The 72,089-nt window shown below is 34.4% G+C and overlaps 5 protein-coding genes across 6 annotated transcripts; 2 read left to right on the forward strand and 3 right to left on the reverse strand.

Annotated features, from left to right (window-relative positions):
* Nucleotides 1-3,924: 3,924 nt before the first annotated feature.
* LOC139867510 (GATA transcription factor 25-like) lies at nt 3,925-8,141 on the forward strand. Its single transcript, XM_071855874.1, has 7 exons — nt 3,925-4,233; nt 4,910-4,993; nt 5,103-5,233; nt 6,300-6,410; nt 6,633-6,738; nt 7,292-7,366; nt 7,813-8,141. Exons 1-7 carry the CDS (start codon nt 3,934-3,936, stop codon nt 7,888-7,890), a joined length of 885 nt encoding a protein of 294 aa, XP_071711975.1. The 5' UTR covers nt 3,925-3,933; the 3' UTR covers nt 7,891-8,141.
* A 602-nt stretch (nt 8,142-8,743) lies between these two features.
* On the reverse strand, nt 8,744-26,130 carry LOC139869276 (protein SABRE-like). The gene is made up of 23 exons (XM_071857590.1): nt 26,066-26,130; nt 25,393-25,504; nt 25,039-25,314; nt 24,713-24,954; nt 23,841-24,057; nt 23,268-23,438; nt 23,109-23,186; nt 22,326-22,580; nt 19,938-22,016; nt 17,365-19,120; nt 16,895-17,001; nt 16,398-16,754; nt 15,720-15,838; nt 14,964-15,213; nt 14,446-14,670; nt 13,762-13,901; nt 13,228-13,300; nt 11,969-12,070; nt 11,756-11,863; nt 10,474-10,764; nt 9,861-10,028; nt 9,069-9,411; nt 8,744-8,928 (listed from the first exon to the last, which is right to left on the reverse strand). Exons 1-23 carry the CDS (start codon nt 26,128-26,130, stop codon nt 8,744-8,746), a joined length of 7,719 nt encoding a protein of 2,572 aa, XP_071713691.1.
* Nucleotides 26,131-27,057: 927 nt separating this feature from the next.
* LOC139866458 (serine/threonine-protein kinase rio2) lies at nt 27,058-31,569 on the reverse strand. 2 transcript variants are annotated; one of them, XM_071854694.1, is made up of 13 exons: nt 31,463-31,569; nt 31,036-31,139; nt 30,905-30,951; nt 30,516-30,586; nt 30,309-30,422; nt 30,047-30,222; nt 29,509-29,597; nt 28,950-29,067; nt 28,745-28,818; nt 28,450-28,660; nt 27,893-28,021; nt 27,675-27,767; nt 27,058-27,471 (listed from the first exon to the last, which is right to left on the reverse strand). In XM_071854694.1, the coding sequence occupies exons 2-13, from the start codon at nt 31,117-31,119 to the stop codon at nt 27,277-27,279; spliced, it is 1,401 nt and encodes a 466-aa protein (XP_071710795.1). In that variant the 5' UTR covers nt 31,120-31,139; nt 31,463-31,569; the 3' UTR covers nt 27,058-27,276. The 2 variants fall into 2 exon arrangements, with proteins under 2 accessions (XP_071710795.1, XP_071710794.1); XM_071854693.1 differs by having other exon boundaries at nt 31,036-31,142; nt 31,463-31,568.
* A 24,674-nt stretch (nt 31,570-56,243) lies between these two features.
* LOC139866145 (protein CLT2, chloroplastic) lies at nt 56,244-60,524 on the reverse strand. Its single transcript, XM_071854280.1, has 10 exons — nt 60,040-60,524; nt 59,728-59,873; nt 59,333-59,370; nt 58,456-58,571; nt 58,000-58,099; nt 57,875-57,910; nt 57,723-57,773; nt 57,191-57,311; nt 56,752-56,877; nt 56,244-56,601 (listed from the first exon to the last, which is right to left on the reverse strand). The coding sequence occupies exons 1-10, from the start codon at nt 60,441-60,443 to the stop codon at nt 56,438-56,440; spliced, it is 1,302 nt and encodes a 433-aa protein (XP_071710381.1). The 5' UTR covers nt 60,444-60,524; the 3' UTR covers nt 56,244-56,437.
* Nucleotides 60,525-61,155: 631 nt separating this feature from the next.
* On the forward strand, nt 61,156-62,258 carry LOC139869277 (protein ALP1-like). Its single transcript, XM_071857591.1, has 3 exons — nt 61,156-61,322; nt 61,659-61,735; nt 61,879-62,258. Exons 1-3 carry the CDS (start codon nt 61,156-61,158, stop codon nt 62,256-62,258), a joined length of 624 nt encoding a protein of 207 aa, XP_071713692.1.
* The last annotated feature ends 9,831 nt before the right edge of the window (nt 62,259-72,089 follow it).

Genomic DNA, 72,089 nt, shown 5'->3' on the forward strand with positions numbered 1-72,089 from the left:
CTAACAGGTTTGGCATTGTTCATATTGAACCGTGAAAGTAGTCGTTCAATATACTTCTCCTGAGATAGCCATAACCTTCTATTCTTCCTGTCTCGGGTTATCTGCATTCCCAAAATCTGTTGAGCTTGTCCTAAGTCTTTCATGTCAAAAGACTTAGAGAGTTCCTTCTTTAGCTGGTTGATCTTCGTTGCATCTTTCCCTACGGTCAAAATATCGTCTACATATAGTAGAAGAGCAACGAAATCTCCTTCAGAAAACTTCTGAATGTAGACATACTCATCTGCTGCAGTTTTCTTGTACCCTTGACTCACCATGCATGGGTCAAACTTCTTGTACCACTTCCTAGGTGCCTGCTTTAAACCGTACAAACTTTTCTTCAGCTTGCATACGAGATTATCTCCTGAAACCTCAAAACCTTCTGGCTGCTCCATGTAAATTTCTTCATGTAAATCTCCATGAAGAAAAGCTGTCTTTACATCCATCTGTTCAAGCTCCAAGTTCATACTTGCGATCAATCCAAGTATGACTCTAATTGAAGTCATCTTGACTACTGGTGAAAATATCTCGTCAAAATCAATCTCTTTCTTCTGTTGAAATTCTTTGACAACAAGTCGTGCTTTGTATTTCACCACTTTTCCACTGCAATCCTTTTTCAGCTTGAACACCCATTTGTTTTTCAGTGCCTTCTTCCCTTGTGGAAGTTTTACGATCTCATAAGTCTGATTTTTCTGCAGAGAATCCATCTCATCCTGCATTACGAGCAATCATTTTTCTTTGTCCTTATGAGATATTGCTTCATGAAAACTCTCTGGTTCTCCATCTTCAGTAAGTAGAAGGTACTCGGATTCCGGATATCTACTCGATGGAATCCGACCTCGTTCAGATCTTCGAACTTCTGGAATATACTGAGGAGATCCACCATCATCTTCGCCTTGTGATGGTCCTGGAACGTTTGGCAGATGGGGTTGTGGCTCCCCCTGCTCAGCACCATCATTTTTCTCATTATCTTCTACTTCTGGTATTTCATCTTGCACTGTATCTTCATTTCTCATAAATGATTCTGTTGTTACCTCTGGCACCTGAGTGACAACATTTGATTTCTGAGATATTGTGGGCTTTTCAATATCTTCTATTGTCTGGCTTTCATGGAACACCACGTCCCTACTTCTGATCACCTTTTTCTCCTTTGGATCCCATAATCTGTATCTAAATTCTTCATCTCCATAGCCTATGAATATGCATAGAGTAGTCTTTACATCCAGCTTCTGCCTGAGCTCCTTGGATACATGTGCGTACGCCAAACATCCAAATACTCTTAAGTGAGAGTATGATGGATCTTTTCCAGACCAAAGTTTCTCCGGAACTTCAAAATTCAGTGGTACTGATGGAGATCGGTTGATCAAGTAACATGCGGCTCTGACTGCTTCTCCCCATAATGGCTTTGGCAGCTTAGCCATACTGAGCATGCTCCGAACACGTTCCATGATTGTTCGGTTCATTCTTTCTGCTATACCATTGTGTTGAGGGGTACGTGGAACTGTCTTCTCATGTCGGATGCCATATGATCTGCAATACGCATCGAACTACCTGGAAGAGTATTCACCGCTGTTGTCGGATCGAAGACACTTTAACTTCTTTCCTGTCTCACGTTCTACCATGACATGGAACTGTTTGAAGTAATCGAAAACTTGGTCCTTCGTCCGCAAGAAATATACCCACACCTTTCGAGAAGCATCATCGATAAATGTTAGAAAGTATCGGTTGCCGCCAATTGATTCAACCTCCAAGGGACCGCAAACATCAGAGTGCACCAGACTGAGTAACTCTGATCTTCTCGTTGAAGAGGAATTAAATGAGACTCTATGTTGCTTACCAAATAGACAATGACTGCAAGGATTTAGTGCAGCGTCCTTGTCTACATTGATAAGCTCTTTCTTTATTAGTGTAGCGTATCCCCAATCCCGTGCTCGGTCTATGTTTTGTATAAACTAAATTGGGTCGAAATGGTCACTTTGTGGTAATTTGGGTCGATGTGGGCCCGGTGTTGTAAAACTCGGTTTTATTATGGAAAACTCTTAATTTTAATCATTATAACATATTGTGAAAGTGTTTTGGTTTAAAAGTGTCGGGAAGCGGGTTTTTCGCCCGTGTGTAATCGTTAAGCAGATCAGAATCTGGCAGACCATTTGGACGCCGTCCAGTCCTTCAGAGCTGGACGCCGTCCAGAAAGCTGGACGCCGTCCAGAAAGCTGGACGCCGTCCAGAAAGCTGGACGCCGTCCAGATGTGCTGTTCCAGAATTTTTTTTTATGGCACGTTTTTGGTCGGTTAACGGGTTGGGTTGTTACATATTACCTCGTTCTTTTCCGCTGTATAGTTGTAACGACTCAAAAAGTTTCTAGATCTCAATTGTACATCACTTGTAATTAACTGATTTGACGCTTAACACATATAAACTCTTTCTTTTTTAAATTTGTGTGACAGTGATGATGGTTCCCAACGATAGCTGGGTGTTGGAGGTTGTTTGATTTTATTGTATTCACTTACTTAATAGACGAATGATGATTAGCAATAAAAAAACAATTATGGAGTTGTTTGTTCGTATAAGTCGAAAGTTAGCAAAGATCGCAAATAAGAGTGAGTTTGCAAGTTTCACGGTGTGTTGTGTACATGTGACTTATTAGTTATAACTAGAGCAATAGAATATCATTCTCAAGTCGCAAGGTTGCAAAGCAGTATCTTGCGACTTTGCGAATAAAGTATTATCGGTTATGATCGATAAATTTGAGATTGTGGCCTGAAATATATCGATCATGACCGATAATTCTTGGTACGCAAGGTCGCAAGAAGTTCTTGCGACTTGTGAGGGAAATTAGGTAACTTTTTTAGGGGTGAATCATCATGGTTTGTTTGAGAAATGAGCATTTTCGTCAATAACTCTATATTTTTCCGAGGGTGTGTTCGTTTACCTGTTAATGAAACGGCTTAGCGCTGAATGTTCAACATTCAACGTGTTTATTTCTGACATCTCAAAGACAAATAATGCTGAATGGTTCAGATATTCACTGTTGAACCATTTAAAGCTGAAATACTCTCCTAACCATTAAACACATGAACTTTATATAATATTCTCTTGAATTTTTCTAAAACATTTATTAAACAACTATATTATTATTTTTATTCCTATAAAGGTTAATAAGGTATTACATCATTAACATTGCTCGTTCAAAATGATTATCATACGACTTATTATCATTCGAAACCAAACTCATTCAGAACTTTTGAATCATTTATATTATGAGCCATTCAGAATTTAACCATTCAGTTTTATCAATCACCCACTAATTTTAAAGTTGGGACCTCATTTAAAATTTTAGTTGGGAGATTAGTGATCGAAATTAAGCAGAATATGGATATAAAATAAGGTTTAGGATACAGTATATACTTACAAACAAACATGATTATAAAAAATAATTTTTAGGTATATTAGCTCTAAGCTCAAGCAAATCCGGTGACCAATCCAGATTTCTATATGAAATTTGTTTCATGAAAGTGTTTTTTTTTTTTTTTTTTTTTTTTTTTTTTCCATTTTTTTTCGTTTTTTCAAAGAAGAAAAACATACTAGTAGTAGTACTAGTACTAGTATAATAGTACAAACATATAGTCAAGAACCAACAATATTCTCTACAATTTTGAATTCTTATGTTAAGAATGTTTGATGTTTGATGTTTGATGTTTGATAGCCAACACACTAAATGTCCCAAATACCCATGCTAACCTCTACCATATTTTAATCACCTCTTTTCAATACATACATTTTATAAGGGCAATTTTGTCATTCTATCACTTAGCCCCCTTCCAAAAATCTTTACATATATAAATACATACACAGAAAATGCACTTGTACTACGTTCTCTTCATCAAAAACCTAACAATGTACGGAGATGAGTTTGTTGAGATACCGCCGGCGATGACCGGCGCCACAGAGCCGGAAGAACTTCCTATCAGTCACGCCGGTGACGGTACCAATGGAGTTGATTCAATGGATGACCGGAACGTTTCGTACGAACTCGATGAAGTCGACGGCGGGAGTGATGGCATTTGTGATTTTGAAGCAATCGACGGCGTTGTTTACTCCGACGTCTCTGGAATTCAACGCACCGACGCCGGTGATCAGCTCACGCTCTCGTATTGCGGTCAAGTTTATGTGTTTGATAATGTCACTACTGATAAGGTTGATTTATTGACTGCTATTGTTTACTGAAATTAGGTTATCTGATGTTAAGATTGAAAAATTGAAATCTCTGTGTGATTTAAGTTGTAAATTTGTCTGATAACTAAACTTATTGTGTTAATTTGACTGTTTAGTTTAGGGTTTTCTAAAAAGTGGCTTTTTCTTTTCCTAGCTCCTTTTTAGCAAGTAACAGTTGAAGTTTACCTGATTAACAATGCTAATGTGCCTTGTAATTGTCAAAATCCATGTTTTAATTCAGTTTTTTTATGTACCGAATCTAGCCAAAACACGCCGAAATATGTAAATGCCCGATTTATAATAGAAGACAAAAATACGGTTGGTTACTTTTTTCTAATTTGTAAAGTAAAAAAGCCTATTAATGCCAGATATTTTAAGGTATATTACGTCATTTAGCATGTTTTGATCGCATTTAGTGAACATGAATCTCGCTATATCATTTTAGCTGGTAACGTCATTCTATTGGCCTTGATGAGAGAAATTGAATAGTTGGTTAGTATCATTCTTTTATTATCTCTTTGTGTTGTTAAACAAAACACTAGAATGACAACATTCTTGATATGAGATTATTGAAGGATAAGGTAGCTAGGAATATGTTCATTTCTGTCACATTTTTGTTCTTAGGTTTAAATTGTTGATGCTTGATTGATGATGATAGGTGCAAAAGGTGTTTTTACATCTTGGAGGATGTGAATTTCCAGTTGGTCAGCAAGGTGCAGAATTAGCATACCAATCTCAGAGAGTAATTTTTTTTTCTTCCTATTTTTTTCTACCATATAGAGTTTCTTTTGAATTGCATTAAAAAATTAACTAGCATTGGGGATCTGTACATTAACTATTTTATGGTTCAGGATTTTGATTATGTTGGTCGCTGTAGCGATCCTCGTAGAGCTGCTTCCCTCAACAGATTCAGGCAAAAGAGGAAAGAACGTTGCTTCGAAAAGAAGATCAGATACAATGTTCGTCAAGAAGTTGCTCGCAGGTAACAATTTTGATGCTTTTAAATTTTTGGTTCAATATTACTAAATACTCTGTTAATACAAAAAGTTGTCTCATAGACATAACGTTATTTGGAACTTCGGCATCTTAATATATTAGGAGAAAACTGATTTGATACACAAAAGCTACACAACTGACCAAATTTCTTTATTATGAATTCGTGACATACAATATAGAAGTATCGAAAGGAGTTACATTCATGGAAGACATTCTATTGCTTATTTTTCTTGTTTTCTTGAAGATTTGGTCTTCTTGCAAGGAAGATGAGTCATTTGCCTATTCGGAACCCAGTGATGTAGATATTTTTCATATCTAATAAAGAAATTTATAGACACCTCTTGATTAGGAAGCAAATATAGATCTATACATGCTGACATCTGTCTTGATTCTTCGTATAACGAGGATAACTTTGGTTTCTCGGTATATTAATTAGTACAATATTAATTACCAATCTACATAACTTTTATTGTTAATGTTGTGATGTGGTACCAAAGTATGACTTGGATCCGGGTTAACGAAGTCAAGTTCAGTTTAGCGTGGAAGCAACAAAGAAGATTCCTAGTAGCTATTATTATTTTTAATTATTATTTTTATTAGTTAAGTAATTATTTTTAGATACCGAGTAATATTTAGATAATATTTAGATGGGTTTACGTATCTTTAATATTAATAGATAAGATTAATTCTGACTTGCTAAGGAGAGAATAGGAGTCCTAGTAATCTTATGATTTTCTATCAATATATATAGCCCAATATGTAATACGGAAGAACACATCACTTTGAATTAATAAAATTGCTTGAGTTTAATACTCCTTTCATATTTACGTAACGATTACGTGCGTATTTATCATTAAGAACACGTTTGTGTCTTAGTTATATTGTTGGAAGAGCGTTTGTCTTTCAACGGATCCTTTGATCCTTATCATGTTGATTATTTGGTGGATATTTTTATGGAACTTATGGTAAAATAAACATTTTCTGCTTTTTTAAACACTAAACCAAGATACACATCCTAGGGAGTTTGTTACTTATTGATATTGCTACTTCAGGATGAACCGTAAGAAGGGCCAATTTGTAACATACGCTAACCCCAACAAATCTGCTTTCTTGAACACTGGAGAAGCTGAAGGTGCAGGACAAGACGGTATCCCAGTCACTGTGTAAGTCATTATATTGAGTGTCTGTGTGTATATGTAGTTATAATGTTTATTTTCTCTTAGTTATATGCTTATGGATCTGAAATAGGATGGTATGTTGTATAACTTCTTACTAGAGGTGGCAATATGGGCGGTTGGGCAACAATCAAAATGTGCATAGGTTAATAAACTATTGTACTAGTATGGGTCAAAAACAGGAATGGCTGACCCTGAATTTGTTTGCAGATGCACTCATTGTGGTACTTGCTCAACAAACACCCCAATGATGCGACGAGGGCCTACTGGTCCCAGGACTCTTTGCAATGCCTGTGGACTTTTCTGGGCAAATAGGGTCTGTATTCTATTTATTTTATTTGATGTTTTACATGATTTATAATGATAATGTATCTTTAAAATCAACGTGAAAAAAATGTCTAATCTCTTCTCGCAAAAGCTATTGATTTTTAACTATCCTTGTATAATTTGTACAAGTGTACAACACACATCCCTTTCACTTTGATTATGGTAACGTTGAATTATTTGAACTCTAAATATGAAGTCTTGAGCAACAATAATGCTCAAGGTTGTTAAAATCGTTAATCGGAATTTTACAACAACAGTGATAATGCTGCATTTGATTCCCTATGGAATTAGAACTCGTAATATATGATCATCTAAAACGATAATTTGATTATAAATTTCTAACTGATATATTGTTGGGAGCTAAGATAACTTTGCCCTCCTAAAGAACTACTTTTATGTGATGTATGTCTTTTTATCTACATGCAAGTTAATTTTGATCTTTGTAAGTTTATATCCATAAATTTTGCACTTGTTTAGCATATTCTTACTGTATTAATCTGTACCCAAAACAACTTATTTTACTTTTGTCTTCATTCGTACAGGGTACAATGAGGGACCTTTCAAAGAAATCCAATGATCATCCCTCTTCTTTAGCTGAACAGGTGTACAACTGTAAGGTATGCAAATGATTTCCATATATGATTACTACTCAAACATATTGAATCGGGTTGAGTTAGTTAACAAACTATACATGTGGTGATTGTTTGATGCCCATTAAGGGAAATGGGTAATTATAATGTGGCATTTACATATGAATGGGTTTATTTTGGTTGTCTTTTATTTTCAACAGGCCAAATGGGTCAAAAGCTCTCCAAAGTGTATTATAAGGCATAAAGCCTCCTTACTCGTTCTTGCTCTATAAACTGCTATAACATAATTTGTGCAATCATAATTGACACAATCTTTTAATAAAGAAATAAAAAATCATTTAATATTCTGACAAAATATTCTTGATCAACCAGACCTGACTTGTAGAAAAACTACTCGTTTTGACCCCATTACCCAACCCATTTTGCCACCTGTAGTAATAATATGTTGCGGTTTCTGTTTGGTTTACTTGTAGGATGATTACAACGGATCTGAGTTTGTGACCCCCATGCAGAGATGCAGTAATGCTGCTGAGCTAGGGCTTGGTAACTGAGTGGTAAGCTTAACGACCGTACAATGTCAAACAAAACACCAGGCTTCACTTGCGTATACATATTAATCAAGTCCACAACTAATAGAGGTTTCTAGCTTACTTCATGTACATATGGATTTGACGGTTTAATCGTTTACTTACTGACTGCTAATATCACCTCAATTTATCTTTTTTACTATCTTGGTTGTAGATTTTGGCTTATATCAGGGCCTTCTTTTTTCTTTAATTAAACTATCAAATGGTTAAGTTCAGAGACACATGAGAATCAGCACGGCTCACTTCCTTACGTGAGTTGTACATGAGATTAGGAGTAACTGATATTGGGCTCGCATAAAAAGAGCAACGGGAGACGATATCATTGCTTAACATCCAATTACTGTAATAACATTAAATTGATTTGCTGTGTATGAAAGCACAGTTTAATGGGAAAAGTAATCCTAATGGGAATATATAAAATATATAAAGCAGTACCAAGTTATATAAAAAAAAAAAACTGTGATTTCAAGATATAAGACACTACTAATCTTCAAATGCAACAACATTAATACTACTTTTCGTCTTTTTAACTATAAATTTTAACAAAATTTTGACTATATACTTTGAAATAAAAATTATAGCTCAAAAGTTGAATGTCCTGGTTACCGGAATATTAAAGATATATAACCTGAAGTCCCTTCATCCTATACAACTCTCAAAAAAGAGATAAATAGAAGGATAAAAAAAAAAAACCTTGTAAAAAGAAGCTACAATCTGCTTCTATATCTACATGGCTGCTTTCATTGAACAAAAATGTCTCTCTCCAACTCAGTGTAACAAAACAAAGGCCTTAAAAGAAACTATAAAGATTAGTAAATCATTGATTTTTTGGACTATTTTGGGTCTCAGCAGGAGTTGTTTCTTGGGCGGCATTTTCTTGGGCAGCTTTCTCCTGGGCAGCCTGGTACTCGAGGTATTCCTCAAAAGGGTCACCACTCGACGAATCACTTTCAGATCCTCCATCAACTCTTGGTGAAGATGAAAGTTCATCTACTGAAAAACCTGTTAAACAAAGTTTCAGCAAGTTATTTTAAAAGTATATAAGTCAAGCGCTAATTATCCGAAATTTGAAGACTGACTAGGAATTCACAAAATTTTGATAAATAGTTCCAAAATGCAAATCCAAACTCCCATAGACTGACCTTTTTTAGAGTTAAACTTTTTGGTGTGGTGTCGAATAAGCTTCTTAGCTTTAGTTATGCTGAGCTGTCGAGCAAAAGGTGAATAATCATCATTATCACTCAACTCCCCAGGCATCGGTTCTTCTCCTTCGTTTCTCATTGTGCGAAGAACAAAGGCTTTGGCCTTACGACGCTGTAAGGAGAATAGCCCTTTAACTGAGGTTACAAATCTATCTCCTGCTCCATCAGCGGGCCCCCTTTTGGATGCATCGCCATCGTTGTCACCGTCATGCTCAAGGGTAGGGACATTTGCTAGAGTCGGTTCTTTGTTTTGACCATGTGACTTTGCATTGAACTTCTTACCCTGTACAAATTAATTTCAATTATGTTACAGGTTGCAACAGATTGGGTCAAAACAGATTTGGACTTTTTGAGCAAGAAATGTGAAAGAAAAATGATGACATCACTGATTACTTTTCGAAAGTTGAATATTAACAATTTTTAGACGTTCTACTACGGTTTTTTATAACGTTGTTGCATGTTGGTACACGAAACGCGAAACTGAAACACGAAACTGAAACGTGAAACTGAAAACTGAGACGCGGAACTTTGAGAAAAAAGATAGATTAAACGGGTCTCGACCCAACCCGACCCAACCGGACCCAACCGGCCCCAACCCATTTAGACCCGATCCGTTTGGACCCGTTTAAAAATATGACCAGTTTGACCCATGACCTGTTTCGACCCGTTATTCAACCCAACCCGTTTGCTAGGTATCGTTTTAACAGCAATTTTTTGTCACATGTATTTCACCTGCATTCCAGTGACAGACTTGAGGACACTCCAAATAACATGTTTCTTGACCTTTGCAAAAAGCTTCTTCCAAGTTCCGGTAAATTTATCACGATGGAAAGAATCCATTAACAACCTCAGATCACTTACAGCAAATCTAGGCCCTTCATAGGTTACTGACAGTTCGACCTGTTCCAATAAGATATGCCATAAATAAATATATATTATAACAAGATGATAGGGGTGTTAACTGTTAAGTTAGGTAGGTTTTTAGTTAATAGTTAATGATTGCGGGTTATTTGGCTAAGGCCAACCACAAATCCACCCGAGACCCAAACTGAAAAATTGGGTCATACAATCCAAATCAGTGACATGTCAATTTTGAAGTTAATAAATTCAGATAAATCAATTATCCAAATACCAGTAAAAACCATATATTTGTATTATATTAGATTATCAAGATTTCTTGATTTAACCCAACACTGAACAGAAACCGCATAACCCAATCGAAAAACGCAAATAATAAATGGATTGGGTGGTTTATTTGGTTAGCCCGACTTCTGAACATCCTAGATACAATGAGGCTAGAAATAAATATAAAAGAACTTACAATATTGGTCCCTTAAATACCCACCTGACTTATTTTGATATTGTGAAACTCTTTCAGCACCAGAGGCTTGTCTTTTTTTTCATCAGTTGGTTTACCTGACTTCTTTTCTTCTTGACCCGTTTTTGAACCTTTTGCGGTTTTTGACGTCTTTGTAGATTTAGAGTCCTTTTTAGGTTTACTCAACTCTTCCTGTTCTAGTGACTGCATTTGTTCTAGAAGCTCATTAGCCACAGATTCAGCTACACTTTCTTCCCAAGTTTTATCAAAAGAAGAACTTCTTTTTAACTCGTGTGTTGGTTTTGCTTTCTTTGATGCCTGGATGATTATAAACATAAACAACATAATTTAATACGAGGTGACAGTTTTAACCCAGTTACTTATAGATGGACAATTTGGGTTGTGATTTACATGCAATGTGTCAGACGTGTCAACCAAGAAGTGTAGTAAAAACAAATCAAAGAAGTTGAAGGGTTTAAGAATCGCTTAAACGTATCAACCTTAGTCTCTTATATCATTTATTACAATCTATATTTTTTATGCTTATATTTGTTAGCATAGCTTTTCTAGTATTTTTAAAGCAATAATTGAACTAAAGATGGACAAAAAAGATTATCGGGTCAATACCATGATTGTAAAAGTCCCCCGACTAGTCGGGATGTAATATAGTCCGACTAGTTCCCGACAAGTCTCCGACTTGGCCGATTATTCGGTCAAATTTGTCAAACGTCCAATTTAGTCCGTCAAAGTCAAATTTATTAGTTCAAAGTCCGATTTATTTGGTCAAAGTTGGTCAAATAGAGCCAACGTACGCCAAATAGTCCCCACAAGGTCCCAACCGACTAGTCCCTACAAAGTCCCAACCGACTAGCGACTTTTACAACATTGGTCAATACAAAACCAACATTAATATTACTTGGTTTGAACGGTTACCAAATCAGCCCGACTGACCTATTTTTACACCTACAGCTGTGAATCTGGGTCAATTTACTTTCCACTTAATGATCTGAATCTAATATGTGTACAACTCTTAATTCAATAAGTAAATTTATTGTTTCTTTGTCACTTAAACTTGATCCGTCACTAAATATGTCACTAAATCTGAAAAATAGTCTGTTTGGTTTGTAGGAGACGTAGAAACAAAGGCCCCTTCCTAAACAAAGGCATATGAAAACAACACTAAATACAAAATAAAAGTAAACAGACTCCCTGATTTACATGTGAATATTAAGATTACTGCCCGAAAACCCACCAGCTATGAAATTTAATCGATTAAATATATCTACAATGAAGTTTTTGTAATACTTACCAAGGGATCAACAATGTTTGATTTGGAGGGTCCTTCTAATTCTTTTGTAGCCTCGTTCCCTTTTTTCCCTCTTCGTAAACCAGCAGTTGTTGAGACCTTCCAAACTTCCTATTTTGTTGAAATTTTGACATTCAGTTTCACAGCTTTTAACGTGTAGTAATAGAAATATTATATAGTTATAGTTATAATCATCAATAGAAGGAGGATTATAACCTGGCGCCGGTGGCTATCTTGTTCTTCCTCCGGAAAGAAATACCCCCACATAATTCGGTACATTGTCTCAGTCAAATGTATTTTCAGCGGGTAAACATCAGCCTACATATTTACACGGTGTATGCAATTAGTATAAAAAAACTGAAACACTAGAAGGATTGTCCCACCAAACTCATTGAAGTTGAAGTGTTTGACTACTAGTCAAAGGTCTCTTTAACGATTACAATCTTACGTACCCAAATAGATAATATCAAAACTTCATAATAAAGATAATAAGATGATAGGTGAACCAAAATGAAGTTTGATGAAAAGGGAATGCTGCAATATTTCATGTGCCAACAGAATTTGGAGGTGTAGCAATTTCCTCTTATCATCAGAGAGAGACTAGTGAAACCAACTGGAGGTGGTGATATCAACTCAATTATATGGAAACGGGTCACTTCAAGTTGTATTTTATAGATAACGGTTCATAAATAGAAAACGAGCTAAAGATGAAACACATCATATGGGTTGAGTGAGTGGCAGGTCAAAATTCGTGTGACAAGTCTTCAACTGCTCAACGTGTCAATCATATTAATTACCAGAAATCTTTATTAAGTCTTATTATAGAGTTTTTATAATCCATTTTCACAAATTTACATAATACAAAATGATAGTAGAAAAAGTCAACAGAGTATTGTTGGGTCTGGGCGACAAAGCCTAAACCTGTCGGGCCAGGACCCAATTCGACCCGATACCTAAGCCTATTCAGAAATATCCCTATCTGAAAATTAGATCCTAAATCATCCAAAATTTCAGATACCCGAATTTAGGATATCTTATTTTTCTGATTCGGATATCTAATTTCAGATAATTCGGATATCCGATATCCAAAAGATCTGAACATTTTCTCTTTATTCTCTAATTATATTATATTATTTAATTTAATATAAAAAAGATCAATAGATTATCCTTACTGAATATTGATTAATAATGCTAATATGTGGTCTCATGTTCTATATATTGATATTGATATATGAACTCGAAAGTGTGAGTTATGACGTCACATATTTTAAATCTGAATATTGCCTTTTACTCTTTTTAGATATTTGCATATCCAAAATTACTGATTCGGATATTAAATCCAGTATCCGAATTTTGGATGCCCAAATTTGAGCACCTCTACTGTTACCAACCCTTCAGTTTTGTCACCACTAAAATCTATGATGCACTTCCTTTTTCAATAAAACCCGATGGGTTGAGAAGGTGAGAGTGAACACCTGGAACAGTTCAATAGGAGAGGCCCCATCCTTTGGAGCACCTAATTTTGCATCTACCCGAATCATCACTTTCCTGCATCACCAGGGGAAAAAACGTATAATTGAAAAATAGGGACTAAATATCTTCTAGGCACAAAACTTAACAGAATCATATTAAAGTAAATTAACCAGGACAATATGGTGTTGTTTATTTTTAAGATGTTTTTGTCTGCAGATGTACATCATGTCTGTAGAGAAGATGTATCCTAAAGGTCTGTATGTCCAATAGTGAACACTGTTTAGTTTTTATTTCTGCAAAATAACTTAATCTTGTCTGCAAGTTTTCGGACAGAATAAGACACTATTTTATCTTATGTCTTCGGAAAAACAAACCAAAACGTATGCGGACACACAGATATAAGACATAATAAGATCTGCACACTAACAATCAAATAACACCTAAGTAATATGGTGGGTGTTCGTAGTTGTGACTTCCATAACATTTCCTGTTTTCAATAAATTTTTGTTACTGTCGACGAATAAAGTTATACATACCTTCCCCATTCAGCAGGAGGATTCCACGCAGCGAGAAGTGTGTCAGATTTAGCATTAGGCAGACAGTTCTTGACAACACAGTACTTTATCGTGAATCTAGCAACACCAATATCTTTGTAATCTCTGTCAAAGTCATATATCTGCAAACAATAACATGTTTCGCATAATAAGTAAGCAATGAGGTTCTAAAGAAACAAAAGTGACTAAAGCAAAACCATATATCACTGAGTAGTTGATTCGGAACATGTTCAATTTCAAACAAGTGAAATCACAAGTATCAGCTTAAAGAGGATGGGGTCATATGTAAAAAATCGCAATGAATTAGTTTCTTTAAGAATAAAGACATCCGAGTTATTAAAAAAGAAAAAGGAATTTATAGATGTCGTATAGTTTTTTAATCACATTTGGCATTTTTATTAGTTTATAACATGCTAAAACTTTGGTGAATAAGTGTTTTGAGTCGACCTGACCCATTTCAACCACTAATTAAATTTACCCATTTTTATCCAACAAGTTGTGGCTTATAAAAAACAGGTGATGATCCATCCGTACACATCAAACATGCTTTAAAATGTTGTACTATACACATAATAAAGCATGTTTAGAGGTGTAAGGATAAAAATTGGCAGTGTACGGATAACTCCCTATAAAAAAAGATAAAATAAAAAGATCTACAAGACTTACCATGTCATTTATCTCAATTTCTGAAATAGATTTCCCGTCCAAAATCATGCTCCATCCTACTTTCTTCATTTGCAAAGAGAGACGCATAGCACACGAAGGCCCTTTATTCTTCTCTTTCTCCATTAGCCGTTGTTGAGCAGCTTTTCTTAAAACCACCCTCAGAGAAGCAGCAGCAGCCTTTCGGGCTTTTTGTGCACTTACCAATTCTTCCATAAGTTTTTGCACCTGCAAGCATAAGTTCCACATTCATAATTTATACCGAAACATAAAGATAGAACAAAACAGATAGTTGTGCACCTACAAATAGACATGCTCAGTCACATTTACACATAAAACAGATAATGTCAGCCCTGTTCAGGCTAACTGGGGAAGGAAAGTATTATTTTACTCAGATGTATGCGACCTAACCAGGTTATCCAGTGACCTTTATTATCAATAGATCTTAAATGTGTATTTTTTTCATTAAAATTTATACTTGAAGATGAAAATAACTGATTCAAAAGCTTAAAAGGAGTTACCAAGATGGATCTGCCAGCTGTCACCATCCACATATCACCTTCCTTTTCAGAGGAGACGTCTGCAGCGGTATCATTAGGAATAGCAAGTTTCCTTACATCATCATAAATCAAATTTTGGACTCGTTCTTTTTGTTCAAGATTTACTCTTTCCAATTCTACCTCTTCCACGCCATCCGGGACCACCTCATCAGATTCTTCCTCCATGTCTTCATCATCTTCTGCTGATTTCGGAAGACTACTTCTCTGACGCCTGTATTATAAACTTTAATCAAATCAATGGTAGAACTACAAATCATCTGTAGTTTATCCATCGACAAAAAAATCAACCATAATTATCGTCTTCATTAAAAACTAGAGCAAGGTTGTAAAAGTTGCTAGTCGGTGACTAGTGGGTCAGGAACTTTGACCGAGTTTGACCCAACAAATCCGACTTTGACCGACTATTTTGGACTTTTGACAACTTCGACCGAATAAATCTAAGTCGGAAACTAGTCGGACTACTTCAAAATCCCGACTAGTCGGGTGACTTATACAACCGTGCACTAGAATACTTGGTAATTTTAGTCCTGCAAATATTAGCTGCAGAAAAATTATAGTTTGTCTCTATAGAGATATGATGTATAGACAGGTATCATATAATACAAGATTTAGGCGCATTATTCTTCACTTCACTTATATTTTAATACATTCATGTATTCTTGATTCTGATTCTTTCTTTCTTGATGACAAGAAGTGATTGATGATAAAGAATCTTACTTTGGAGGCCTTGCCAGGAGTAAATTAGTCAAAACATCAAGGATAACTTGAAACTGTCGAGATGTCATGCTTGCTATTATATTATCAGAGTTAAATGCAAGTTCCTTCAACGGTTTTACCTGCGGAAGAAAAAATCCAAATACTTGAGCCATTTCAGACATGTGGTGAAGTTACATGTTAGCTTTAGCTTTGATTTGTCTATTTTTAAAGTGATGATGATACTACGAGCGAAAAAGAAGCCTAAAATGAAACGGGTCAAATGGTTCGAAAGTCACCCACAATTTATTTATTAAGCATAGATCATTGAACCTTCTAACCCATTGTAAAACAGCAGAATCTCATTTGATACATTAATTACTAAAAAAATATAAAAAGTTCGGCTTAACCCAACCTGGCCTATTTCCTAAAAAAATACTTCTTTGACTTGATAGTCTAAAGTCAAAGAAGTAATTTTTTGAGAAAAGAAGGTTTTTTTTTTTTTTTTACTTGCAAGTCTATCTAGTAGTTGGCGTCCCGATATCTTTGCAAGGGTCAAAAACTGTCACGGGATACTCTCGTCGGGTAGCCTAAACAGAGAAAACCCTACCCGTTTACCTGCTAGTCGTCTGTTATAACCTCCATCTTTCAAAACTAGAGATAAATTTCACAAATGGGGACCCGTATCATAGATAAGCATACCTTTAGATCTTGAGTTCCACCTTTGTGTCTTGTGTAGCGCAAGTACATATCACCGGGCATGAACACTTGCTCAAGTAAAGTCCCGGTACGCTTCACTTTAGGCGAGCTCTTACTAATCTTGGTTAGCCATTGGACTCCAGCCCCAGGATCAACATCGGTTGGAGCAACGTGAGCCTGCACGTGTTCCAGCATGACAGAAAGCTCCGACCGGTTCCATATCAGTTCCTGTTGCTTTTCAGAACTATTCTCCTCTCCATTACCATGTGCTTGTTCTATCACCTCTTTGACAACATTAACAACTTTGTGAAATGAACGAGATAAAACTCGACCACTAGCAGCAGCAAGCAAAAATCTACCCTGTTGATTAGGTAAAAACTGACCATTTAGCATATAAAATATACTGATACCATAGTCATACACTTTAAGAGCAATCAACTTTTTTACAGTTATTATATATTTTACTTCTAATATTCAGCTATAAAACCTCAGTAACTTACACTGAATTCTTCTGAGTGAAGATTGAATTGTGGCTCGATAACATTTACCATGAAGTTACATACACCTTCTGCATCCTCTTCAGATCCATCAGCATTGACATGTTTTGCTGTAAAACGTAAATGTAAACCTTTTAGACATATTAGGCGTTCTTTTTTTATGTAAGCCCAAAATATTATTAATTCAGATATTGTCTAAAGGGGGTGATTCCGATTGGGTTACTTATATATGGGTGGATGTGGGTGGCCCTTTTTATTATCAGCTGGCCAATAAAATGATTAGCTAAATGACAGAGGGCCAATCAGGTTGAGCAGCTCAAATGGGTTCATATATGTTCAAGTCTATTTTCGATGTATATCTTCCTAATCATAATTGTATGTATGTATGTGTGTCAACTCAACCTGGCTGATTTCGGCTCGTGTTGCCACCTCAAGTTTTATATGCAAGTATTTCAAGGTGCCATTGCACTTACCAATATCATCAATCGTTTGATGTTCTACTTTATTTGAATTTGGAGACTGATCTGATCTTGAAGCTTCCTTTTGTTCTGCAGATGGACTTCCACTTTGACCGGTTGAACTGGACTTCGAGACATGTTCCTGAGCGGGCTCACTTTTATTTTGCGTTTGGGTCTCCTCAAGCAGCTTTCGCTGAGCATACTGACGAGAAGGAGAAGGTTTTGTAGGTGCAAATGCTTTACCCAATTCACCACCCCATGACAAAATACCGTTTCTGTTTTCAATAGTCCAAAGTAACTTCAACCCATACACAAAAACCCGTTGACAACTATCAGCTACCACCACATTATATCCATCATCATCACTCAGGTCAGACCGTTCATGTTCATCACCTTCACTTTTAATAGATACGGGTCTCACAAATTTCATCTCAATGGTTTTTTTACAAGCTTCCTGCCATGCCAATAATCTAGAACAATCTGCTTTTGGGGATTGTCTTCTAATTATGAAGTAATCAGACGACAATATAAATCCATCATCCCGATGCCTTTCCTTAGTTGCTAACGTGTTACCACTATCAACATTAACAACTCCCTCTTGCGGGTTATTCTTTAACGTTTGAACTTTAATGACACACGTGGTATCATCCTTATTTAGATACACTTTTGGCATATGAAGATCAATACCCTGATACACAAGCTCAAGAAGATCACGTGGCGTATCAAATGTGAACTTTTGTTTTCCACGACCTAAGTACATTTCAGATTTTATCTTTGAGATCATAAAAGTCAACCCTTTAGCGGGATCACTTTCGTCTAATGAGATATGTCTTATAGTGGTTGGACTTGAATCCATACGAACCATAAATTCTGTCATCACCTTATCCATTGACAGGTTTCCAGACCTAGGAACCCGGGGCACACCAAAACGAGGGTAACGAGAGAAAAAACGCAACTTTACAGGTGGAAGGTAATTCAAATTTATGAAATTTACTAGCCAACTAATATCGTGAGGGGCAACATTTATAGTAGGCGAATCAAAAGAATCGTTTGACTTTGAAGGTCTAAGGGCCATATTGAACCGAAGTGAGAGTGAAGTAGATCTAAAAGGATCGTATATATACTCACGAGCAACACCTTCAGATGGAAGTGCAAACAGAAAATGGTTAAGTGGGGCCCCAGAATCACAACCCCAGTCCATCGCCACCTCGAGAATAAGAGTCGGAGCTACGAAGATTGCAACCGGTGGGCCCGCAGGAGGTTTGATCGATGAATTTCTAAGCAAAATCTCTAAACTGCTAGTGAATATCTTTAACTCGTTTGCAGAAATGTAAATTCGCCCATCGGACTGTTGGATTTCCATATAGGCGGAGGACATTTGAAGCTTATTGGACTTTTCATATGGATCGGGTGTAGCAAGTATATTAAATGATGTTTCAGAGAACGATAAGGTTGTTTTCCCGTGTATATAATTTCTCATTTCGTCCCACCATGGCAAACTTTTCTCTTTTTTGGGGGGAACAATAAAAGGATTTGGGTCCCGAACACTTAACTTTGCACGACGTAAAGCAACGGTGAAGGCATAGCTTAAATCCGCCAAGGGTGGTTCAAATCCGACTCCAAATGCTACGTCACCTTTTTCAAAATGTAATGGTAAATCAAGAAACGTTTTCATCGGTGGAGTTGTGCCGCTAACTGAACGATACATTTCCACCTTCCTCCACTTTCCAATATAGACATCATGCAGAGTTTGTGGCTGAAAGGGTGTCGCCTGCATAGAATAACAGTTGATTGGTTGAAATTTCAAGTCTATTGTGTATGAAATGCATGAAATAACAACAAATTATCATTTCTATATCAAATAAAGTAACCCTTGGATTTAAACTACCAAGTCTTTGCTAAGTAGGTCACTAAACTATCATTTTATCATCATCCATATCATTATGTACTAACTTAGATGACAATAAGTAACAGTTCAGTAATATTTTTTTTTTTGAAAGGCAAGTAGTCGGCATCGAATACTCTCATTTGCTGCGCACGCACGCGCTTTCGGGAGGAAACCCGAATCACATTGCAGGAAACCGATCCTTAAACCGTCCCGAGGTTTGAATCCTGAATGGATCCGGGAGAAAACCCCCTGGGGTCAATCTGGAGCTCCATCTTTCAGGTAGATTGATTAATAGGATGGGCAGAGCGAGGCTCGAACTCATGACCTAAACCCCAAGCCCCACACACAAGGTGTGAGGATACCACTGAGGCAAGTCTGCAATGGTTCAGTAATTTTTTCTATGAAGGCCATTAACTTCATTTTACTAAACTATTATTCTATGGCAAGAAAAAGTAATTGGATGACTTGTATACAAAAATAAATTATATTATACTCCTTACTAAAACAGAAAACTGAAATGAACATTAACTAGGCACTGACATAATGCCGATGTTAGAATGATTTCAGCCAACTCGTTGAATACTCTAATTAGCATACTAACAAATTTGTTTGTTGGTTTCTCTGTCAAGAAATTTAACATTGTAACAAAAGCTCATATATTTCAAGGATAATTCTATAATATAGATTAATTTAGTTAGACCTGTTGAGCAAGCACGAGCCGCCCTTCACATTTACCGGAAGTTGCAGCAAGAAGTGGATACGAGTAATCTCTTAGCTGAACAACAAGAGATCCCGCCTGCAAATTTAGGTTACAACCATAAAGACGAGCAAACGGAATGTTTAATTCATTTGCAACTGGATCAAGCTTTTTTACAACTTCTATCATCCCGGGTTCACCGCCTTCAATAGCCGTCAACGTTACATCAAGTCCCGTACCAGTAACTGAAAAAAGTGACGTTCTTGATTCACTAAACTTGAACCCCGACTCAAATCCTTCATGACACGCACCTGATCCTTTGGATATCACAAGTGTCTGACAAGCTTCATAATAAGACCGAAATGACTTTTTATAAAGTTCTTCTCTTTGTTTTTCAATAGATGATGCATCATATAAGCATGTCTTATCGTGTCCATCATGGTTAGGGTCCGCGGTATCCGCAACTGTAGGAGATTGAGTCCCTTTAATGAGAAGATCATCTAGAAAGTTCAACCGGACTGCCATTTCACGAGCATCATTCTTTCTTAAATGATAATGTTCATCAAGCCATCCCTGTAACGGTTCTTCCTCAATTTCAGCAGTTAATTTTCTTACATAAACTTTTACACGACCAAGTTTTGAAGAACTCGGCTTTTTAGGCTGCGTGTTTGTACTTGAACTAGCTTTTTTGAACGGGAATATTAACTTTGTTTTAGCATCGGTAACAAGCTTTAACGCCCTGATCATTTCCTCAAGAGAATCATCTATTGCACGCAATTGCATTCTAAACGGTAAGCAAATATGAACATCTAGCCCTTGAATCAAATAATCCCACTTAACAGATGGTTCAGATACACTGGGAATTCGGGAAAGTTGCAACCTACCACTTTTGAACACTCCAACTGAATTAAAACTAAGCATTAATCCTTCTAGAAGAACACCGATTTTTGCATTCTCAGAAAAGATTGATTGAACCTGGATCATCGTCTCGACACCGTCACCCGCTTCAGCAGTTATTGTAAGCACCTCAACATCAATCGCAAATAAAGATTCTTTCTTTTTTTGACTTTGACTTTGAATCTTTTCTGGTGGTAACGAATCAACAGACGGTTCACTTTTTATGTCTTTATCTTGTTCTTGAAGCTTATGATTGTGAACAAGTAGCTTTAACCTTAACCCGAGTTCAACTAAGGCTAAATGAACATCAGGCTCCCACCTGGCAGTAATAGTAGTCGCACTGAAAAGAGAACAAACAGATACCTCCTTAAGACTACTGGCTCGTTTTACAAACTTTGCTTTCTGGATGTCAAACAATGCCACCTCAGCGCTACAAGTGTCATCTTCCATGATTTCCTTATATGCTGACCTGGCACTTTCGAGCTCCACTTGAGTTGACTGTTTCTCTTTGTTCAAAGACAAACTCAAATTAATTATCTCAAGTCCAATACAATATTTTATCGTTTTGTAGTCAGATGAAGAAGCTGGTGATGTTACTTTGGCTGTACGTGGGGTCCCGTCTGGCAATGCACTAATAAGAACACGACCGCCTTGTGATCCATAGTTTACACGTTTCGGATCATCCACAATTTCATTATCTAAACTTACATCTCCACATATATTTAGACAACACTTTTCGAGATTAAACTTTACTAATTGGATTCCTTTTCCAGATGATTTATTTGGAGTTGCAGATTCAGTTTGTAAAGATGATGATGATTTTACAGGTGGAGAAGATGATGGACGTTTCAAAAATGACTTGAAAGATAAAGCAGTAGATAATAAGGATTGAACCCGTATGGATGTTAAGCACATACCGATGCCGATTACGTCAACCGAGAGTACTGATTGTAAGTTGGGGTTTTCTTGTCTGACTAAATCTAAATCTCTTTTGTCAAAATCGAGGATGATTTTGGCTATATGCAGTACTGCAACAGTGTTTGTTTCCACAACAAAACAACTTGATTTCAAAGATTCTTGAAATTCATCGGCCATTTGCAAATTTAAATCATCAAGTTCATAGTGAACTATGGTACCCATATTAGATGTGTTGTTGGCAAAGACATGTGAAGACTGCAAACAACCCTGCAACGAAACATCAAAGAGTTTAACTTTGTCTCAGGTCAAACGGGTCAAATGGGTTGTAAATGTCAAAATTCTCCTATTTATAGCATAAAACCTCATAAATAATTTATTCAAGGAAGTTAAACAATGTTGGGATAGTACAATTTCTACGATCATGTGTCACACACTGTTTCATCATGGCCCGTTCCTGTGATCACAGTACAATTTCTAATGATAGAAAGTGTTAAATTCAAAAACACTGACCCATTTCAACCTGACCCATTTCAACATAGAAATATAGAATCATAATTAGGTGAAGTAAGTACTTACATAATAGAGCATCGATCCTTCTAAGTTAAAAAGTGAAATGGACGTCTCTGGGGCTGAGAATGTGCAAGTCCACGCAATGATCTTAAAATCTTCACTTGGGTGGACAGTCACTGGATTATCACTTTCAACTTTTGACACGGTCTTTTTCTTATTTGAGGGGCGCAATTGCATGAGATGCTTTAAAGTTGGCATAATTATGTTGCATTGTGTTCCCCCAAGCTTAATATCGGTTTCACATTTTATAGGCGATGTAGGCTGCAAAGAAAAATTAATTTAAGCAACAGTTTGTATCTGCAATATATTCTAGATAGATCTAAAAATTACAATATTTACATGAATGATCATAAATACAATGATCAAGGTAGTAAAAATCGCCAACCGCGGGGTTTAATCGGGATGGACTTTTTATACATTAAAATGATAAATTTCAAAACTATAAACAAACATAAATTTTAACACTGTTGTCTAGAAGCCATAGACAATACTCCAAAATTCTAATTTAAATACTATATATTGAATTGTTGACCAACGTTAAATTTGAGCAATTTGACAGACAAAATCAGACTTTGACAAACTAAATCTGTTCTTGACCAACTAAATCTGATGTTGATTCATTGACCGGTGTTGACCGATTAATTAATGGGATTTCAGAAAATCGAATCGGTCTGCTTCTATAAAGGGATTAATCGGGGTTTTTACAACACTCAAAAGTGACAAGGACAACTTCAGATTATACACGATTAAGTAGTATATATGGATATCAACAAAAACTAAAGAAATTACCTCTAACGGAATATAAACGAAAGAAAGAACAGCAAGCTTCACCAAATCAAGAATAGAACTTCCACCTTCCTTAAGAATCTACAATATCTCATATAAGACAAAGAAGTCAAGAAAAATATGATGTGTTGAATATAAGCGAATAGTGTATAATGTCCATACATGAATCTCACTGAAATCTAATTCTATATCAAGACGTGTGCATTCTCCAACATCCTCAACAGAGCGAGACTTTATGCTCTTGAACTGTACAGCTGTGATGTTGTTCTCCATTACAACATGATGCTCTTTATGTACAAACTTCACATCCAACTTTGGCAAGGTGAATGAAACCTAATACATGCACATGAAAAGAATGGGTTCAGGGTGAAACGGGTTGTTTATTAGTAACAGCTGAAACGGGTTGGGTCGGGTCGGGTCGGGTCTGGCCTGGTTGAATCATAAACCATTTAATCAATTTTGTATAGATATAGATAGTCAATGTAATAGTAGATATGATTGAAATAACTGTCTTATTACAATACTAATCAAGGTTTTTCTTTTACAGCAATTTAGGTGGCTGTGAACTATGAACACACTATTTTTGTGGCTTACAAGTTACAACCAATTTGACCCAATATACTTTGGTTTTACCTAATGGGGGTAAACTATAACTCAAACCAACCCACCGACCCATTCGTAGGTAAACGGGAAAAAGGTGACAAATTTACAGGTTTTGTGAAAAGGAAAACTAACCTTTTCGGGGAACAAAGGTGTAAATTTTGTGATTGCTGCAAGTGTAGCTTGTTTCTTTTGTTGTTTCTTGGCTATAATGTCAGCTTGAGATGTATGCTGTACAGGTTCATTGGCATGACTTTCAGATGACTTCTTTTTGGAAATCAGATCCTCATTTAAATCTACGCTAACGTCTCCCAATGATATATCAAAGTTGTTAATAACGACACCTGTTTCTCTGCAAATAAAGTTAATACTTATGATATATTTGGAGAATTTGATGAATTTGGGGGGTCGACAGCTGCACTTTAACAAAATCAGATGTATCTAATGCTCTTGATAAATAACTATCATTACCAAGAAAGTAATAACCTAGTTACATAAAACGGGTCGATTTACTCTAACATGCTCTCTCTGACAGTTCATATCGATAAATTAGAACAATTTAAAGTGGGAATGGGTCAAAAGTCGTGCAAAGTCCATCAAAACTCCTGCTAAATCATTTTATTTCAGATAATATATAGTTTAAATAATGTCTTGTAATCCTATTTACTACATTAATCATTTATAAGAACTAAGAAAAATTTTGACAAAATAATGTTAGTTGGTCAACCCGACCGATCTGTTTTGACCCGCACTATGAATTAGTCTTTTTAACCTGAACCCATTCTTAATAGATAATCTGCAAAAATGCCCATTTTGCCACCTTTATTATACTTAAATTGCAGTCCTCAAATAATTGACCCCAAACAATAAACAATTTTCTTCAGTTCGTTTAAAGGAAGCAGTAAGAAACAAACCACTTACTACAGAAAAAGGACTGAAGTTAAATAGTATTATCAAAAATACAAGTTACTAAAAAATTTATCAAAAAAATATAGATAAAAGCAAACCTGTGAGGACCAAACTCAACTGAGACACCAAATTCGTCACAGATAAAATGAGATGACTTGTCTATCTTGGATACATCACCTACAGATAAGCTTTCGCTGACATCATCACCACTAACACATGGTTCACCCATATGGATAACAATAGGCAAAATTTGCAACTTCAAATACATTGAAGGCTTGGAACCTTGGTCTTTATACAAATCAATCCCAATGTCTTTAATCTCCAAAGTAACTTTCGGTGTCTGCCAAAAAATTCATATTACAAATCACTATATTAACTTAGACAGCATCTGAAATTTAGACCAACATTTCCTAAATAAACTTACCTTCACAATCAACCGTCTGACAGAAAGAGACAAATATCTTGCCATTTTGGCCACAACCATGACCTTTTTGCCTAGCTTTTTACCATCGGAGATCTTTTTTGGTTTACGGGGTGTTGTTTTCTTTAAACTCTTGTCTGGCGTCCTTGTAACAACTTCTAAGTCACTAATCACAAACTGCAGTTTTGGGTCCCGAGACATAAAACCAAATCCTAGTTTAACCAAGGATTTCCGTAAGCTAAGTTTGATTTCACCAACCGAAATAGATTCAACTGCACCCTGTAAATTTCCAATAGTAACATCAATATGAACAAAGTTCAATGTTACAAAGTAAGTTGATTAAAAGGACAAAAGTACCCTTTCAAACTTGATGCTGACATCCCTTAAATGTCTCCATCCAGCAAGTCTAAATACCACAGATGCTTTCAGGACCCGGCTCAAAAATAGAGCCACAAACCTGGAAGCGAATCTTAACAAGATGTATGTATAGTCAGTCTTCTGAAACATGTAACTATAGTATATATGCATAGATGAAGTCACTTGATGTAAACTAAGATATAACTCGACATAAATCACAATTTCATGAAAACCAACTAAGCGCGATTAAATGTGTAACTATAATTAAGATACATGCAATGATCTTAACAGGGAGCAATTTTAGTACCAACTCCGGCTTGCTATTAAGTTCACATAATTATACTGTTCCAATATAATTCCAAAATATAAAAGTAGATGTTTGAGCTAAAGAATAGACACATTAGTTACATCACCAGTTACCAAAAGTATGTAATTAACAGTTTCTAATTAACCTAATTGAAGTTCTATATGTACAATTTGAGTAAGAATTAAGCAACATCATACTCAAATTCAGTGATATGCTTATTTATTTCTCATTTACATCAAAATTCAAGCTATCTATAATCTATACCGACCTAACGCAAAAACATAAAATTTAAAAATAATAAATAATAAGTAGGATTATAAAGTTATAATATTAGTGATACGAATAATTAATAGTTAATATACTTACTGTAATATGATCCATATAATCACTGATAAGAAGAGGAACGTGATCAGTAACGTAACCAGGACCATTTTTCTTATTAATTCCTCTCCGTTTTCCGTACAATTTTGAGTCAGTTCTTCGTGTTACGTCATAATCTACATAATTTTGAAAAATTTCATAACTGTTTTGCACGAAACAAACCAAAAACACATGATGATCAATCGATGATGATGTGAAACAGATCACCGGTAAGAAGATAATTACGGAAGAAATCGGAATACGTCAAAAATCCGAATGATTTCAACAGAAAAAATGAAAAATATAATGTGTTGATCCGTGAAATTTTGAGAGCATAATTTTGGCAACAAGCGCGGGTGTTTATTAGGTGAATTAAATATAAGGTTCGTCCCTGAGGATATGTATAATTACAATATTAGTACCTTATGTTATTATGTATGACTTGTTATATATGAGTGCGTTATATACTTATATTGAGTTTTTTTATTTATAAAACATCTATTTAAGCATTCAAGTTGCGAGTGAAACCACCAAAACTATACAGATCAAGCAATAGAGCTTTAACCATGTCTATAACGTCATTTGAAGAGATATCAAGGTTTTATAACGGCTAAATCATAGTTTAAAGAGTACAACGTTTGAAGAGATACTCCATAAATTCATAATAAGTGCTACATTTGTAAGTATACTTAATATAGAAGAGCTAATGCAGTAATTTATTAACTTCTATAGAAGTTTTATAATGACTATTTATAGATACAGATATGCCTACTTATTGTGCCCCTTTATGCTTCAAAAAAAAAAAAAAGTATTTCAACTGTTTATAAATGGTTCAATTGCATCAAAACAGGTCATGCCAATCCAATCCGAGATAGCCTTATCACAAGAAATTTAAGTTCAAACATTGGTGGGAATGGCATCATATATTAAAGTTTTTTTCTATATAAAATGGTAAAAAAAAAAAAACTGTAATAATAAGACCATATACATAATACATCCAAGTAAACAAAAAACCCCTTAAACTTTTATCAATAAAATCATACATAGTTTATATTCTAAACAACATAATTTAAAAGCATAACTCAAGTTGCTCTTTGTAACATCCACTACCTAGAGTTCTTTTTGGCATCCGTTATCCGTATGCATGCATGTATGCACGCACATACATATAATTCATATCCGCAACTTCACATTTCCCTTATAGAGTAATTTAACGGTTACCAACCGCCCATTTGCTTCTGGACCTTGGAATTATGAGAGGATTTACCACCCTTGTCTTTATAAGCATTTCTAGACGAATTGCTCTTCTTTCCTGCACGAGCCGCTTGAATTGCACGTTTTCGCTGCCTGGCGAGCCGTTCCACAAGTTCAGGATTTTCATCCTGCTCCTGCTCGTTCTCATCTTCTTCCACCTGCAAATACAAGTTACTTAATTGCTTTGGAATAAGAAGCATCTGAAATACAATTGCTTTCTGCTAAAAGCTAATATTAGTAAAAAAGAGAACAAAAGAAGGAAGACATGAATGCTCGTATAGCAGTTAACCAGTTACCCTGTTCACTTATTTAGTTATATATTTAAACTTAATCCATTTGAAGCATTAGAAAAAACGCATACCGCATCACTTGTATCTGCGTGCTTTTCTTCAGAATCTTGCATATGCTCTTCTACCTCACCACTCTTGCTGCAGGCTTTTGGTTCCTCTTCATCCTTTTAATATTATAACAAACATTAACCATTTTAATTCTATATTGTAACCATATAACTCAAAAAGATAACATGGGTAGTTGTGATCTATGTCATACAATCTAGAAAACTCTGAGTTAAAACTTTACCTTCGCCAATGAGCACGAAGACTCGAACTTTTGAATATCTGATGCATTTAGTACAGAATTGTCTTCTTCTTCTTCATCTTCATCTTCTTCTATTTCTTCATCGTCAGAGTCAGGAGTTTTCTCGATGAACTAAAATATACAATAACAAAAGCCTTAGTCAAACATCAGGAATAGTTAAAAAAAGGATCACAGATGAAAAGTGTCAGCTGTCAAAACAGGCCCAGGTTGAAATGGAATCTTTTCAGTTTAGATTCGAACAGTTCAGGCCGGGTCGGGACTAGCAAAATGTTTTGATCGTATCTTAATAACAAATGGTAGTTAAATAATGTGTTGATTACAATTAGTAACATAGGAAACGGCAACTAAATAGATTGTATGAATTAGGAGTGACTTTAAGCAACTTAATCTGTTCAACCCACTTATGTTGTCTAACCCTTATGGCTAAATATTTATGTGACTAACTGACCCGCTTTACATAAAACACAACACAAATCAATCCATTAATTGGTAAAATAAGTTGGAATTGCTATAAAAAACGAAGAAAATGGGATGCATGCCTTTTCGATATCATCTTGCTCCTTCCTGCTAAAACCACTCGCAGAAAGTTCCTTGTCAAGAAAACCAGATGCTTTTCTTATTGAAGAAAATCGAGGTTTAACGGCATCCGATTCCGCATCGGAATCTGAATCGTCAGCATCTGCTTCAAAAGAGAGGTTGAACCTCTTGCTAAAGAACTTTATAATGCATTCAACATCACGATCAAAGTACCTATAATCATACCAATATCAAATTTAAGTTAATTTAGCATTTTAGGACTAACAATAAAATAATAATCTAAATAGTTAATCATACATTTCTGCATTTCGATGAGATACAGATACCATCTGTGGGAAATCAATTATAGTAATTTTCTCATCATCATCTATCTGTAAAAAAAAAAAATAGAATAAATAAGTACCTTTACATATTCTAATAATAATATTCAATTTCAGAAACCATATACAAGGTTAAAGCAACATTAAGAAGGAATTTGAAATGAAATGCTTTAAAACCATACCATAATGTTAAACTCATTAAAATCACAATGAATAAGGCCATGCTCCGCCAAACGTACAATAATTTTTATGATCTTCTCAAAGACAGTATCCGTATTTTGCAATTGCGAGACCTGCACACTACACCAATAGAATATTCAAAAGCAGAACGTCACTTCGTTAATCAGAGCAGATCATCTTTACTTATAAAGCTATAATCACAAGCAATAATATAAAGTACCGTCGTATATCATAATAAATAAAAGTCAACAACTTGCATATTAAAATTAGCTTAGAGGTTCACATAAACCACCGAAAAAAACTGGAGTGCACAATTAAATTTACAATCACTAGCAATATAGCGTGGACACTGTTTGATAAAATAGAATGAGTTACATATTTTATATGAATAGTTTGAGATCAGTATAAAATAACAATACTGTGTTTTATATACAAAACATATTGATGACATAAGTTAACCAATTTCACAAGTACAGTGTTTTAGTAAAGATAAAATTAGATAATGTTAAACCTACAAATAAATCAATGAAGATTGAAATGTATTTGTAACAAAATGCTTACAGTGGATAGCCTTGTACAAGTGACATAATCACACAATGACGATTGCAATCCACAGCATTCGGTACAGGAAAACCATGTTCTTGTAATGCCTATTCAACGAGAACAAGTTAACAGCTAATAGGATCATCACTCAATACTTGAGAATAGATCTGACAAATTTCGACCCATTTACTTATGAATGGGTCATTTTTGGGATTTCTGAAATGGGTCAAGTAAAAAAGACATGTTGAAGTGACAGAATTATTTTAATGTGCACGCCCTCCTACATTGTTCTGTTCTATTCAAAGATGTACATTATATTAGAAATGGATTTTGTTTATGCAATCATAATGACTGATAACTGATAAATAGTCATTTAAAATCAAATAAATGTCATATCGAAAAGAAGAAATAAAGTACCAGTCAGCCTGAACCGAACAGTTTCAAGCCACAGTAAAGGATGAACCCTTTCATCACGAACCCATTCTGATATGTTACACAGCTAGCCCATGTTGTCACTTTCTACTTAGTAATAACAATTATAAAAAAGCAAAAGTACCTTCATAAAAGCAAATTCTTTGAGAGCAGCAAGGCGAGACAGATACAGCCAACTGAAGCTACTTCGGTGCTTTAAGTAGTCACGTTTAGACTTAACAGCTCTAAAAGAGGTCCTACCAAGTCTGTGTAGTTTCATAGCCATAACTGTACCATCTTCATTTGCAACTTCAAATATATCTTCAACACACAAAAAATGTCAGCATGTTTGCAACTAACCAATGGTAAAAAAAGTGTCAACTAATAAAACAAAAGACTGGTCTTACCAGACTCTTTCCCCACACCAATTTGACGCCCAACTGATGAAAATACACCTCGGTTTACCAGAGTCTTTATGGCAAGAAAATCATAACCAAGGTAGGTTAGACGGAACCCATCATCTACAGCATAAAAAAAAGGTTTAAAAAATCACTTCAGATGCAAGCCCTGAAAATTGTGAGCTAAACCATATTCATAGCAGAATAACAACTCACACTTTGAAGAGTCATGATGCAACAGCTTGTGCTTGAGTAGATTCTTCAACACCTTATAAGTCCCTCCATGTCTATATGCAACCCATAAATCTAGTACTTGTTATTATATTGAATTCAACAAAAAACTCAAAATGTGAATAATTAACGAATAAAGTTTCCCTATTTAGGCTTCCCGAGTTGTGGGACTAATCTTAGTTTTTCACTCAGATGTACACGGCCTAACCGGTTTATCCCGTGACCGTTTCTGACCCTTTCCCATGCCACCCCAAAATATATTGTTTGTGAGGTTTGAACCCAAACCCCAACCATTAGGCTATCTTGTGATGGTAAAAAAAACTCAAAATGTATATGTAATTAATGGCAGTACAAGTGTAGAGATAGAGGTGAACCTGAGTGAAGCAATGCGCTCAATGAGCTCTGCAGGAACAATTTCATGCTGAGAAGAGAAAAGGGGTATATTAATGATGAGATGCAAACACAAGTGACACAAAATAATAGTAAGAATTTAGGGTTTATTTACGTTTCGCATTCCCATCTCAACAGCAGTGAGAACCCGAAAATCATCTTTGGAGAGGTATCGTAGAACATTAACATCAAGCTTCATTACTCTTTCTTCTTTTGCACCTTCTGAACAGCAATAATTTAGATAAAAAATAAAGCTGCAAAGGATTTATTGTATGTACATATGCATATACATAAGTACATAATGAAACTACCACATCTTTATTCTAATTCTTCACTAACTATCTCAAAACACAAAATCAAACAAAAACGAAGAAGAGTGATACACAAAGTAATTCTACTGTATATACCACATACACTTGACAAAAATAAACCATGTTGGATAAACCTAATTTTATTAAAGGGCAATATGTTAAAGCATATATGAACAACAATAATTAAACAAATCTGAACATGGAGAAGCAGAATTAGCAACGCAATAATACCTGATAAGATTAAATGAACGGAAAAACGAAAAAGGACGGAGGCGCAACGACGGCGAGGAGGCGGCAGAAGCAAGACAGACTGATAAAATGACGGAGGAGAAGAAAAAGAAAATCAACAAAACAGAGAAGAGGAACGCTAGGGTTTAAAGATGTTTATTCTCCAACGATAAAATTACGGTGGGAGTGACGTGGTTAGTACAAAGGTTTCGTCAGAAGTCCATTTGACTAACGACCGTTAAATCTCCTCACATAATTTACACGTGAGGGTAAAGTAGTCATTTTATCTTTCACTTTCTTAATATCCTTCTCTTTTAGTTTTTAGTTTTAAGTCAAAGTCAATCATAAAATTATCATCATCGTTGCCACCTCCAATGGTTCCAAGGGTGGAACATCATAGAGGCTAAAGGGGGCGGTGGCCCTTCTAAGTTTAGGGACAAGTTCAGGGACAATAGTGTAGATATATTTCTTATCGAGATTAATTTTATTGTTTTTCTTCCACGTGGTAATCCCATTATTATAGATGGAGAGAATGAATTCACGTACTTTCATTTGTTTGGTTTGATTTCTAATATTTTTTCTTTGGTTATTCACATGTGATTTCTTTTCTTCTTTGAATTTTTCCCAAATTTTAACTCTATTATTTATATTTACTTTTCTGAAAACTATTTTGAATCTTCACTTTAACTGTATCACTCTAATTCTTTAAAGTTTTATTAAAAGTTTGATGTATTTAAATTGTTGGTGACTTCACACATAACCCAATAGTTGTTTACTTCTAGTATATTCACATTCTTAAGTATTTGAACATTTGAACGGGTTATATCTATATTTCTACATCACAGTGTTAAAGTTTATACGGAATATTTTTTATTAAAAAGTTGAATCCTTTAATTTTCTATTTGACCGATTAATTCATACAAGGTTTCAGTCGATTAATGAAAGGACCCGTTCATATACATTATAAACGATTCACAATAGTTGATAACATCGCGAGGTATTTGACCTCTATATGATACATTTTACAAACATTGCATTCGTTTTTAAAAGACAAACTTTCTTTACAACGAAAATTGACGGCATGCACACCATTTCATAATACATCCAACTATAATTGGCTTAATAATAATCTTGATGAACTCAATGACTCGAATGCAACGTCTTTCAAAATATGCCATGAATGACTCCAAGTAATATCCTTAAAATGAGCTAATGCACAGCGGAAGATTTCTTTAATACCTGAGAATAAACATGCTTTAAAGTGTCAACCAAAAGGTTGGTGAGTTCACAGGTTTATCATAACAATCATTTCAATATATTAATAGACCACAAGATTTCCGTTTATAAATATATGTACACTCGCAAGTGTATAAAAGTATTCTATAAGTTGTAGGCACCCGGTAACAAGCCTTAACGTTCATGTTTTACCCTCTGAAGTACACCAGATCAGGTGTGTTTAAAATAACCTCGAAGTACTAAAGCATCCCATAGTCAGGATGGGGTTTGTCAGGCCCAATAGATCTATCTTTAGGATTCGCGCCTACCGTACATAGACAAGTAGTTTAATGTTACCAAGCTAAGGGTATATTTCTGGTTTAAACCCACGTAGAATTAGTTTTAGTACTTGTGCCTATTTCGTAAAACATTAATAAAAACAGCGCATGTATTCTCAGTCCCAAAAATATATATAAAAGGGAGGAAATGAAACTCACAATACTGTATTTCGTAGTAAAAATACATATAACGTCATTTAATAAGTGCAAGGTTGGCCTCGGATTCACGAACGTATCAATATTGAGATTCAATATTGCAGGAAAGTACGTAGACGCAACGGAGATGATAAACACTAGATTGACCTCACGAGCATACCCATGAACCATACCCATCACCTCCATAGCTATAACCAATAATTTCCTTAGCTTCGACTCATTCAAAAAAACTATTTTGAAATCACTCGGACAGCACTCCGTCGTAATATTTTATGTATACTAATAATATCTTGAAATAATACAGAGCAAATATATATATATATATATATATATATATATATATATATATATATATATATATATATATATATATATATATATATATATATATATATATATATATATATATATATATATATATATATATATATATCAATTGAGAGAGTTTAGAGAAATATATTTTCAAGTTTCTATGAAATAATGAAACCTATTAAATTCTATTTATAATAGATTTTTGAATTATAAAAGTGAATTATTAAAGTATGAATTATTAAAGTGAATTATTAAAGTATAAATTATTAAAGTGAATTATTAAAGTATGAATTATTAAAGTGAATTATTAAAGTATGAATTATTAAAGTGAATTATTAAAGTATGAATTATTAAAGTTAAAGTAAAGTAAAAGTAAAGTAAAGGTAAAGTTAAAGTATAGTAAAAGTAAAAAAAACTATGTATGTATAATACGCGTATAAATATATATAATATTAATTTAAATCGTTATATATATTTAATGAAATAAAATATAAATATCGTTATATTTATTATACTGGTTAAGTGATGAGTTGTCAAAAGTGATTCTAGATATTTATAAAAGTTATATACGTTTTAATAATAAAGTTCTTTTTAAACTGAAAACGTCTTTGTACGTTTGAAAATAGATTAATAGAATATTATGGAAACCAATTCTCCACTAACTTTTGTCTAACTTTCGTAAATGACACTTTTTGTTTTTATTTATAAATAGCTTTACAAATTATTCTGAATATCGTTAAGAGGAATAGATTTTCTCAAATCATAGTGGACCTCTCAACATAGACTTGTAATCATAATTCAATGTTTCTGATAATTCAATCATTTAATATATTTTTTTTTCGTCGAAAATCATATTGAAACAAATACGTTCGTGTAAAGTATTATACGTTTAATACTTTATTAATATTCTCAAGTTATAATATATATATACATATACATATCTATTTATATATAACGGTTCGTGAATCGTCGGAATTTGGTCGAGGTTATAATGAATGTATGAACACAGTTTAAAATTCTTGAGATTTAACTTAACAAACTTTGCTTATCGTGTCTGAATAATATAAAGATTAAAGTTTAAATTTGGTCGGAAATTTCCGGGTCGTCACAGTACCTACCCGTTAAAGAAATTTCGTCCCCGAAATTTGATAGAGGTCGTCATGACTAACAATGAGAATGTTATTATAACGATTATAGAGTTTTATCATGTTCAAGAAGAATGGATAAAATAATTCGATTACTCGAAGCGTATGAGTGAAGTTATCGTAAATGAATGAAATAAGATAATAGTGATTCGTCGTATCTTTTGACGTCATCACGATTGATCTCCGAAAAGAAAATCTTTGTAATCTATATTGGATTTGATTATTCGGCGATTAAGGAAATTATGATCCTCTTCGAATTAATGCGATAATCCATTTTGATTTCTCTGTCGGATATTTCACTATAAATCCACCTCATTTGTTTTCTTACAACTCACACCTTCTCAACTCATATTTTAAAGTATTTGTCAATATGCTTCATCCAGTGCTGATTCTTGATATACTCCTCACTTTCATATCTGTCGCTCTTCTTTTTCATCTGCCTCCGGAAGAATCTATTTACTTCTACTATACTCTTGGTTTTATAGTGTTTTTAGTTCTCTCGTGTCTTTATATTGCTATATGCATTGATATATACGGTTTGTGATTTCTGACTTGTTGTTGGGTTTTATATCTTCCCTTATATTTCAAAGTCCTTGTTTCTTCTATAATCATTGTCATCCACAGTTAATGCTCTCTTCTATTTGCTATGATTTATACTCTCATTTCTAGTTCGGAGCTTTGTCCTTCCGTTTCTTCTTCTTGCGATTAAGCACCGCTTGTAATGGTCCAGAATTCGCAGATATAAATTTCGGAATGAACATTGTTAATGTTCTAGGAAGGAAATTGTAATGGCACGATCTTGACTTGTCAAATTACCAAAATACCTCGGAAAAGGCCGAATCATCAAGAAATATTTTCTTGATATTTAGATATCAAAGAGAATACAAGAGTCGTGTAACATAGCACATGATGACGTTATGATCTGTGAATCATCATGTTTCATTTAGAAACTCAGCATGAATTACTGTAATATAATCACGTTGATCAAGTGTCATTATATTATACTAACTCATGCTTCAGCTCCCAACACTTCTTCAAGAATATTCCTATTTTAAACTCGAATGTTTCAGAATTTAGAAACTAAAATAGTTTCTTTTATGATATAATACAGATAGCGCGAAGAGGTAAATGATTTCAGATAAGAATAATTATAAAAATATCTTCAGAAGTATGGATAATATTTATAATGAAAGATACGATGATATCTTAGAATGTCTAATATCAGAGGATGATGAAGGATATTGTCCGCAAGGGTTTAGAGTCAGGAGCAAGGTGAAATGTCCCGTTCTTATTGATTAAAAACGTTCCATATTAATTGATTTCGTTGCGAGGTTTTGACCTCTATATGAGACGTTTTTCAAAGACTGCATTCATTTTTAAAACAAACCATTACCTTTATTTCATAGATAAAGGTTTTAAAAAACTTTACGTAGATTATCAAATAATGATAATCTAAAATATCCTGTTTACACACGACCATTACATAATGGTTTACAATACAAATATGTTACAACAAAATAAGTTTCTTGAATGCAGTTTTTACACAATATCATACAAGCATGGACTCCAAATCTCGTCCTTATTTAAGTATGCGACAGCGGAAGCTCTTAATAATCACCTGAGAATAAACATGCTTAAAACGTCAACAAAAATGTTGGTGAGTTATAGGTTTAACCTATATATATCAAATCATAATAATAGACCACAAGATTTCATATTTCAATACACATCCCATACATAGAGATAAAAATCATTCATATGGTGAACACCTGGTAACCGACATTAACAAGATGCATATATAAGAATATCCCCATCATTCCGGGACACCCTTCGGATATGATATAAATTTCGAAGTACTAAAGCATCCGGTACTTTGGATGGGGTTTGTTAGGCCCAATAGATCTATCTTTAGGATTCGCGTCAATTAGGGTGTCTGTTCCCTAATTCTTAGATTACCAGACTTAATAAAAAGGGGCATATTCGATTTCGATAATTCAACCATAGAATGTAGTTTCACGTACTTGTGTCTATTTTGTAAATCATTTATAAAACCTGCATGTATTCTCATCCCAAAAATATTAGATTTTAAAAGTGGGACTATAACTCACTTTCACAGATTTTTACTTCGTCGGGAAGTAAGACTTGGCCACTGGTTGATTCACGAACCTATAACAATATATACATGTATATCAAAGTATGTTCATAATATATTTACAACACTTTTAATATATTTTGATGTTTTAAGTTTATTAAGTCAGCTGTCCTCGTTAGTAACCTACAACTAGTTGTCCACAGTTAGATGTACAGAAATAAATTGATAAATATTATCTTGAATCAATCCACGACCCAGTGTATACGTATCTCAGTATTGATCACAACTCAAACTATATATATTTTGGAATCAACCTCAACCCTGTATAGGTAACTCCAACATTCACATATAGAGTGTCTATGGTTGTTCCAAAATATATATAGATGTGTCGACATGATAGGTCGAAACATTGTATACGTGTCTATGGTATCTCAAGATTACATAATATACAATATAAGTTGATTAAGTTATGGTTGGAATAGATTTGTTACCAATTTTCACGTAGCTAAAATGAGAAAAATTATCCAATCTTGTTTTACCCATAACTTCTTCATTTTAAATCCGTTTTGAGTGAATCAAATTGCTATGGTTTCATATTGAACTCTATTTTATGAATCTAAACAGAAAAAGTATAGGTTTATAGTCGTAAAAATAAGTTACAAGTCGTTTTTGTAAAGGTAGTCATTTCAGTCGAAAGAACGACGTCTAGATGACCATTTTAGAAAACATACTTCCACTTTGAGTTTAACCATAATTTTTGGATATAGTTTCATGTTCATAATAAAAATCATTTTCTCAGAATAACAACTTTTAAATCAAAGTTTATCATAGTTTTTAATTAACTAACCCAAAACAGCCCGCGGTGTTACTACGACGGCGTAAATCCGGTTTTACGGTGTTTTTCGTGTTTCCAGGTTTTAAATCATTAAGTTAGCATATCATATAGATATAGAACATGTGTTTAGTTGATTTTAAAAGTCAAGTTAGAAGGATTAACTTTTGTTTGCGAACAAGTTTAGAATTAACTAAACTATGTTCTAGTGATTACAAGTTTAAACCTTCGAATAAGATAGCTTTATATGTATGAATCGAATGATGTTATGAACATCATTACTACCTTAAGTTCCTTGGATAAACCTACTGGAAAAGAGAAAAATGGATCTAGCTTCAATGGATCCTTGGATGGCTCGAAGTTCTTGAAGCAGAATCATGACACGAAAACAAGTTCAAGTAAGATCATCACTTGAAATAAGATTGTTATAGTTATAGAAATTGAACCAAAGTTTGAATATGATTATTACCTTGTATTAGAATGATAACCTACTGTAAGAAACAAAGATTTCTTGAGGTTGGATGATCACCTTACAAGATTGGAAGTGAGCTAGCAAACTTGAAAGTATTCTTGATTTTATGTAACTAGAACTTGTAGAATATATGAAGAACACTTAGAACTTGAAGATAGAACTTGAGAGAGATCAATTAGATGAAGAAAATTGAAGAATGAAAGTGTTTGTAGGTGTTTTTGGTCGTTGGTGTATGGATTAGATATAAAGGATATGAAATTTTGTTTTCATGTAAATAAGTCATGAATGATTACTCATATTTTTGTAATTTTATGAGATATTTCATGCTAGTTGCCAAATGATGGTTCCCACATGTGTTAGGTGACTCACATGGGCTGCTAAGAGCTGATCATTGGAGTGTATATACCAATAGTACATACATCTAAAAGCTGTGTATTGTACGAGTACGAATACGGGTGCATACGAGTAGAATTGTTGATGAAACTGAACGAGGATGTAATTGTAAGCATTTTTGTTAAGTAGAAGTATTTTGATAAGTGTATTGAAGTCTTTCAAAAGTGTATAAATACATATTAAAACACTACATGTATATACATTTTAACTGAGTCGTTAAGTCATCGTTAGTCGTTACATGTAAGTGTTGTTTTTAAACCTTTAGGTTAACGGTCTTGTTAAATGTTGTTAACCCAATGTTTATAATATCAAATGAGATTTTAAATTATTATATTATCATGATATTATCATGTATGAATATCTCTTAATATGATATATATATACATTAAATGTCTTTACAACGATAATCGTTACATATATGTCTCGTTTAAAAATCATTAAGTTAGTAGTCTTGTTTTTACATATGTAGTTCATTGTTAATATACTTAATGATATGTTTACTTATCATAGTATCATGTTAACTATATATATATCCATATATATGTCATCATATAGTTTTTACAAGTTTTAACGTTCGTGAATCACCGGTCAACTTGGGTGGTCAATTGTCTATATGAAACATATTTCAATTAATCAAGTCTTAACAAGTTTGATTGCTTAACATATTGGAAACATTTAATCATGTAAATATCAATCTCAATTAATATATATAAACATGGAAAAGTTCGGGTCACTACACAAGGTATTCGTTAATGACTTCAGCAGGTACTGAATCATTTGGATTCTTTGAAGGCAGGTTCAGCCTTTGGGATTTGTCCACAGCCTCATTCATACTTTGCTCAATCCGTTTTCCAGTTTCAAAGCTTCTCTTTTTCTGAGCTTTGCCAATATACTATCCTTTATCATCCAACTTTTTACTGTTAAGGTCGTTTACAGTTTTTGCTGCTTCATCAGCATTTTTCAAAATTTCGAGAACTGGTTCGCAGTTTAGGGTGTTTTTCAGAAATTTCTCATTCAAAGAATGTAAGTCTTGGAGGTAGACGTTGTGTGTATATGTAATTGTTGATGTAGACATGCTGCGAGGTTTCAAAATACCGATTGCTGATTCTCAATAATTGGTATGGCAATTCTTGTTATAAGGTACGAATGAGTATATGATAGGGTTTCGATAATTATAATGATTTTTTTTTTTGGAAAGTCAAAGATCAATGAAGTTGTTGGTAAGTTTATTACTAATGTGGTGAATATAAACGATTCTCCGGTAACGTTGGCGAAAGGGCAACGTATCTATCGAGGTTATAATAAGACTGTTTTGATTGAGAAGTCGAAGATGACTTGCTGGAGCTGTGACAAAACTGTCTATTTTGAAACGGAATTGAAAAGTTATTTTAGCTAGTAAATGCCAAAGGGTCTAACATGGATACGTGTCGAACTATGACTTGGGTTTTGAGAGTTTTTCAGGTGTATAACTTTGGGTAACATGTGGTTGGATCATCATCTCGATTGTTCCTTAGTTGAAGTGTCTTCAGGAATTTCGAAGGGTTTGAGCACATATTGTAATCGTTAATACATATGATGTTCTAACACAGTTTTGAAGTCAAAGTATAGCTTTGAAAGATATAGGAATCTAAGAGTGATGATACTGGTTATATTTTGAATTGAATTATGCGATTTCAAAATCAGAATATGTAATTGAATTTGAATGAGTATGATTGTTTTGATTTATATGAAAGAATGGATATTGTTGTGAAAGTAGGGAGTATAGTTGATGATTGCTGAATCAGTTTCGAAAAATGTAATATATTAATTGTGAATTTATATATCTCTCGGGTATTACCTACCCGTTAAAAAATTTTCACAATTAATATTTTGTACAAAAGAAGTTTATTACAGTCTTTATGAAAATATATGTGTATATTTTCTTTAGATGTAATATAGATTTAATGAGTTAATATTAAATTAAACTCATTTGTTTTATGGTTGGAACTAGAATTGAGTAATCCCTAAAACTTTATAAATTGCATAAGTATTTCTTCAATAATATTGAAATTATGAATCATTACTTTGTTATTTGTTGGTTTTCGTGAAATTCTTGTGAACTTCGCAAGGTACGAATGATGTTATTTGAAAAGTTTCGAGTACATCGATGATGAAAGCGTAAAATCAAACATATATTCGAATAATACACTTGATTTATTATAAATTGGATTTTTTATTGAATTGAGACAGAGATTGTAATTAACGATGGTTAAGTTGCGGACGAAGGACGTACATCATTGCATATTTGTAATATGAATTAACTGAGTAGTTAAGATTCACACATAATAGCTTAGTACGGGAAGATTTATTATGGTTTAAAAATTTATACATATAAAATATACATATAAATCTTTCGATTGGAAATGAGTTAATACTTCATAACTCGTTGATACAATATATTTGTTGTTGATTCGTAATGATGTCCACAATGATTCTTGAACTGACAGACCTGATGGTTTCTGATGCTCAGCTTTGACCTTAGAACACGTCAAACATTCTCCTACGTATTTAGCAACATCGGCTTTCATACTCGGCCACCAAAAATATTTCCTGAGATCCTTGTACATCTTCGCCGTTCCAGGATGTATTGAGTATCTGGTTTTATGAGCTTCTCTAAGTACCATTTCTCTCATATCTCCAAATTTTGGTACCCAAATCCTTTCAGCCCTATACCGGGTTCCGTCTTCCCGAATATTAAGATGTTTCTCCGATCCTTTGGGTATTTCATCCTTTAAATTTCCCTCTTTTAAAACTCCTTGTTGCGCCTCCTTTATTTGAGTAGTAAGGTTATTATGAATCATTATATTCATAGATTTTACTCGAATGGGTTCTCTGTCCTTCCTGCTCAAGGCATCGGCTACCACATTTGCCTTCCCCGGGTGGTAACGAATCTCAAAGTCGTAATCATTCAATAATTCAATCCACCTACGCTGCCTCATATTCAGTTGTTTCTAATTAAATATGTGTTGAAGACTTTTGTGGTCGGTATATATAATACTTTTGACCCCATATAAGTAGTGCCTCCAAGTCTTTAATGCAAAAACAACCGCGCCTAATTCCAAATCATGCGTCATATAATTTTGTTCGTGAATCTTCAATTGTCTAGACGCATAAGCAATCACCTTCGTTCGTTGCATTAATACACAACCGAGACCTTGCTTTGATGCATCACAATAAATCACAAAATCATCATTCCCTTCAGGCAATGACAATATAGGTGCCGTAGTTAGCTTTTTCTTCAATAACTGAAACGCTTTCTCTTGTTCATCATTCCATTCAAATTTCTTCCCTTTATGCGTTAATGCAGTCAAGGGTTTTGCTATTCTGGAAAAGTCTTGGATGAACCTTCTGTAGTAACCAGCTAGTCCTAAAAACTGGCGTATGTGTTTCGGAGTTTTCGGGGTTTCCCACTTTTCAACAGTTTCTATCTTTGCCGGATCCACCTTAATACCTTCTTTGTTCACTATGTGACCGAGGAATTGAACTTCTTCCAACCAAAATGCACACTTTGAAAACTTAGCGTACAATTCTTCCTTCCTCAATACTTCTAACACCTTTCTCAAATGTTCACCGTGTTCTTGGTCATTCTTTGAGTAAATAAGTATGTCATCAATGAAAACAATGACAAACTTGTCAAGGTATGGTCCACACACTCGGTTCATAAGGTCCATGAACACAGCTGGTGCATTAGTTAAACCAAACGGCATGACCATAAACTCGTAATGACCGTAACGTGTTCTGAAAGCAGTCTTTGGAATATCATCTTCTTTCACCCGCATTTGATGATACCCAGAAAGTAAGTCAATCTTTGAATAAACAGACGAGCCTTGTAGTTGATCAAATAAGTCATCGATTCTCGGTAGTGGGTAGCGGTTCTTGATGGTAAGTTTGTTCAACTCTCGGTAGTCGATACACAACCTGAATGTACCATCTTTCTTCTTGACAAACAAAACAGGAGCTCCCCACGGTGATGTGCTTGGTCGAATGAAACCACGCTCTAAAAGTTCTTGTAATTGGCTTTGTAGTTCTTTCATCTCGCTGGGTGCGAGTCTGTAAGGAGCACGAGCTATTGGTGCAGCTCCTGGTACAAGATCTATTTGAAATTCAACGGATCGATGTGGGGGTAATCCCGGTAATTCTTTCGGAAATACATCGGGAAATTCTTTTGCGATGGGAACATCATTGATGCTCTTTTCTTCAGTTTGTACTTTCTCGACGTGTGCTAGAACAGCATAGCAACCTTTTCTTATTAGTTTTTGTGCCTTCAAATTACTAATAAGATGTAGCTTCGTGTTGCCCTTTTCTCCGTACACCATTAAGGGTTTTCCTTTTTCTCGTATAATGCGAATTGCATTTTTGTAACAAACGATCTCTGCTTTCACTTCTTTCAACCAGTCCATACAGATTATCACATCAAAACTCCCTAACTCTACTGGTATCAAATCAATCTTAAATGTTTCGCTAACCAGTTTAATTTCTCGATTCCGACATATATTATCTGCTGAAATTAATTTACCATTTGCTAATTCGAGTAAAAATTTACTATCCAAAGGCGTCAATGGACAACTTAATTTAGCACAAAAATCTCTACTCATATAGCTTCTATCCGCACCCGAATCAAATAAAACGTAAGCAGATTTATTGTCAATAAGAAACGTACCCGTAACAAGCTCCGGGTCTTCCTGTGCCTCTGCCGCATTAATATTGAAAACTCTTCCGCGGCCTTGTCCATTCGTGTTCTCCTGGTTCGGGCAATTTCTAATAATGTGGCCCGGTTTTCCACATTTATAACAAACTACATTGGCATAACTTGCTCCGACACTACTTGCTCCGCCATTACTCGTTCCGACACCATTTGTTCCTTTCGTTCTGTTAACCCCTGGTCCGAAGACATCACACTTCGCCGCGCTATGACCATTTCTTTTACACTTGTTGCAAAATTTGGTGCAGAACCCCGAGTGATACTTTTCACACCTTTGGCATAGCTGCTTCTGATTGTTGTTGTTGCGGTTATTATTGTTCTTAAGATGATTGTTGTGGTTGTTGTTGTTGTTGTTGTTGTTGTTGTTGGGCCGTTTGTTGTAGTTGCGATTGATGTTGCGATTGTTAGGATAGTTGTTGCGATTATTGTTATAATTGCTGTTGTTGTTGTATTGGTGATTCTTATCGCCGTTTTCCTCCCACTTTCTTTTGACTTGCTTCACATTGGCCTCTTCAGCAGTCTGTTCTTTAATTCTTTCTTCAATCTGGTTCACTAGTTTGTGAGCCATTCTACATGCCTGTTGTATGGAGGCGGGCTCGTGTGAACTTATATCTTCTTGGATTCTTTCCGGTAATCCTTTCACAAACGCGTCGATCTTCTCTTCCTCATCTTCGAATGCTCCCGGACACAATAGGCACAATTCTGTGAATCGTCTTTCGTACGTGGTAATATCAAATCCTTGGGTTCGTAACCCTCTAAGTTCTGTCTTGAGCTTATTGACCTCGGTTCTGGGACGGTACTTCTCGTTCATCAAGTGCTTGAATGCTGACCACGGTAGTGCGTACGCATCATCTTGTCCCACTTGCTCTAGATAGGTATTCCACCATGTTAACGCAGAACCTGTGAAGGTATGCGTAGCGTACTTCACTTTGTCCTCTTCAGTACACTTACTTATGGCAAACACCGATTCAACCTTCTCGGTCCACCGTTTCAATCCGATCGGTCCTTCGGTTCCATCAAATTCCAAAGGTTTGCAGGCAGTGAATTCTTTGTAGGTGCATCCTACACGATTTCCTCTACTGCTAGATCCAAGGTTATTGTTGGTATGTAGCGCAGCCTGTACTGCGGCTATGTTTGAAGCTAGAAAAGTACGGAATTCCTCTTCATTCATATTCACGGTGTGTCGAGTAGTCGGTGCCATTTCCTTCAAAATAGTTAAATGGAACAAGTTAATCATACAGAATATTAAGAGTAGTTAATAGTATTTCGTAGCATAATATGAACTCATTTATAAAAGCTTTTTCTTCATATTAGCGTTTTATAAGTTTAAATTCGGGTAGTACCTACCCGTTAAGTTCATACTTAGTAGCTAATATACAATTCAACTACTACAATTCTATATGAAAAACTGATTATAATAATATTTCGCGTTCAAACTTTTATACAATATTTTACAAACTTACAATACCGCTTATTTTACATAAAGCATGAAATATAGCACACAATAACTTTGATACAAGATAGTTGTGAAGATAATTCTAGCTAGTACACAAGTCGTTCAGCAAAGGCAATAAAGACACGTAATTCATACGTCCAGAAACAAGTCATGCATTCTGGTTTTACTAGGACTACTTCCCATCCTTGGTCTTGTGCAACATAACCGTTATGGCCGTTGATAAGACAGCGTGTTGTAACGTCGTCAAAGGGACGAGGGTTACGTAATGTCCAACAGTCCCGTAACAATCTAAAAACCTCATTTCTTACCCCAATTACCGACTCCGTCACTTGTGGGAACTTTTTGTTTAATAGTTGTAGCCCGATGTTCTTGTTCTCACTTTGGTGAGAAGTGAACATTACTAATCCGTAAGCATAACATGCTTCTTTATGTTGCATATTAGCCGCTTTTTCTAAATCACGAAGTCCAATATTCGGATATATTGAGTCAAAATAATTTCTTAACCCATTGCGTAAAATAGCATTTGGGTTTCCCGCAATATATGCGTCAAAGTAAACACATCGTAACTTATGGGTTTCCCAATGTGATATCCCCCATCTTTCAAACGAAAGTCTCTTATAAACCAAGACATTCTTGGAACGTTCTTCGAATGTCTTACAAACTGATCTCGCCTTAAATAGTTGTGCCGAGGAATTCTGACCGACTCTAGACAAGATTTCATCAATCATGTCTCCGGGTAGGTCTCTTAAAATATTGGGTTGTCTATCCATTTTGCGTTTTTATACTGTAAAATAGACAAGAGTTAGATTCATAAAAAAAAATACTTATTAATATAAGCAATTTTTACATATATCATAAAGCATAAGCACACTATATTGCATATATTACACCACATGAATACAACTATCTTATTCCGACTCGCTTGTTTCTTCTTCTTCAGTTTTGGTTTGTTTTGCCAAGTTTCTAGGGATATATGATTTTCCCCTAATACGAGCCGTCGTTATCCACATTGGTTTAGAAAAACCTGGTGGTTTAGAGGTTCCCGGGTCATTGTTACAACTTAAGGACTTCGGGGGTTGACGATACATATAAAGTTCATTGGGGTTGGAATTAGATTTCTCTATTTTTATGCCCTTTCCCTTATTATTTTCTTTTGCCTTTTTAAATTCAGTTGGGGTAATTTCTATAACATCATCGGAATTCTCGTCGGAATCCGATTCATCGGAGAATTGGTAATCCTTCCAATATTTTGCTTCCTTGGCGGAAACACCATTGACCATAATTAACCTTGGTCGGTTGGTTGAGGATTTTCTTTTACTTAACCGTTTTATTATTTCCCCCACCGGTTCTATTTCTTCATCCGGTTCCGATTCTTCTTCCGGTTCCGACTCTTCTTCCGGTTCCTCTTCGGGAACTTGTGAATCAGTCCACGAATCATTCCAATTTACATTTGACTCTTCATTATTATTAGGTGAGTCAATGGGACTTGTTCTAGAGGTAGACGTCTATCACATAATATCAAACGCGTTAAGAGATTAATATATCACATAATATTCACATGCTAAAAATATATAGTTTCAACAAAATTTGTTAAGCAATCATTTTTCAAGTAAACACGGTCGAAGTCCAGACTCACTAATGCATCCTAACAAACTCGATAAGACACACTAATGCAAAATTCTGGTTCTCTAAGACCAACGCTCTGATACCAACTGAAATGTCCCGTTCTTATTGATTAAAAACGTTCCATATTAATTGATTTCGTTGCGAGGTTTTGACCTCTATATGAGACGTTTTTCAAAGACTGCATTCATTTTTAAAACAAACCATTACCTTTATTTCATAGATAAAGGTTTTAAAAAACTTTACGTAGATTATCAAATAATAATAATCTAAAATATCCTGTTTACACACGACCATTACATAATGGTTTACAATACAAATATGTTACAACAAAATAAGTTTCTTGAATGCAGTTTTTACACAATATCATACAAGCATGGACTCCAAATCTCGTCCTTATTTAAGTATGCGACAGCGGAAGCTCTTAATAATCACCTGAGAATAAACATGCTTAAAACGTCAACAAAAATGTTGGTGAGTTATAGGTTTAACCTATATATATCAAATCATAATAATAGACCACAAGATTTCATATTTCAATACACATCCCATACATAGAGATAAAAATCATTCATATGGTGAACACCTGGTAACCGACATTAACAAGATGCATATATAAGAATATCCCCATCATTCCGGGACACCCTTCGGATATGATATAAATTTCGAAGTACTAAAGCATCCGGTACTTTGGATGGGGTTTGTTAGGCCCAATAGATCTATCTTTAGGATTCGCGTCAATTAGGGTGTCTGTTCCCTAATTCTTAGATTACCAGACTTAATAAAAAGGGGCATATTCGATTTCGATAATTCAACCATAGAATGTAGTTTCACGTACTTGTGTCTATTTTGTAAATCATTTATAAAACCTGCATGTATTCTCATCCCAAAAATATTAGATTTTAAAAGTGGGACTATAACTCACTTTCACAGATTTTTACTTCGTCGGGAAGTAAGACTTGGCCACTGGTTGATTCACGAACCTATAACAATATATACATGTATATCAAAGTATGTTCATAATATATTTACAACACTTTTAATATATTTTGATGTTTTAAGTTTATTAAGTCAGCTGTCCTCGTTAGTAACCTACAACTAGTTGTCCACAGTTAGATGTACAGAAATAAATCGATAAATATTATCTTGAATCAATCCACGACCCAGTGTATACGTATCTCAGTATTGATCACAACTCAAACTATATATATTTTGGAATCAACCTCAACCCTGTATAGCTAACTCCAACATTCACATATAGAGTGTCTATGGTTGTTCCGAAATATATATAGATGTGTCGACATGATAGGTCGAAACATTGTATACGTGTCTATGGTATCTCAAGATTACATAATATACAATATAAGTTGATTAAGTTATGGTTGGAATAGATTTGTTACCAATTTTCACGTAGCTAAAATGAGAAAAATTATCCAATCTTGTTTTACCCATAACTTCTTCATTTTAAATCCGTTTTGAGTGAATCAAATTGCTATGGTTTCATATTGAACTCTATTTTATGAATCTAAACAGAAAAAGTATAGGTTTATAGTCGTAAAAATAAGTTACAAGTCGTTTTTGTAAAGGTAGTCATTTCAGTCGAAAGAACGACGTCTAGATGACCATTTTAGAAAACATACTTCCACTTTGAGTTTAACCATAATTTTTGGATATAGTTTCATGTTCATAATAAAAATCATTTTCTCAGAATAACAACTTTTAAATCAAAGTTTATCATAGTTTTTAATTAACTAACCCAAAACAGCCCGCGGTGTTACTACGACGGCGTAAATCCGGTTTTACGGTGTTTTTCGTGTTTCCAGGTTTTAAATCATTAAGTTAGCATATCATATAGATATAGAACATGTGTTTAGTTGATTTTAAAAGTCAAGTTAGAAGGATTAACTTTTGTTTGCGAACAAGTTTAGAATTAACTAAACTATGTTCTAGTGATTACAAGTTTAAACCTTCGAATAAGATAGCTTTATATGTATGAATCGAATGATGTTATGAACATCATTACTACCTTAAGTTCCTTGGATAAACCTACTGGAAAAGAGAAAAATGGATCTAGCTTCAATGGATCCTTGGATGGCTCGAAGTTCTTGAAGCAGAATCATGACACGAAAACAAGTTCAAGTAAGATCATCACTTGAAATAAGATTGTTATAGTTATAGAAATTGAACTAAAGTTTGAATATGATTATTACCTTGTATTAGAATGATAACCTACTGTAAGAAACAAAGATTTCTTGAGGTTGGATGATCACCTTACAAGATTGGAAGTGAGCTAGCAAACTTGAAAGTATTCTTGATTTTATGTAACTAGAACTTGTAGAATATATGAAGAACACTTAGAACTTGAAGATAGAACTTGAGAGAGATAAATTAGATGAAGAAAATTGAAGAATGAAAGTGTTTGTAGGTGTTTTTGGTCGTTGGTGTATGGATTAGATATAAAGGATATGAAATTTTGTTTTCATGTAAATAAGTCATGAATGATTACTCATATTTTTGTAATTTTATGAGATATTTCATGCTAGTTGCCAAATGATGGTTCCCACATGTGTTAGGTGACTCACATGGGCTGCTAAGAGCTGATCATTGGAGTGTATATACCAATAGTACATACATCTAAAAGCTGTGTATTGTACGAGTACGAATACGGGTGCATACGAGTAGAATTGTTGATGAAACAGAACGAGGATGTAATTGTAAGCATTTTTGTTAAGTAGAAGTATTTTGATAAGTGTATTGAAGTCTTTCAAAAGTGTATAAATACATATTAAAACACTACATGTATATACATTTTAACTGAGTCGTTAAGTCATCGTTAGTCGTTACATGTAAGTGTTGTTTTTAAACCTTTAGGTTAACGGTCTTGTTAAATGTTGTTAACCCAATGTTTATAATATCAAATGAGATTTTAAATTATTATATTATCATGATATTATCATGTATGAATATCTCTTAATATGATATATATACATCAAATGTCTTTACAACGATAATCGTTACATATATGTCTCGTTTAAAAATCATTAAGTTAGTAGTCTTGTTTTTACATATGTAGTTCATTGTTAATATACTTAATGATATGTTTACTTATCATAGTATCATGTTAACTATATATATATCCATATATATGTCATCATATAGTTTTTACAAGTTTTAACGTTCGTGAATCACCGGTCAACTTGGGTGGTCAATTGTCTATATGAAACATATTTCAATTAATCAAGTCTTAACAAGTTTGATTGCTTAACATATTGGAAACATTTAATCATGTAAATATCAATCTCAATTAATATATATAAACATGGAAAAGTTCGGGTCACTACACAAGGTATTCGTTAATGACTTAAGCAGGTACTGAATCATTTGGATTCTTTGAAGGCAGGTTCAGCCTTTGTGATTTGTCCACAGCCTCATTCATACTTTGCTCAATCCGTTTTCCAGTTTCAAAGCTTCTCTTTTTCTGAGCTTTGCCAATATACTATCCTTTATCATCCAACTTTTTACTGTTAAGGTCGTTTACAGTTTTTGCTGCTTCATCAGCATTTTTCAAAATTTCGAGAACTGGTTCGCAGTTTAGGGTGTTTTTCAGAAATTTCTCATTCAAAGAATGTAAGTCTTGGAGGTAGACGTTGTGTGTATATGTAATTGTTGATGTAGACATGCTGCGAGGTTTCAAAATACCGATTGCTGATTCTCAATAATTGGTATGGCAATTCTTGTTATAAGGTACGAATGAGTATATGATAGGGTTTCGATAATTATAATGATTTTTTTTTTTGGAAAGTCAAAGATCAATGAAGTTGTTGGTAAGTTTATTGCTAATGTGGTGAATATAAACGATTCTCCGGTAACGTTGGCGAAAGGGCAACGTATCTATCGAGGTTATAATAAGACTGTTTTGATTGAGAAGTCGAAGATGACTTGCTGGAGCTGTGACAAAACTGTCTATTTTGAAACGGAATTGAAAAGTTATTTTAGCTAGTAAATGCCAAAGGGTCTAACACGGATACGTGTCGAACTATGACTTGGGTTTTGAGAGTTTTTCAGGTGTATAACTTTGGGTAACATGTGGTTGGATCATCATCTCGATTGTTCCTTAGTTGAAGTGTCTTCAGGAATTTCGAAGGGTTTGAGCACATATTGTAATCGTTAATACATATGATGTTCTAACACAGTTTTGAAGTCAAAGTATAGCTTTGAAAGATATAGGAATCTAAGAGTGATGATACTGGTTATATTTTGAATTGAATTATGCGATTTCAAAATCAGAATATGTAATTGAATTTGAATGAGTATGATTGTTTTGATTTATATGAAAGAATGGATATTGTTGTGAAAGTAGGGAGTATAGTTGATGATTGCTGAATCAGTTTCGAAAAATGTAATATATTAATTGTGAATTTATATATCTCTCGGGTATTACCTACCCGTTAAAAAATTTTCACAATTAATATTTTGTACAAAAGAAGTTTATTACAGTCTTTATGAAAATATATGTGTATATTTTCTTTAGATGTAATATAGATTTAATGAGTTAATATTAAATTAAACTCATTTGTTTTATGGTTGGAACTAGAATTGAGTAATCCCTAAAACTTTATAAATTGCATAAGTATTTCTTCAATAATATTGAAATTATGAATCATTACTTTGTTATTTGTTGGTTTTCGTGAAATTCTTGTGAACTTCGCAAGGTACGAATGATGTTATTTGAAAAGTTTCGAGTACATCGATGATGAAAGCGTAAAATCAAACATATATTCGAATAATACACTTGATTTATTATAAATTGGATTTTTTATTGAATTGAGACAGAGATTGTAATTAACGATGGTTAAGTTGCGGACGAAGGACGTACATCATTGCATATTTGTAATATGAATTAACTGAGTAGTTAAGATTCACACATAATAGCTTAGTACGGGAAGATTTATTATGGTTTAAAAATTTATACATATAAAATATACATATAAATCTTTCGATTGGAAATGAGTTAATACTTCATAACTCGTTGATACAATATATTTGTTGTTGATTCGTAATGATGTCCACAATGATTCTTGAACTGATAGAGTTTGTGATGTTACAGGTGCTGTTGATTCTGACGATACTGACGGCACTGACTGTGTTGATGATGCTACGGTCCTGTTGATGCTGTTGGTAAAACAATTCTAGCTTGTAAATCGTACACCATTTTCGATCAAAGTTTCTACTCTACCATCTCCGTTCACTCATCCGATTTACAGTCAGAATTAAATAATCTCTAAGATTTTGGAGATTACATAACTGCCGCAGAGATATCTCTTCAATGAAGTTTATGAATTAATACTTCATCGTTTGTTGTTGTTGATATTCCTGGATATTTACAGGGCGTATGACGTTGATGTTTGAGATACATATTGTGATATTGCGGTGTGGGATGTGGATGTTGTTGTTGGTGGTGGTGATGGTACTGTTGGTGTTGCTGATGGTGGTACTGTTTATGCTGCTGGTGTTTGTAACCTTTGCACCATATTCTCCAAAGCCACTACCCGAGCGCGAAGCTCGTTGACTTCTTCTATTACACCGGGGTGATTGTCGGTTCGGACGAGCGGATAAATAAAATCTAGAATTTGGTGTAGTATGTAATCGTGACGAGATACTCTAGAAATAAGAGAGAAAATGGTGTTTCGGATAGGTTCGCCGGTAAGTGCTTCAGGTTCTTCGCCAAGAGGGCAATGTGGTGGATGGAAGGGATCACCTTCTTCTCGTCTCCAATGATTAAGGAGGCTACGAACCCATCCCCAATTCATCCAGAATAGATGATGACTAATTGGTTGATCCATTCCGGTCACACTGCTTTCGGAACTTGAGTGGGATTCCATTTCGGAATCCGAGGGACTTGAACTAATGACGAATTCCATTTCGTACGATTGAATAAAGAATTTTTCGATATGAAATGATTTTCCGGCTATCGGGTGGTATTTTAATTATATAGAGCAAAAGGTTTCGTAGATTACGGAGGAATTTACGGAATATGTCAGGCAAAGTTTACAGTAACAGATACGCTAAGATATGAATTAGCAGATACGCTAAGATATGAATTTTGTCTATACACTATTCATGCAATCAATGCAATAAGATGTGTCTAGACTAAGAATGATAAGCAGGTAATTTAAGACAAGAATAATGAGCAAAACTTTTGAAATGCAGACACGGTCGAAGTCCAGACTCATTAATGCATCCTAACGACTATCAGTTAGACACACTAATGCAGACCTGGTTCGCTAAGACCACCGCTCTGATACCAACTGAAAGGACCCGTTCATATACATTATAAACGATTCACAATAGTTGATTACATCTCGAGGTATTTGACCTCTATATGATACATTTTACAAACATTGCATTCGTTTTTAAAAGACAAACTTTCTTTACAACGAAAATTGACGGCATGCACACCATTTCATAATACATCCAACTATAATTGGCTTAATAATAATCTTGATGAACTCAATGACTCGAATGCAACGTCTTTCAAAATATGCCATGAATGACTCCAAGTAATATCCTTAAAATGAGCTAATGCACAGCGGAAGATTTCTTTAATACCTGAGAATAAACATGCTTTAAAGTGTCAACCAAAAGGTTGGTGAGTTCACAGGTTTATCATAACAATCATTTCAATATATTAATAGACCACAAGATTTCCGTTTATAAATATATGTACACTCGCAAGTGTATAAAAGTATTCTATAAGTTGTAGGCACCCGGTAACAAGCCTTAACGTTCATGTTTTACCCTCTGAAGTACACCAGATCAGGTGTGTTTAAAATAACCTCGAAGTACTAAAGCATCCCATAGTCAGGATGGGGTTTGTCAGGCCCAATAGATCTATCTTTAGGATTCACGCCTACCGTACATAGACAAGTAGTTTAATGTTACCAAGCTAAGGGTATATTTCTGGTTTAAACCCACGTAGAATTAGTTTTAGTACTTGTGCCTATTTCGTAAAACATTAATAAAAACAGCGCATGTATTCTCAGTCCCAAAAATATATATAAAAGGGAGGAAATGAAACTCACAATACTGTATTTCGTAGTAAAAATACATATAACGTCATTTAATAAGTGCAAGGTTGGCCTCGGATTCACGAACGTATCAATATTGAGATTCAATATTGCAGGAAAGTACGTAGACGCAACGGAGATGATAAACACTAGATTGACCTCACGAGCATACCCATGAACCATACCCATCACCTCCATAGCTATAACCAATAATTTCCTTAGCTTCGACTCATTCAAAAAAACTATTTTGAAATCACTCGGACAGCACTCCGTCGTAATATTTTATGTATACTAATAATATCTTGAAATAATACAGAGCAAATATATATATATATATATATATATATATATATATATATATATATATATATATATATATATATATATATATATATATATATATATATATATATGTATATATATATCAATTGAGAGAGTTTAGAGAAATATATTTTCAAGTTTTTATGAAATAATAAAACCTATTAAATTCTATTTATAATAGATTTTTGAATTATAAAAGTGAATTATTAAAGTATGAATTATTAAAGTGAATTATTAAAGTATAAATTATTAAAGTGAATTATTAAAGTATGAATTATTAAAGTGAATTATTAAAGTATGAATTATTAAAGTGAATTATTAAAGTATGAATTATTAAAGTTAAAGTAAAGTAAAAGTAAAGTAAAGGTAAAGTTAAAGTATAGTAAAAGTAAAAAAAAACTATGTATGTATAATACGCGTATAAATATATATAATATTAATTTAAATCGTTATATATATTTAATGAAATAAAATATAAATATCGTTATATTTATTATACTGGTTAAGTGATGAGTTGTCAAAAGTGATTCTAGATATTTATAAAAGTTATATACGTTTTAATAATAAAGTTCTTTTTAATCTGAAAACGTCTTTGTACGTTTGAAAATAGATTAATAGAATATTATGGAAACCAATTCTCCACTAACTTTTGTCTAACTTTCGTAAATGACACTTTTTGTTTTTATTTATAAATAGCTTTACAAATTATTCTGAATATCGTTAAGAGGAATAGATTTTCTCAAATCATAGTGGACCTCTCAACATAGACTTGTAATCATAATTCAATGTTTCTGATAATTCAATCATTTAATATATTTTTTTTTCGTCGAAAATCATATTGAAACAAATACGTTCGTGTAAAGTATTATACGTTTAATACTTTATTAATATTCTCAAGTTATAATATATATATACATATACATATCTATTTATATATAACGGTTCGTGAATCGTCGGAATTTGGTCGAGGTTATAATGAATGTATGAACACAGTTTAAAATTCTTGAGATTTAACTTAACAAACTTTGCTTATCGTGTCTGAATAATATAAAGATTAAAGTTTAAATTTGGTCGGAAATTTCCGGGTCGTCACAATTAATCCCCGATTAACGATTTTACAACCTTGTATATTACAATTCAAGGATCAAATATATTCCGGCCCTCCCAATATAAATGTTGAAGTTCCGCCACTGAATGGTTCATTCTCTCCATCGACACATCACACCTCCTTTCTTCTCCGAAAATATATTCCAAAAACTCCTTCTCCTATGAATAATAAACCCAACATTAGATTTAGATAAAAATATATAACTATACGAATGAGTGCAAGTCAGTCTGAACTTAAAGATGTGTTATAAAGACATACTCTTATAGTCTTATGCATTAGTTTAAATTTATATTTATACTTAGAGATTTTGAAGTATTAATAAAGACGACATTATAACATCTTTGAAATATTACACTCATATTTATTAGTAATAATATTTTATTTTAAATTTAACCACCCGTATTTAGAAATTCCATGTGGCATCCCGCTTTTTGTTTGGAACAAGGTGTTACACTAAGACCAGACGTTATCTTGACATTTTTTACTGTGACGTGAGGTCAAAATTACAATTATTGAAAGAGAGAACAATATGATTGTGACGTGACGGTGTCAAATTTTGAAGGCGTGTTATGGTGGGTGTAAAACTTTTATTTATTGTTAAAATTGAGTGACAAATTTTTGGGCGATTTGAGAAAATATGATTGAAAGTGTGGTAAAAAAGGATAAATAAATAAGGTATAATGAGGTGTCAAATTTTTATTGGGTGTTAAAAATCTAATTTGCCCGTTAAATTCGTAACTAACGCCACAAAAACTTCAAATTTGAAGCTCCGTAACAACTCTTTAAGTGTTAAATTTTTCCCAAGTCAGAATCAGGGGGTCACGCCCCATAAGCCACGGTCTAAGGGTGTGTACGTTTGGCTCATAATGAACTATAGTACAATTTATTAAGGTCATAAACTAAACAGGTATTAATAGTTAGTTGACGCATGAATCATAGTCAGTAACTCGGTATTACCGCCAATTATATAACAAACCTTTAACCTTCTAGCTTCAATTAGCTAAATTTTAACTTACCAATAGACTGTAAAAACTATTGTAGATTCAACAAAAGATTTTCGGTGAATCACAAAAATATTTTAAACTACTGCCAAGTTTTGCATTAAATTCTAAACAGCGCGTTAATTATAAATACAGCCAAGATCACTTTTTTTTTTAATTCCACTATTCTTCGTTTTTACTAATCAACCGGCAGATACCAACGGACCTGTGGTCCAGTGGTACCCGACCCAAATGATCCTTGGCCCCACGCATGTAAAGATGGAAAAGATAAACCATGCAGGCTCGATTCCGGGTCCTGACATGCTATAGGGGTTTAATGGTGATGGTGTTTCGCCAGGCTCCAGTGGCATACGGGGTGCGGCTGGATGGGTTGACTTAGTCAACATAGGGCTAACATGTCCCTGCCGATACACATGTTTTGGAAAAGATAATCAACCGGCAGATATTATTTTGCTCTCGCGCAACAATCATCAAAGGTTGATAACTAGTACATCATTTTCACTAAGCTTATATTGTGTTTACATTCTATATTGATTTCATGGTACACTATTGATTGATACTAAAAGGAACAATAACATAACTTGGTTGAAAACAAATATAAATCATTATTGACACTAAAAGGAACTATAACGTGTCAGATCCACTCTAACAAAGAATGAAACTATGAAACAGAAAGAAAAAAAATACATGTAAGATGCAACGTGTGTTACATAAACTCAGAGTCTGAGGCCTGCTTGCTACGTTGAGGGATGTTGTATAAAATAAGACCCAACACAAGGACCACACTTCCAAATAGGAAGAAGGGGCTCAAAGTTACGCCTTCAGGGAGGTACGGCAACGGTAGGGAAAGAATATATATTGTCGTTGGCACTGAAACATAAACACAAGATCAATCTTATCAGCAGCAGAAGGCTACAAGTCCATACTTCATGTGGTTTTAAACATACTAGTGCAAGAACAGAATGTAATATTTACACACATATAATAAACCTTGATGTAATAAGTAGAAAGAGAGAGTACCAGATAGCACAACTGCTAGTGAAGAAACTACAGCAGAAGAAATTTTAACAAGGTTGAGAATTGATATATTGAAGGCGATGTTGTTGACTATGTAAAGTAATGGTAAGAGTGGTGACCCGTCGCAACCTGAAGCAGATGTGAGGTGATAAGAACATTATATCATATCATTAACATTAATAAAGCACAAGTAACATTTAAAGTGAGAATATTATAACAAAATGGGTCCCACTTTCTCGGTAACACATCTAACAGTCAATTGCGTTATAAAAAAAAAAAAATTAGCTAGAAGAGAATACAGGTTAAAAGTCGAACAGTTTCTACATATTTTAAACGCATACAACTTCTTGAAACTTATTGACATGCCAGATCAATTTAATGATGTTCTAAAAAACATTACAGGTTGGTCAGTAGTAAATAAGTGGAAATTTAAGAATATTACCTGAACTAGTACTGACATTAAGAAAGCAACCAGCACCACTCTTTATGTATGAAGGAAGCTCGTGAAATGGGATGCCTTTCAAATTTGATAAGAACGGAAGAAAGAGAAGCACAAAAAGAGCCTGCAAATTGGTATTTAAGGAATCATTAGCAAATTGGGCCCCTTACGATCTCAATCAATGTCCAGTTGTGAAAAAATGTATGGACTTTAAGTCTCACTATAATTTGGGTTATTGACTTTCTGCAAAATTTGACAGAAAGCTTGCATAATATAGACAATAATAATAATAATAATTTAACTTTTAATAAGATGATTCAAAAAACTTCATGCTTTTAAGAAGAAAATATAATATGAATCAAATCATTTATAAGTAAACGGGTCAAGATTGCCTCCTCAAGTTTGCATATAAAGGCCATGTATGATGGTTCATAAAGTCAGTCACTTTACGCAAGTTACATAAGAGCATGTGCATAAAATGACAAAAACAGATACAATGCTGGTGTTGCTTCTTTGATAGGTACTAAAAGTGTACCTGGAAACCAGAGCCAAATGAATTAACAACAAATATGTCAAGCAACTTCCCCTGTTCACATCATAAAAAAAGTCATGCTTCTGATAACCAAGCAATAAATTCCTTCATGGGCACTACTTAGTAGTACTTATTACAACAAAAAATGATCATACCTTGAGATGTTTAACAGCATCAATAAAAACATATTCCTGTTCACGCCGACAACAAGATCAAGTTAATCACCATTTTAGATAGTTCTCCTGAAATATGATTATATGAAAACTGTTCACTTAATTACCTTGATAATCGTTGCACCAGCTTGGAATGCACTTGATACAACCATCATTATAGGCCACAGCAACCCAACTCCTGCTAGCATTTGACCACTTTCTGATCCACTGTCACCAAGAAAATACATAAAGCAAACACTATTTTTGCTGTCCACTTTTAAACGCTTTAAAAATCTCTCAACCTTAAGCAAAACCAAACCTTTCTAACCCACCTATGTTTTTACCACCATGTCAAACAATAGACACACACAAGCAATCACACCAAAAAAAAAGAACCCAAGATGAAGATATGGTACAGAATAATGATGTATACTCTTTAAGTTGAAGATAATCACCGTGCTTAACTGAAAAACTTAAGCTTATCATAACGCAGTAGATGTGCGCTATAAAAAGGAGCTTTGATGGTTTCATTTAATCATTTGTAATTATAATTACTTCCAACTTTAGAAAAAGAATTATGATACCTTGCAATAGCTGTAACAACTCCAGCAGCTACAAGTAAACATCCAGCAATTTTATTCCATGAGTACCTTCTTCCTAGAAGTAGAGCAGAAAAACCCAGTTGCCACAACAAAAACGTCTGCCACAAAAGGTTTACAGGAAGCCATTTAAGCAACACAGTCAGTAAGCACTATGTACACTTGTGAATACATGCGCACTTAGTTATCACTAAGTGAATAACAAAAATAAGAAAGTGGCATAACATGTTAGTTAGGTAGCATACCATAATGGGTAGTTTTTTAGAACGGGTCACCTCGTGAGGGATTGGGACGACACAAAACACATTCCCTCTAAAAAATAGTGTGTTAAATAAGCTTAGATAACTATCTTATCACAATAATAACCTTTTAATCGGCGTGACCTTGGAAATTGTACACATTAAGTACACACTTTTGCAGCTTTCAACTCATTTGACTCGATTTAAATGTTCTGCTTTTACATTTATTTAGTTCACTCATTTGACATCTTAGTGCTGAAACATAACCCAATTGAACCATGGCATTCATAAACATATGGGTGCAACTTTCCAATTATTATAACCTAAATTCGGAAGCATTTGAAAACTAATTATAGGATTGTACTATGTGCTACTATAACTTCCAAAAAACTTACAAATAAGATGGACGCTTCGATCATTAACAAATACATATAATCAAAAGTGGCAAAAACATTTAAGAGTAATTTATGCACCAGGCTGCCCACCAACCCCATTAGATGAGAATCATAACACATGAAACAAAGAGCTAAGAATGAGACTCGGTGTCATGTAGCTCATGCCTTTTAATATCATGAATATCAACTGCTAGTAATTCTGAAAGATTTATTCAGTATCTGACAAACCTGATTCAATATTGGTATAGCTGGCCCAGGGAGCATCGCTGTAAAAGATATAACATTCAGTTATACAAAAGAATTGAGGTTTTATAATTTAGAACAATTTATGTTGCATTATCGTTCTCAGGTAGCATACCTGCACGTTAAGTTATAAAACAGACTATCTTAACTGGAATCAAGTAAGCCCAAACAATATGTATGCTAGTAGTAAGACAATAAATGGGTGTTTGGTTGTGCCTACTGAAAGTAAGATCTAATAATGGACAACCAGAATCAGATAATTAAATGCAGTATCATTGTATCCAAACATTTAGAATAATAAGTTCATATGAAAATCCATACAGACTTAAATGTGACGTCTCAAACATTATCCATACAGAAATTAGCATAGCACTAAATACCTGCAGAGTACATCCCAGTAACAACTCCTAGGGCTTCTAGCATACCAATGATCGCAAAGCGCCATTTTGGAAGGGTCAACATCTCATCCGTTACAATTCGAGCACGATGCCTTATTAATAGTATTGAAAAGTAAATTGCCACATACCTGTTTTGAAATTTACACATTGCATTGCATTGTATATAAATTAATGATTCAATGTGTGACATACATCCATAATCCCATTCCACACAACTACCAATGATCCACATATACATATAATAACATTCAAAGCAAAAACTAAATATAAATACTCCTAATTAAATGAAATTACCCAAATGTGTTGACTTGAGCTAAAAAAAATGGATACTCCTTCATAGGCACTAAAGCAAGCTTATAAAGCACTCTATTTCCAACAGCTAACACTAACGTAACTGCAGACCAGAATAATATTCTACTATTTGAATTTACCGGAGCTTGTGATTCTGAACCACTCGATCGAACCACAAAATTAGGGGTTCGAATACGAACAGTTTTCCTGTAATTGACACCGAATCCATACGCACTGTTTCGGATCGAAGCATAAGATCGCATCGGAGGGTAAGAATTTGTGAATGATAATAGCTGTGAGTGATTTCTAGGGCTTTGAATGTTGTGAAGTTTTGATTCATTTTTTAATTTGAAAGTGAGATCGTTAGCGTTTATGAATTTGTGAGGGATTGAAAATGTAAACGCCATTTTTTATGTTTAGATTTTTATAACTTCTTGAGTGAATCTTTAGTTGTTTTTCTATAGTCTTTTGTGAATCTACTACAGGAAAGTTTGTGTTGTGGTTTTGAAATTGGGGGCGCAACGTGCAATGATTTTGGAGTAGCTGAAATGACACGTGGCATGAAAAATGTGCTAATTTGATGGAGATCTTTTTCAAATTATATTAATTTTAATTTTGATTTTGATTTTAATTATTAATTTTAAAATCTGGCACAATGAGACACTTTAACATTAACAAGCGTACAACAGTAATATTTACTCCGTATATGTTATGAGTTAATTAATAATAATACGGACTACCTTTTAACATTTGTCACATGTAGCAAAACCCTTAGACCGTTTGTATCAGTAGAGAGTCACACCGTCACTTGGTGACGTGTACCGGAAGTGACGCCGGAAAATGAAGTAACAAGGCGGCATTTGGTGCCGTGACTTCGGCATTTGGGGAGAAGAAACGGGGAAGGTAACGGGTGTTAGTGACACGTGGCGGGCTCTGGTTCATCAGTCTAAAATAGCCGTTGCTAATAAAAAAAAAATTCAGTAATTTTTTTCTTCTATATATACATGTACATTTATTTGATTTTTTAACACCCAAACTTTATCAATCCTACTTCCATTCTTTTATTTTAACCAATACTTCCATTCTTTTATTTTATTTTATTTTATTTTATTTTTCAAAATGAAAGATACTTACAAGATGCTCGAGTTTCTTGATGATGAAAAAATTGTTAGTTTTATTAATAGTTTAACGGAAGAAGAAGTGGATGGAGAAGCAAGCAGTTCGCGATTCCCTCGAAGCCGAAGCCGGGTTTATATTGCTAGGGATCGTGAAGATGCTGCTATAAGGTTATATAATGATTATTTTTCGGAGACACCAATGTATCCCGAAAATAAATTTAAGAGACGTTATCAAATGAGTCGTCAATTATTTCTCCGAATTGTGGAAGGTATATCTAATTTTAATAGTACCAATATTCCTGAATATTTTTTGTTTTTTCGGGAACGTCCCGATGCAACAGGTCGTCAAAGTTTGACGATTCTTCAAAAGTCTACAACGGCCATACGTCAAATGGCGTATGGAACTACACCCGATTTGTTTGACGAATATATAAAAATAGGTGAGAAAACGGCCGCTTTATGTTTAGATTATTTCTGAAAATGCGTATTTCATTTGTTTGCTAGAGAATATTTGCGAAAACCCATTGCCCAAGATATCGATAGACTTTATAATTTTCACGAACAAAAACATGGTTTACCGGGTATGTTCGGTAGTATAGATTGTATGCATTGGGAGTAGAAGAATTGTCATGTTGGTTGACAAGGGCAATACACCAGAGGTGATCAAAAAGGGTCTTCTGTAATGCTTGAAGCAGTCGCCTCACAAGATTTGTGGATATGGCAGGTTCGAACAATGATATTAACGTTCTAAATGCATCACCAATTTTCAACTCTATAAAAGATGGAACGGCTCCACCTTCACCATTTGATGTCAACGGGCGTCACTACGAAAGAGGGTATTACCTAGGCGATGGTATATACCCAGATTGGGCCATGTTGGTAAAAGCGCCTCATAATCCAATTGACGAACCACGTAAAAAATTTAAACGTTTTCAAGAAAGTGCAAGGAAAGATATTGAGCGTGCATTTGGAGTATTACAGGGTAGATTTGCAATGTTAAAGACTCCGGCGAGATCTAAAGACTTCAACAAAATTAGAAGACATATGCATGCGTGTATTGTATTACATAACATGATTCAGGAAAATAACGGTTTTGCTATTTGAATGAGAGAAGAAAGAATGATACAAAGGAACCCCCCACGAAGGTTGGAACGGGATTTGAGGGATCGAGATGCAAGGGTTAAAGAAATAAGAGACAAACAAGTTCACCAACAATTAGAGGCAGATTTAACCGAGCACATTTGGAACTTATCACCTTATTTTCGGTCTGCTAATAATAATGAATAATTTGTTATGTATTTCAATTAATGTAATTCATGTTTAGTTGTAATGATGGATTGGTAGTCATAAAATATAGCCGTTTATTATAATAATTCCTAAAACGATTACACGATTACAATATTTCTTATAAATAGAAAATAAACTTAGTTCCTAAAAACGATTACATTATTCCTAACGGCTATTTTCAACAAACACAATCATCAATCTTCGAATTCACGTGGATCGTGTTGCTGAAACCCTGGAGATTCAGGAGCAGCTTCATCTTCACTTGCAGATATGGCGTAGCTTTCATCAATCCATTCGGTGTAAAGGTTAATTGGTTGGTTACTTAACAAGGCTCGCCCAACCGCACCAAACCAATCGTGATCTTCTTCTAGTAGCGAGGCACGAGGGTTGGGTTTTTTGAAAAACCATATTTGTATAGTGGGGTAGAATATGTCTCGTTGTAGCAACTCAAGCAAACACATATAACTTGGACACTTATGAACATCCATGTTATAATCTCGTGTTTCATACTCGTTATAATTCCTCATTTCGCTATCAAATTCACCTTCGTAGTGAACTTTAACAACAACATTCAAGGGGCTCATTTCGAAGTGTGTGTGTTTACGATTTAAGAGTTTTAAGAAGAGAGGAAGTGTGTGTTTATGAGTTGAGAAGAGGAGTTGTATATATAGGGGTAAATAAAAGTAGTCGTTTTTAAAAAAAATAAAAAAAATAACGGTTATAAATATAGCCGTTATATTTTAAAAACATTTTTAAAAAATAAATATAATCATATAATAATAATAATATAAGTAATATCAATAAAATAAATAAAACAGAAAAAGGAAAAATAAAATGTCACCTCAGCATTCCACTAAAGTAACACCGGAAAAGTAACACCACCATTACTCCACTCAGAAAAGTAACACGTTCTAATCAGCAAAAAAAATGCAAAAAGACAAGTGACACCAAAAGTGACGCCGCTCACCATTACGGATGGTCTTATTGTAAGTTTGTGCGTGTTTTTGAAATTGGGGGAGAAACGTGCAATGATTTTAGAGTAGCCTGAAAGACACGTGGCCTGAAAAACGTGCTAAGTTAATGGAGATATTTTTATATGATCTAGTTTAATTCGCACGGATAAGAAGAAAAAAAAACTTTAAAAATTTGAACGATGTGATAAATTAATTTCATAAGCAGGTTATGAATGAAAATTCAATATCTTTATATCAAAATCAAAAAGGATATAAAAGCTAGATAAAAATGATAACATTAATCCGTCAAATGTCGATTCAGTGGAGATTTAGGAATGGTAGTCACTGGTGTCACCAGTGGCGAAATCATGGTTTTTTTTTTACCGGGGGCGATTTTTTTTTTTAGAAAACGTTCGCATTCACTACAAACTTTTTGTGCAATGGACTTTTCGTTGTCGCAAAATATGAACACTATTGAGCAAAATATGAAGTCTTTTAGCAAAATATTGAGACTTTTGAGTAAAATATGAAAGTTTTGAGTAAAATATGTAGTCTTTTAGACAAAATATATGAAGTATTTTGAGGCGAAATATGATAAACTTATGGTAAAATACAAAATTTTAAAATTTTAAGCCTGAAAATTATAAAGTAAATCTGAAATTAAAATTTTACAAGTCTTTTAAAGTAAAAGATGTATGATTTTTGTTATTCAAAAAGCTTACAAACACCAAATTTATACCATATTAAAATAGGTTAAGGAAATTCAAAAAAATTAAATTTATTTACCTATATACTAAATCACGTAAAACATCCGCTACAATATAACAGTAATATACAGTATAACAGTAACCCTTCATTTACCTCTATACTAAATAGCACTCGCCCATCTCCCTTCTTCCCCAATCCTCTGGTACCTTCCTCTTACACCCATCTTCCTTCCATCTATCATCTTTATCCTCTTCGACCCTTCTTCTCCAAATTATTATCCTTTATTACAAGACGGCTCCCAAAATCAATCACCTCCAAAGCCAACACCAGAAACCAGCGGCGACCAGCGCCAGCACCACCGCTACCCCAATTGCTCGACGTGCTACCACTTTTGCCCAATCGATTGTTCCAAATTTTGTGCCTGATTTTATATCGTATTTTCCAGTTGATTTTGTTGTTACATCGTCGTCTCTACTTCCATCATTCGTGTACATGATTAGATTTTGGAGCTGTATAACTAATATCAGGTTAATTGCTTCTCTGTAATATTTCGTTCCTTTTGTTTTTTAAACTGTTTAACCCTACGATTTTGGATTTAATTGCTCAAAGGTATTGTTCTGCTTCAACTTTTACTTCTTTTCTTTTCCATTATCTAATTTCAATTGCGTTAAATAATAAATGATAATTGTGTTTAGGGTTGCAGCAAAAAAAAAGAGCTTTGTTCGCTGTTACACGTTCCTATTTTGAGTTTGTTGTTCCTTGAAGTTGTAAGTTTTTCATCAACTATTGCTCCTGGTACTGCTGAAGTTATAGTTTGATTTATGTTTTCCTTTGTTTATTTGTTTTTGCAATCTTTATTGTTGTTAAATTGATCATCGTTCTTTCTTTTCCCTGATTATTGTTTGTTTATTAGTTTAAAATGGTTTTTTGGAAACTTATGGATAGTGGTCGATAGTTGTTAAGTCATTTTTTGTTCTTTTGTTCTTTTACCTGAACACAAATTTACTCAAATAAAAAGGGGCATATTCGATTTCGATAATTCAACCATAGAATGTAGTTTCACGTACTTGTGTCTATTTTGTAAATCATTTATAAAACCTACATGTATTCTCATCCCAAAAATATTAGATTTTAAAAGTGGGACTATAACTCACTTTCACAGATTTTTACTTCGTCGAGAAGTAAGACTTGGCCACTGTTGATTCACGAACCTATAACAATATATACATGTATATTAAAGTATGTTCAAAATATATTTACAACACTTTTAATATATTTTGATGTTTTAAGTTTATTAAGTCAGCTGTCCTCGTTAGTAACCTACAACTAGTTGTTCACAGTTAGATGTACAGAAATAAATCGATAAATATTATCTTGAATCAATCCACGACCCAGTGTATACGTATCTCAGTATTGATCACAACTCAAACTATATATATTTTGGAATCAACCTCAACCCTGTATAGCTAACTCCAACATTCACATATAGAGTGTCTATGGTTGTTCCGAAATATATATAGATGTGTCGACATGATAGGTCGAAACATTGTATACGTGTCTATGGTATCTCAAGATTACATAATATACAATACAAGTTGATTAAGTTATGGTTGGAATAGATTTGTTACCAATTTTCACGTAGCTAAAATGAGAAAAATTATCCAATCTTGTTTTACCCATAACTTCTTCAATTTAAATCCGTTTTGAGTGAATCAAATTGCTATGGTTTTATATTGAACTCTATTTTATGAATCTAAACAGAAAAAGTATAGGTTTATAGTCGGAAAAATAAGTTACAAGTCGTTTTTGTAAAGGTAGTCATTTCAGTCGAAAGAACGACGTCTAGATGACCATTTTAGAAAACATACTTCCACTTTGAGTTTAACCATAATTTTTGGATATAGTTTCATGTTCATAATAAAAATCATTTTCTTAGAATAACAACTTTTAAATCAAAGTTTATCATAGTTTTTAATTAACTAACCCAAAACAGCCCGCGGTGTTACTACGACGGCGTAAATCCGGTTTTACGGTGTTTTTCGTGTTTCCAGGTTTTAAATCATTAAGTTAGCATATCATATAGATATAGAACATGTGTTTAGTTGATTTTAAAAGTCAAGTTAGAAGGATTAACTTTTGTTTGCGAACAAGTTTAGAATTAACTAAACTATGTTCTAGTGATTACAAGTTTAAACCTTCGAATAAGATAGCTTTATATGTATGAATCGAATGATGTTATGAACATCATTACTACCTTAAGTTCCTTGGATAAACCTACTGGAAAAGAGAAAAATGGATCTAGCTTCAACGGATCCTTGGATGGCTCGAAGTTCTTGAAGCAGAATCATGACACGAAAACAAGTTCAAGTAAGATCATCACTTGAAATAAGATTGTTATAGTTATAGAAATTGAACCAAAGTTTGAATATGATTATTACCTTGTATTAGAATGATAAGCTACTGTAAGAGAAAAAGATTTCTTGAGGTTGGATGATCACCTTACAAGATTGGAAGTGAGCTAGCAAACTTGAAAGTATTCTTGATTTTATGAAACTAGAACTTTTGGAATTTATGAAGAACACTTAGAACTTGAAGATAGAACTTGAGAGAGATCAATTAGATGAAGAAAATTGAAGAATGAAAGTGTTTGTAGGTGTTTTTGGTCGTTTGTGTATGGATTAGATATAAAGGATATGTAATTTTGTTTTCATGTAAATAAGTCATGAATGATTACTCATATTTTTGTAATTTTATGAGATATTTCATGCTAGTTGCCAAATGATGGTTCCTACATGTGTTAGGTGACTCACATGGGCTGCTAAGAGCTGATCATTGGAGTGTATATACCAATAGTACATACATCTAAAAGCTGTGTATTGTACGAATACGAATACGGGTGCATACGAGTAGAATTGTTGATGAAACTGAACGAGGATGTAATTGTAAGCATTTTTGTTAAGTAGAAGTATTTTGATAAGTGTATTGAAGTCTTTCAGAAAGTGTATAAATACATATTAAAACACTACATGTATATACATTTTAACTGAGTCGTTAAGTCATCGTTAGTCGTTACATGTAAGTGTTGTTTTGAAACCTTTAGGTTAACGATCTTGTTAAATGTTGTTAACCCAATGTTTATAATATCAAATGAGATTTTAAATTATTATATTATCATAATATTATCATGTATGAATATCTCTTAATATGATATATATACATTAAATGTCTTTACAACGATAATCGTTACATATATGTCTCGTTTAAAAATCATTAAGTTAATAGTCTTGTTTTTACATATGTAGTTCATTGTTAATATACTTAATGATATGTTTACTTATCATAGTATCATGTTAACTATATATATATATCCATATATATGTCATCATATAGTTTTTACAAGTTTTAACGTTCGTGAATCACCGGTCAACTTGGGTGGTCAATTGTCTATATGAAACATATTTCAATTAATCAAGTCTTAACAAGTTTGATTGCTTAACATGTTGAAAACATTTAATCATGTAAATATCAATCTCAATTAATATATATAAACATGGAAAAGTTCGGGTCACTACAGTACCTACCCGTTAAATAAATTTCATCCCGAAATTTTAAGCTGTTGAAAGTGTTGACGAATCTTCTGGAAATAGATGCGGGTATTTCTTCTTCATCTGATCTTCACGCTCCCAGGTGAACTCGGGTCCTGTACGAGCATTCCATCGAACCTTAACAATTGGTATCTTGTTTTGCTTAAGTCTTTTAACCTCACGATCCATTATTTCGACGGGTTCTTCGATGAATTGAAGTTTTTCGTTGATTTGGATTTCATCTAATAGAATAGTGAGATCTTCTTTAGCAAAACATTTCTTCAAATTCGAGACGTGGAAAGTGTTATGTACAGCCGCGAGTTGTTGAGGTAACTCAAGTCGGTAAGCTACTGGTCCGACACGATCAATAATCTTGAATGGTCCAATATACCTTGGATTTAATTTCCCTCGTTTACCAAATCGAACAACGCCTTTCCAAGGTGCAACTTTAAGCATGACCATCTCTCCAATTTCAAATTCTATATCTTTTTCTTTTAATGCCAGCGTAGCTCTTTTGTCGACTTTGGGCTGTTTTCAACCGTTGTTGAATTTGGATGATCTTCTCGGTAGTTTCTTGTATAATCTTCGGACCCGTAATCTGTCTATCCCCCACTTCACTCCAACAAATCGGAGACCTGCACTTTCTACCATAAAGTGCTTCAAACGGCGCCATCTCAATGCTTGAATGGTAGCTGTTGTTATAGGAAAATTCTGCTAACGGTAGATGTCGATCCCAACTGTTTCCGAAATCAATAACACATGCTCGTAGCATGTCTTCAAGCGTTTGTATCGTCCTTTCGCTCTGCCCATCAGTTTGTGGATGATAGGCAGTACTCATGTCTAGACGAGTTCCTAATGCTTGCTGTAATGTCTGCCAGAATCTTGAAATAAATCTGCCATCCCTATCAGAGATAATAGAGATTGGTATTCCATGTCTGGAGATGACTTCCTTCAAATACAGTTGTGCTAACTTCTCCATCTTGTCATCTTCTCTTATTGGCAGGAAATGTGCTGATTTGGTGAGACGATCAACTATTACCCAAATAGTATCAAAACCACTTGCAGTCCTTGGCAATTTAGTGATGAAATCCATGGTAATGTTTTCCCATTTCCATTCCGGGATTTCGGGTTGTTGAAGTAGACCTGATGGTTTCTGATGCTCAGCTTTGACCTTAGAACACGTCAAACATTCTCCTACGTATTTAGCAACATCGGCTTTCATACCCGGCCACCAAAAATGTTTCTTGAGATCCTTGTACATCTTCCCCGTTCCAGGATGTATTGAGTATCTGGTTTTATGAGCTTCTCTAAGTACCATTTCTCTCATATCTCCAAATTTTGGTACCCAAATCCTTTCAGCCCTATACCAGGTTCCGTCTTCCCGAATATTAAGATGCTTCTCCGATCCTTTGGGTATTTCATCCTTTAAATTTCCCTCTTTTAAAACTCCTTGTTGCGCCTCCTTTATTTGAGTAGTAAGGTTATTATGAATCATTATATTCATAGATTTTACTCGAATAGGTTCTCTGTCCTTCCTGCTCAAGGCATCGGCTACCACATTTGCCTTCCCCGGGTGGTAACGAATCTCAAAGTCGTAATCATTCAATAATTCAATCCACCTACGCTGCCTCATATTCAGTTGTTTCTGATTAAATATGTGTTGAAGACTTTTGTGGTCGGTATATATAATACTTTTGACCCCATATAAGTAGTGCCTCCAAGTCTTTAATGCAAAAACAACCGCGCCTAATTCCAAATCATGCGTCGTATAATTTTGTTCGTGAATCTTCAATTGTCTAGACGCATAAGCAATCACCTTCGTTCGTTGCATTAATACACAACCGAGACCTTGCTTTGATGCGTCACAATAAATCACAAAATCATCATTCCCTTCAGGCAATGACAATATAGGTACCGTAGTTAGCTTTTTCTTCAATAACTGAAACGCTTTCTCTTGTTCATCATTCCATTCAAATTTCTTCCCTTTATGCGTTAATGCAGTCAAGGGTTTTGCTATTCTGGAAAAGTCTTGGATGAACCTTCTGTAGTAACCAGCTAGTCCTAAAAACTGGCGTATGTGTTTCGGAGTTTTCGGGGTTTCCCACTTTTCAACAGTTTCTATCTTTGCCGGATCCACCTTAATACCTTCTTTGATCACTATGTGACCGAGGAATTGAACTTCTTCCAACCAAAATGCACACTTTGAAAACTTAGCGTACAATTCTTCCTTCCTCAATACTTCTAACACCTTTCTCAAATGTTCACCGTGTTCTTGGTCATTCTTTGAGTAAATAAGTATGTCATCAATGAAAACAATGACAAACTTGTCAAGGTATGGTCCACACACTCGGTTCATAAGGTCCATGAACACAGCTGGTGCATTAGTTAAACCAAACGGCATGACCATAAACTCGTAATGACCGTAACGTGTTCTGAAAGCAGTCTTTGGAATATCATCTTCTTTCACCCGCATTTGATGATACCCGGAACGTAAGTCAATCTTTGAATAAACAGACGAGCCTTGTAGTTGATCAAATAAGTCGTCGATTCTCGGTAGTGGGTAGCGATTCTTGATGGTAAGTTTGTTCAACTCTCGGTAGTCGATACACAACCTGAATGTACCATCTTTCTTGTTGACAAACAAAACAGGAGCTCCCCACGGTGATGTGCTTGGTCGAATGAAACCACGCTCTAAAAGTTCTTGTAATTGGCTTTGCAGTTCTTTCATCTCGCTGGGTGCGAGTCTGTATGGAGCACGAGCTATTGGTGCAGCTCCTGGTACAAGATCTATTTGAAATTCAACGGATCGATGTGGGGGTAATCCCGGTAATTCTTTCGGAAATACATCGAGAAATTCTTTTGCAATGGGAACATCATTGATGCTCTTTTCTTCAGTTTGTACTTTCTCGACGAGTGCTAGAATAGCATAGCAACCTTTTCTTATTAGTTTTTGTGCCTTCAAAATACTAATAAGATGTAGCTTCGTGTTGCCCTTTTCTCCGTACACCATTAAGGGTTTTCCTTTTTCTCGTATAATGCGAATTGCATTTTTGTAACAAACGATCTCTGCTTTCACTTCTTTCAACCAGTCCATACCGATTCTCACATCAAAACTCCCTAACTCTACTGGTATCAAATCAATCTTAAATGTTTCGCTAACCAGTTTAATTTCTCGATTCCGACATATATTATCTGCTGAAATTAATTTACCATTTGCTAATTCGAGTAAAAATTTACTATCTAAAGGCGTCAATGGACAACTTAATTTAGCACAAAAATTTCTACTCATATAGCTTCTATCCGCACCCGAATCAAATAAAACATAAGCAGATTTATTGTCAATAAGAAACGTACCCGTAACAAGCTCCGGGTCTTCCTATGCCTCTACCGCATTAATATTGAAAACTCTTCCGCGGCCTTGTCCATTCGTGTTCTCCTGGTTCGGGCAATTTCTAATAATGTGGCCCGATTTTCCACATTTATAACAAACTACATTGGCATAACTTGCTCCGACACTACTTGCTCCGCCATTACTCGTTCCGACACCATTTGTTCCTTTCGTTCTATTAACCCCTGGTCCGTAGACCTCACACTTCGCCGCGCTATGACCATTTCTTTTACACTTGTTGCAAAATTTGGTGCAGAACCCCAAGTGATACTTTTCACACCTTTGGCATAGCTGCTTCTGATTGTTGTTGTTGTTGCAGTTATTATTGTTGTTGGGATGATTGTTGTAGTTGCTGTTGTTGTTGTTGTTGTTGTTGTTGTTGTTGTTGGGCTGTTTATTGTAGTTGCGATTGATGTTGCGATTGTTGGGATAATTGTTGCGATTATTGTTGTAATTGCTGTTGTTGTTGTATTGGTGATTCTTATCACCGTTTTCCTCCCACTTTCTTTTGACTTGCTTCACATTGGCCTCTTCAGCAGTCTGTTCTTTAATTCTTTCTTCAATCTGGTCACTAGTTTGTGAGCCATTCTACATGCCTGTTGTATGGAGGCGGGCTCGTGTGAACTTATATCTTCTTGGATTCTTTCCGGTAATCCTTTCACAAACGCGTCGATCTTCTCTTCCTCATCTTTGAATGCTCCCGGACACAATAGGCACAATTTTGTGAATCGTCTTTCATACGTGGTAATATCAAATCCTTGGGTTCGTAACCCTCTAAGTTCTGTCTTGAGCTTATTGACCTCGGTTTTGGGACGGTACTTCTCGTTCATCAAGTGCTTGAATGCTGACCACGGTAGTGCGTACGCATCGTCTTGTCCCACTTGCTCTAGATAGGTATTCCACCATGTTAATGCAGAACCTGTGAAGGTATGCGTAGCGTACTTCACTTTGTCCTCTTCAGTACACTTACTTATGGCAAACACCGATTCGACCTTCTCGGTCCACCGTTTCAATT

Source organism: Rutidosis leptorrhynchoides, chromosome 9 (genome assembly GCF_046630445.1).
Source record: "Rutidosis leptorrhynchoides isolate AG116_Rl617_1_P2 chromosome 9, CSIRO_AGI_Rlap_v1, whole genome shotgun sequence".
Classification (NCBI taxonomy): domain Eukaryota; kingdom Viridiplantae; phylum Streptophyta; class Magnoliopsida; order Asterales; family Asteraceae; genus Rutidosis; species Rutidosis leptorrhynchoides.

Bases quoted from the DNA above. Each gene is read 5' to 3' on its own strand.
- LOC139869276 (XM_071857590.1), bottom strand. From the start codon at position 26,130: ATGGTCCTGGTTACGTTACTGATCACGTTCCTCTTCTTATCAGTGATT. The intron at 13,902-14,445 runs GTAAGTCTTGTA...TATTGTTTGCAG, and splicing joins AAATTGAGATAAATGACATG to ATATATGACTTTGACAGAGA. The intron at 13,301-13,761 runs GTATGTATAACT...CTGGTGATGCAG, and splicing joins CCTCCTGCTGAATGGGGAAG to GAAAGTGATGATTCGGGTAG.
- LOC139867510 (XM_071855874.1), top strand. From the start codon at position 3,934: ATGTACGGAGATGAGTTTGTTGAGATACCGCCGGCGATGACCGGCGCC. The intron at 5,234-6,299 runs GTAACAATTTTG...TTGCTACTTCAG, and splicing joins CGTCAAGAAGTTGCTCGCAG to GATGAACCGTAAGAAGGGCC. The intron at 6,411-6,632 runs GTAAGTCATTAT...ATTTGTTTGCAG, and splicing joins GACGGTATCCCAGTCACTGT to ATGCACTCATTGTGGTACTT.
- LOC139866458 (XM_071854694.1), bottom strand. From the start codon at position 31,119: ATGAAGCTTGATGTTAATGTTCTACGATACCTCTCCAAAGATGATTTT. The intron at 28,819-28,949 runs GTATGGTTTTAA...TTTTTTTTACAG, and splicing joins TTAATGAGTTTAACATTATG to ATAGATGATGATGAGAAAAT. The intron at 28,661-28,744 runs GTATGATTAACT...GTATGATTATAG, and splicing joins TCTCATCGAAATGCAGAAAT to GTACTTTGATCGTGATGTTG.
- LOC139866145 (XM_071854280.1), bottom strand. From the start codon at position 60,443: ATGGCGTTTACATTTTCAATCCCTCACAAATTCATAAACGCTAACGAT. The intron at 59,874-60,039 runs GTAATTTCATTT...ATTTCAAAACAG, and splicing joins GCTCAAGTCAACACATTTGG to GTATGTGGCAATTTACTTTT. The intron at 59,371-59,727 runs GTATTTAGTGCT...TATCTTTTACAG, and splicing joins TACTGGGATGTACTCTGCAG to CGATGCTCCCTGGGCCAGCT.
- LOC139869277 (XM_071857591.1), top strand. From the start codon at position 61,156: ATGAAAGATACTTACAAGATGCTCGAGTTTCTTGATGATGAAAAAATT. The intron at 61,323-61,658 runs GTTATATAATGA...TTTGTTTGCTAG, and splicing joins CGTGAAGATGCTGCTATAAG to AGAATATTTGCGAAAACCCA. The intron at 61,736-61,878 runs GTATGTTCGGTA...TGGATATGGCAG, and splicing joins ACAAAAACATGGTTTACCGG to GTTCGAACAATGATATTAAC.